We start from the raw sequence: 72089 nt of genomic DNA, 5'->3' as shown, positions 1-72089 counted from the left end.
GCGGGAGAGAGAGACCGAAGGTTGCGACGGCACATTACCATCGCAGTAGGGGCAGAGTGAGTAGTGTTGGAGGAGAGCGAGAGAGAAAAGGATACAAAGTAGTGGTTGGAGACTTGGAGGGGAGTTGCAGTAAGATTAGTAGAAGAACAGCATCTAGTAAAGATGAGGTCAAGCGTATTGCCTGCCTTGTGAGTAGGGAGGGACGGTGAGAGGGTGAGGTCAAAAGAGGAAAGGAGTGGAAAGAAGGAGGCAGAGAGAAATGAGTCAAAGGCAGACGTAGGGAGCTTAAAGTCACCCAGAACTGTGAGGGGTGAGCCATCCTCAGGAAAGGAACTTATCAAGGCGTCAAGCTCATTGATGAACTCTCCAAGGGAACCTGGAGGGCGATAGATGACAAGGATGTTAAGCTTGAATGGGCTAGTGACTGTGACAGCATGGAATTCAAATGAGGAGATAGACAGATGGGTCAGGGGAGAGATGAGGATTCCTGTGCCACCGCTGCGCTGACCAGATGCTCTCGGGGTATGCGAGAACACATGGTCAGATGAGGAAAGAGCAGTAGGAGTAGCAGTGTTTTCTGTGGTAATCCATGTTTCCGTCAGTGCCAAGAAGTCGAGGGACTGGAGGGTAGCATAGGCTGAGATGAACTCTGCCTTGTTGGCCGCAGAACGGCAGTTCCAGAGGCTGCCGGAGACCTGGAACTCCACGTGGGTCGTGCGCGCAGGGACCACCAGGTTAGAGTGGCAGCAGCCACGCGGTGTGAAGCATTTGTATAGCCTGTGCAGAGAGGAGAGAACAGGGATAGACAGACACATAGTTGACAGGTGTAGTGTCGAGTCAATGCTGGTAATTATTGCTGTTGAACAAAGGAGTCCGCTCATACTGAACTTTGATCATAAGGTTTATTCATATCACAAGATTTCAGCATGAGTTTACGGATGTCCAGATCACCCGGAGAGCAGCGTTTCCCAGATTGCAATGGCCGCTCTAACCTCTTCTTCGTTTAAACCCAGTATATAGAGTGGGTAAAAAAAGTATTTAGTCAGCCACCAATTGTGCAAGTTCTCCCACTTAAAAAGATGAGAGAGGCCTGTAATTTTCATCATAGGTACACGTCTACTATGACAGACAAAATGAGAAAAAGAAATCCAGAAAATCACATTGTAGGATTTTTTATGAATTTATTTGCAAATTATGGTGGAAAATAAGTATTTGGTCAATAACAAAAATTTCTCAATACTTTGTCAGTCTTCACAAGGTTTTCACACACTGTTGCTGGTATTTTGGCCCATTCCTCCATGCAGATCTCCTCTAGAGCAGTGATGTTTTGGGGCTGTCGCTGGGCAACACGGACTTTCAACTCCCTCCAAAGATTTTCTATGGGGTTGAGATCTGGAGACTGGCTAGGCCACTCCAGGACCATGAAATGCTTCTTACGAAGCCACTCCTTCGTTGCCCGGGCGGTGTGTTTGGGATCATTGTCATGCTGAAAGACCCAGCCACGTTTCATCTTCAATGCCCTTGCTGATGGAAGGAGGTTTTCACTCAAAATCTCACGATACATGGCCCCATTCATTCTTTCCTTTACATGCATCAGTCGTCCTGGTCCCTTTGCAGAAAAACAGCCCCAAAGCATGATGTTTCCACCCCCATGCTTCACAGTAGGTATGGTGTTCTTTGGATGCAACTCAACATTATTTGTCCTCCAAACACGACGAGTTGAGTTTTTACCAAAATGTTCTATTTTGGTTTCATCTGACCATATGACATTCTCCCAATCCTCTTCTGGATCATCCAAATGCAGTCTAGCAAACTTCAGACGGGCCTGGACATGTACTGGCTTAAGCAGGTGGACACGTCTGGTACTGCAGGATTTGAGTCCCTGGCGGCGTAGTGTGTTACTGATGGTAGGCTTTGTTACTTTGGTCCCAGCTCTCTGCAGGTCATTCACTAGGTCCCCCCGTGTGGTTCTGGGAGTTTTGCTCACCGTTCTTGTGATCATTTTGACCCCACGGGGTGAGATCTTGCGTGGAGCCCCAGATCGAGGGAGATTATCAGTGGTCTTGTATGTCTTCCATTTCCTAATAATTGCTCCCACAGTTGATTTCTTCAAACCAAGCTGCTTACCTATTGCAGATTCAGTCTTCACAGCCTGGTGCAGGTCTACAATTTTGTTTCTGGTGTCCTTTGACAGCTCTTTGGTCTTGGCCATAGTGGAGTTTGGAGTGTGACTGTTTGAGGTTGTGGACAGGTGTCTTTTATACTGATAACAAGTTCAAACAGGTGCCATTAATACAGGTAACGAGTGGAGGACAGAGGAGCCTCTTAAAGAAGAAGTTACAGGTCTGTGAGAGCCAGAAATCTTGCTTGTTTGTAGGTGACCAAATACTTATTTTACACCATAATTTGCAAATAAATTCATAAAAAATCCTACAATGTGATTTTCTGGAATTTTTTTCCTCAATTTGTCTGTCATAGTTGACGTGTACCTATGATGAAAATGACAGGCCTCTCTCATCTTTTTAAGTGGGAGAACTTGCACAATTGGTGGCTGACTAAATACTTTTTTTCCCCACTGTATAATCTTCCCCAAAATATGGGTGGCTCCCTCTTCTGTCCAATCCCCTGTCTACAACACACAGACGTCTCTGTCCTATGTGGCGTCACACTAAAAACGGCTCCCTTTGACACTAAATAAACATCCCCTCAGGTTCCACTTAAAACCATTAACAAAGTCATAATCTTAATACACTACATTCCCCCCTTCGAGACTAACTAAAAATCTTGAAAACAAACAGAATAGAATTATGACAAGTAACAATTTATCTTATTGAGTATCTTTAACAATAAACCAAAACACTTTTCTCTGGAGTGTAAATACCTTTCTATGAAATATGAACAAATCTTTATGAAGTGTGAATACATTACTATGAAATATGAACAAATCTTTATGGAGTGTAAGAGCGAAAAACCTGTCTGGCAGTCTTCTTTCCAAATATCCATCCATCAATCAAGACAGTAAAATTCTCTCACGGCCCCTCTGCCCCAGACAACCACCTAGGTACTCCAGATCAATTCATAAATCTTTATCAATGCATTTGAAACTATGATGCAATTAAATACACATGTAAGCCCCTGCAAACAAAATACTATCCAAAAAATGTCCACTCTCAGGCTGGTCGACCCATCGGACCCTACAGTGGATCTCTATCCCTGCCTAGACTCCATGTCCCTAAGCATTCACGAAATAAACAAAAACATCTAAGATCCCCACATGTATTCAATTACATCAAATATCATTCTTCAAAAAGTAATACCTAAGAATATGACACAAATTATGTATTACACATGCAAATATGTCTATATTTCATTGCAGACACTGGAATGTAGTCCACTACACTTCATCTCCCCCGTAGTCTCGACTTCCAATGCATCGTTGATGATGGAATCCGAACCTTTCCACACCTTCCTTGTTCCATCTCCTCCTTTCCCTTCATATTGTCCTTTCATATTGTCCTTGTTTGAGTATTTCAATCTCTACATATTCCCCCAAATGCTTCTGGAAGAAAAGAAAAGACCAAACAGTATCTTTTGCAAAACAACACTTTCAAATTAAAACATCAATATCAACTAAGAATATAAAAATGATATCAAATGATATATGAATCAATATAAAAGATAGAATAATGAAATAGGATAATGTGATTCATTCATACATTTCCCCCCTTTGATTCATAACATCATACTAAAATCACACTAATATTGAAAAACATTTGAAAAATGATCAAATAATCAAAAAGGATATTTATCCATCAATACTCCATCCAGTCCCACTTGTCCCTCTTCATCCAGATCAGGAACAGTCAACAACGGCATCTGAGTGTTATCTCCAGGCATCACTACTCCAACCCATCTCAATATCATAACTTTCTCAAAGGTCAGTAACACATTACAAAAGAAAAACATCACACACAGTGCTATCAAAGCTGCTATTAAAATCTGAACCATCACTGCTCCCACTGGGCCTAACTGATCTTGCAACCAAGACTTCACTGACCATCCAGCTCCTTCAGATCTACCAAATGAATCCCTTATATTTTTCAATGCATCTATAACACTAGTGATATTATCTGAACTATCTGGAATCAAAGTATAGGTAATATTATCAATATGATGTTCCCAAATTTTACCCCATACCATGGAAAAATCCCCACTTCTCTCTTAGACTTATCCTCCAATGATAGGCTTCCCAGACTATGAAATTCCTCTAAAATTGGTGCTGGAGCTATCTGCTCCCTTGTAATCAAATGCGATATATTTATGGCTTTAATAACTATCAATGTTGAAAGAGTTAACTTGCTTCTCACAGTTGTTATAATAGACTGAAGTGTTAATGTCCTTGTTGTCACTTCATCCATTCTCCCTAAAGCTTTGAACTCTTTACTTGTATTTCCATCTATAACCACTAGTGTCACTACATTAACTCTCAGTCCTAACTCTAATCCCTCACTTTCAACCTGTTGATTATAAAAAATACATTTATAATCACCTTGATCTTCCTGCTGGGAATTGTAAATATAGATACCGCAATCACCCTCAATCTTCATTCTTCTCTCATCAACGCATACTTTCTCAATGCAATTGCTTCTAACAGATCTAAACTCCTGCCATATCTATCTTCCCACTGAACTCTAAATTTCCCTTCACCACTGTTCTCTCTCTCTTACTACTAACCTTGAAACTTAGCTTACTGTCCTAGAGTTCCTTCAACCCTAGTTTTCCTAACTTTTTTAATCTAATCTTTTCTCCTAACTTTTAAAAACCTTTTCCACTGATTTATTCACAAAATCCTTTTACCACCAATTTTTTGAATATGTGATTGGGAAGTCTCCACCTGCTTCTGACTTCTTTACACACAGACTTGGCAAACGATCGAACATCTTTTAGCCTAGTTTGAAATCTCTTTCCCCTCTTGGTGTAGGAATGTAACCAAGAATAACAGTCACCCCTTTTAACTTTATTTTTCAGACAGATTGTCTAATAGGCAGTCTAATAGATTCCCAAAAACCCTACTCTTTTAAAATCTTCTACCAGACAGCCGTCTAGTGTACATCTTATTGTACAGTTCAATTTACACAATGCATTTCTTCCCAACAATGCAATAGGTATATGTTCTAATACCAGTATGTGTATTTTAATTTCTCTTTGATTTTTTTTTTATAGCAGAGCTCAGTTGGTTCCTTAAGAGTAATCAGCTGTTTTACTCCCTCAAATCCTAATTAGTTAATTTTACATAGTGAGATGTGTAACCTCTTTAGGCTCAACACAGATAAAAGCTTTTCCACTATTCACCATCACTTCTCATAGTCCTGCTCTTTCTTGTTGTTGACATATCAGTATTCTTCACAAGCTTATATTCTAAGTTCTGTCCTCGAAATATCATCTTCCATCATCTTCTTACTTTTCTCTCTTTCCTTGGCCTCAATGTATTCTTCTCCTCCAATTCTTGGGATCCTTTTCTCAGCCGTTTCTTCAGCTTCTTGAGTTGTTCCTCCAGTTGTGTTACTTCTTCTAAACTATTCGCTTTATCCAGGCATGATACGCATCGGTCTATATCTCTTTCTATTTCTTCTTTGCTAATCATTGTTGGATAAAATCCTCTTGAATATGAAGCACCTTTAATCTCCAAATCTTCATCGCTTTCTCCATCTTCACCTTCCATCAGAGATCAAATCTCTTGTATCCTTCTTCCTTCAACTTCCATCAGAGATCAAATCTCTAGTATCCTTCTTCTTTCCTCTCTTGCCAACTTCCTTCTGATCACAGAGTCATATCCACCCATGATCTCTTCTCAATCACTCTGATCATCATCATCAGCATCATCATCTTCAAGTTCCATCTTCCTTAACCTCACTCTTCTCTTCCAGACATCTCATTTTCTTCCTTTTGGAGTTTTCTTTTATCTTTATGGTCGTTTCTGCTTTTCCTCTCTCTATTATTCAATCACTTTCATCATGTTGATGACGTCAGGGTTAAAATTCCCTCTACTAGCTATGGTTGTTCAATGCCAGGCCAACTTTTGTTCCCTTTTCCAGATACCCTTTAGTTAATAGTATTGCAATGTTTACTATTTTCAACTATATCAACAGGTGTAATTACTTTCATAGTCCTGATATCCTTTTCCCCCATTGTAACAAGTCTTTTATATTCCTTTAATGTGAATTATTTTTATTATTTTAGAATATATAGCCTATAGTGTCCTCCCTTTAATTTTAAATATAAACCAACAAATATATTTTTTTTCTCCCCTAAATAATAAAAACTAATCAAAAAAATATGAATATTCAAAAAAACAAACAAAAAAAAAAACAAAAAAATCCCAATTAAACAATTACTCAATTAATTTATGAATAATCAAAAATATTTTTTGTTATTTCTATTTCCTATTTTACTAATTTATCAATTAGTGGCTATCTTACCCCTCCTGATTGAAAGTGGTATGTATAATATCTATAATCCAGCAACACTACAGTACTCATAAATCCCATTGCTCAATAAGCATCCAATTATCTTAATTTTACAGAATAATGTCAGTAATCGATTTCCAACAGAACTCTAATCAAACCAACTCATGCACAGAAACTCCAAAATGCACATTTTATTCAATCAGTCTTTTGCCAAGTCTCTGTGAAAATATTTTTAACATCAAATATCCTGTAGGGGAAGATTTTGTAAACAGAACAGCACTAAAACCTTTTTACTCGATCCTCTGTCGCCTCACCCCTTTTCACGTGATGTACACGTCAGCACCTCCTCTCTTTCCTCGTTCCTCCTATCGTTCCTATTTCCTCTCATATGACAAAAGAGCATAGAAACAGACAAGAATTTAGCAGTTTATGCAATCACTGAGTCACTTCAACCATTCAATATTCCTCCGTTCACATTCGCTCTAAGAATTAACTCAGGAATAAATAGCTCAATAACATTTTTATTTTATTTATTTATTTATTTAATTACTTTTATTTTTAATCCGTCAACATATCTCTCTCATTTATCAATTCAATATGTCTCAAGAAACCAGTTTCATCTTCAAACAACAGCCGATGTAACAACTAGAACATTCCATTCGTGTTCAAATCTCTCCTCTTTGTTCCTTCGTCTGTGTCCTCCCTTGCACCGTGTAGCAGAGGCTTGACCTATTTACCCCTACGTCACTCTAGTGTCGTAAAATCACACGTGTCGTAATCTAGTGTAGTAAAATCCCACGTGTCGTAATGTAGTGTCGTAAAATCAGACGTGTCGTAATCTAGTGCCGTAAAATCAGACGTGTCGTAATGTAGTGCCGTAAAATCACACGCATGCGCAGTACATTCACCAATACGATTTCACCGTTGAAGGGAGCTTCTCAGACTCAGGTTGAGTCTCCCCAACCCAACCAGAAAGTTAACAGTCCCGCTGTAACTTTGTTTTCTCCTCATAGTCAAACAACATTTAACAGAGCTCACAAAGCATAGAACTTAAATTCTACACACACAAACATAATTTAAGAGGCTTTATTCCATCGCAATGGCCCTCTAAGGTCACATGTTAGCATGTAGCATGCAGCATAATTAGCATTTAGCATTAGCATTTAGCCTTAGCATGTATGTAACATGTGGCGTGCAACATGTAGCAATGTAGCAATGTAACCTGCATTGCGCCTAACTTCTTTTCTTTGTCCCTACCTTTTATGATGCCGTGAGTTCTGGATATTCTATGAGAGGTTCCCCCAAACATATACCCCGTCGGATACAAGATGAGCAGTAACTTGCAAAAGAATGTATATTCCACCGTCCAGTCCCAGACTGACCTAAAACACATATAACGCGTAAAATGATTTTCGGCCCATCCTAAGATCACCTCCCTGAGGTCTTTACCAGATTCGCAATGCCCTAATGTGTATACGTATCTCTGCCTTGTATATCTGCCTTATTCACTACCATCAATTGCTCTAGAATTCCTATTCAAGCCTATTTCTATAGACACTCCCCCCTATTTGCGCCGTTTACCAGTGCAAACAAAATTTAGAATATTTATAACAGACCCTTAGTAGACAGCAACACAACCACATCAGCACACACAAATAATTTACATGGTACATCTCCCCAGCGCACACCCATAAGCCAGCGAACCAACTAGCGCCCAAAATGTGTGAGGAATCTCACCTTATAGCCCGCTTGAGCGGGAGTCACCTCGCGGCTCATGAATGGAACACAAGAAAGATACAGACCGATCCCATCCTCGTCGCCATTTGTAGTGTCAAGTCAATGCTGGTAATTATTGCTGTTGAACAAAGGAGTCCGCTCATACTGAACTTTGATCATAAGGTTTATTCATATCACAAGATTTCAGCATGAGTTTACGGATGTCCAGATCACCCGGAGAGCAGCGTTTCCCAGATTGCAATGGCCGCTCTAACCTCTTCTTCGTGGTCCTCTGTAGCTCAGCTGGTAGAGCACGGCGCCTGTAACGCCAAGGTAGTGGGTTCGATCCCCGGGACCACCCATACACAAAAAATGTATGCACGCATGACTGTAAGTCGCTTTGGATAAAAGCGTCTGCTAAATGGCATATTATTATTATTATTTATTATTAAACCCAGTATATATAATCTTCCCCAAAACATGGGTGGCTCCCTCTACTGTCCAATCCCCTGTCTACAACACACAGACGTCTCTGTCCTATGTGGCATCACACTAAAAACGGCTCCCTTTGACACTAAATAAACATCCCCTCAGGTTCCACTTAAAACCATTAACAAAGTCATAATCTTAATACACTACACAGGCTACAGAAAAAGGCTACAATAATGCAAAGGAGATCGGAATGCAATGAACTAAACATCTGGGAAAGCAAGAGAGTGGGGCCTCCCTCACTTACCTTTCACTGAAACACTCAAATATATCTCTCCCAACTTCCACTTTAGAAATTATAATTGTTGTAAACTACAGCGGTTCAATGTTTTCTAGGAATAGACTCTAACTTAGTTTATTCAGCTAATTTGGTAGAGTATTCTTCCGTGAAAACTGTCCAGGGCACCGAATCCTATGACGCCATAGCCAACTAGCATGCCAGCCTCCAATAACACGGTTTAGCATCAATACTCGGTTACAACAAACCAGTGTGTTAACACGCCAAACAGATCATTTGTGTCCGTGTCTAACGTTGTGTAAAGTTTTGGGTTAGTTTTGACAGTTTGAGTGAGTACGTCGTCAACTTATTCAGCCAGTTAGTTAGCTAGAATAGTTAGCATACTAGCTAGCCATAGCTCTCTGCCAACGAACCACCCCTCCTCCGACGGCACGAAACACACAGAGAGAGCCAAGCTAACGTTAACTAGTCACCCATGTCCCGAATTCCCTTGAACGACTCTTGTTACCAGTATGGAAAAACCAAAAAAATGTAATGTAGGTTATAACTTACCCTTAGTAGCTACTGTTAGCCAGTTAAGTACAAAGCTAGCCACTGAATCGATTCAGCCAGTTCGCGTCTGTCCCAACGGAGAGAAAGCGTCTCCAAATATACAGCTAGGTCGTTCCAGCTATTGTTTAGTTAGCAATCCAGGTAGCAACAAGCTAGCTACATTTTGAGTACAGTAGCTACTAACTACCTAACGTTAACACTTCAGATAATGAGGTTAGAAAAACAGCTGAATGGTAGGTAGCTAGCTGGGATAATTACAGGTACTCTTAAGCGTGAAATAACATTAGAAACAACTATCCACAGTTGCTAATAGTTACCAGTAGCTACCCGCTAGCTAGCACATCCCAGGATGCCCTCGATATCTAACAGGTACTGTACACATATACAGTATACACATAAGGACATGTACATAGTGAATTCGTACACATTGTAAATATCAAAATAGAATATAGTATAGAACGTGACCTGCCGCTTGCACATCAATGTCACACTGGGAAGATTTGATGATCGCGATCTTGCCCTATCTGCAAAGTTAAACAATGCCCTAACACCTTATTGATATGTAAATTCACCCAACCAATAGGAATACCTAAACATTAAATACACATTTCTGCAGAGGCAAGTAGAAACAAAACTAACCCTCTTACATAAGAAACACAGAGACTTATCAACATGTTCATGTTGGGGGCCACTCATCCACCAGCAGCAGATAATCAACTCAAGACTTTTCAGAGTACAAAGGATTCCTCGATGACTTTGGCAACATGGCTCTATGGAGAGCATTGTTGAAAGTAGTCAAGTCATGACCCAAAGTGACTCAGTTTACAGACAGAGGGCAGGAGTCAAGCTCTGTTTGCAGTTCCATTTTGCTACTATCTGGTGTTAGTCTGATTGATCCCTTTGACAGGGGGCTCTAATCAACACAAGGCCATTGATTTCCTCCCCCAAGGGCCTCTGAAGAGGCAGAGACACCTGCTATCACACAGCTGACAGATACTAATGCCTACTAACAAACAGCTGACAGTAACTGATGCCAGAGTGTGGGGCAGGAGAAGGTGAGCCAAACATGCTCCGATAGATCCCACTCTCAGGGATATTGGATGCTAAAACACATCAAAGAGTGAGATCCCCAGTGCTGTCATTCTAAATCATACCTTATGCAGTACCTTGCTAATGTATTCATCCCCCTTAGCATTGTTCCTATTTTGTTGCATTACAACCTGTAATTGAAATTGATTTTTATTTGGATTTCATGTAATGGACATACACAAAATAGTCCAAATTGGTGAAGTGAAATGAAAAAAAAATTACTTGTTTCAAAATATTATACAAAATAAATAACGGAAAAGTGGTGTGTGCTTATGTATTCACCCCCTTTGCTATGAAGCCCCTAAATAAGATCTGGTGCAACCAATTACCTTCAGAAGTCACATAATTAGTTAAATAAAGTCCACCTGTATGCAATCTAATCACCACAACAAACCTGCCAAGAGAGGGCCGCCCTTCAAAACTCACGGACCAGGCAAGGAGGGCATTAATCAGAGAGGCAACAAAGAGACCAAAGATAACCCTGAAGGAGCTGCAAAGCTCCACAGCAGAGATTTGAGTATCTGTCCATAGGACCACTTTCAGCCGTACACTCCACAGAGCTGGGCTTTACGGAAGAGTGGCCAGAAAAAAGCCATTGCTTAAAGAAAAAAATTAGCAAACACGTTTGGTGTTCGCCAAAAGGCATGTGGGAGACTCCCCAAACATATGGAAGAAGGTACTCTGGTCAGATTGAGCTTCTTGGCCATCAAGGAAAACACTATGTCTGGCGCAAACCCAACACCTCTCCTCACCCCAAGAACACCATCCCCACAGTGAAGCATGGTGGTGGGGGTGTTTTTCATGGGCAGGGACTGGGAAACTAGTCAGAATTGAAGGAATGATGGATGGCGCTAAATACAGGGAAATTCATCAGGGAAACCTGTTTCAGTCTTCCAGAGATTTGAGACTGGGACGGAGGTTCACCTTCCAGCAGGACAATGACCCTAAGCATACTGCTAAAGCAACACTTGAGTGGTTTAAGGGGAAACATTTAAATGTATTGGAATGGCCTAGTCAAAGCCCAGACCTCAATCCAATTGAGAATCTGTGGTATGACTTAAAGATTGCTGTATACCAGCAGAACCCACCAACTTGAAGGAGCTGGAGCAGTTTTGCCTTGAAGAATGGGCAAAAATCCCAGTGGCTAGATGAACCAAGCTTATAGAGACATACCCCAAGAGACTTGCAGCTGTAATTGCTGCAAAAGGTGGCTCTACAAAGTATTGACTTTGGGGGGGGGGGGGTGAATAGTTATGAACGCTCAAGTCTTCTGTTTTTTTTTTGTCTTATCATCTTCAAAGTGGTAGGCATGTTGTGTAAATCAAATGATACCAACCCCCCAAAAAATCCATTTTAATTCCAGGTTGTAAGGCAACAAAATAGGAAAAATGCCAAGGGGGGTGAATACTTTCGCAATGGGATGAGACAGATGGAGGAGTCAGGCTCAGCAATAGGAGCTGTTTTTGCACTGCCAATAGAACTGTTAGGCCAGTTAGGAGAATAATAATAATATGCCATTTAGCAGACACTTTTATCCATAGCGACTTACAGTCATGCGTGCATACATTTTTGCGTATGGGTGGTCCTGGTGATCGAACCCACTACCTTGGCATTACAAGCGCCGTGCTCTACCAGCTGAGCTACAGAGGACCACAGAGAAGAAATGCAAGTACAGGGTTAATGCTCTCTATTCTATTGCTATGGGAAACTGGACTGGTGCTGTATGTTATATGTCCAGAGAGATGCAGTAAATATCAATAACGGTCCCATTCTCATTTGCTTTTAACAGTCCCAATAATTAGAACAGGTCATGGTAGAAATAGTTGTAGTTACTCAGCTCCGTGGTCCTGGAATTCTCTCCTGAACTAAAATGTGATAATCTAGTCACGTTGGTGGAGTTTAAACACTTGGTTGATGTAAATATCATAGAAGAGTGTAATTGTCTTTAGGACAGCGTTTTTTTAGTTATGACATTCGTGTTTCTTTACATAATATGTAATTGTTGTGCTGTATGTGTGTCTATAGTTTTGTTCAATGTTGTGTTAGTGTATGTAAGTAGTTTTGTCTGAAACTTTGTTCCCCCTGCTGCTGTTGGACCAGGTCTCTCTTGAAAAATAGATTTTATCTCAATGAGAAAAACCTGTATAAATAAAGGTAAAATAAAAATAAAATGCAGAGGGCATCATTTCAATCTTCAGCTTATGAGCACTGTCTGTTCCGTGTTTCTCTCCTCTCTCTGTGTGAGACTGCTTTAGTAAGCAGTTTTACTGCAGCAGCCAGTCGCATGCTGCTTTGGGGCCCACATTGTGCTGTCACAATCATCAATTCAACTAATGCAGAAACGGTGTCTAGGTGAGATTGAGGAGCAGGTGCTGGGAGCTGGAGTCATTACCCTGTGCTGATGAGATGTCACTGTTTCAGAGGTTTTGCTTTGCTATCTTGTTTTTCACTTCACTGAAGCACCCCAAATAATTTTGACCTGAATTCACCATTTTATCATCAGTAGCCTTTCTACTGTCGTGCAAGAGACTATTGTGAGTTAATCATATGTGACAAAATGAGTGAAGAACTTGTGTGAACACAGCAGAGCTTTTTAGGTGTACATTTGAACATGCTGCCATGCCTCATCTCGCATAGTACATTTTGGTGAGGATATAATGTCAGTTTAATAAATAACATGCCATTAATAAGCAAATAATGAAGAGTTCATTTTCATTGACAGGATGCCTGTGTGCGCTCAGCGAAAATGATTGGTGAATTATCTTCCCATATGAAGAGTGATTAGAAATTAGCCTTTATTTTTTTGTCTTCACGAGCACAGATAGCATGCAATTCTCCTCACAGACATGCAATTAATGAGCGTGACACACTACCTTATAAACGCGCACATGCATGCAAGCATACGAACACACATGCGCACGCACGCGAGTGCGTCATTTCACGCCCATAAGCGCAGACTCAGACACACCCCCTTATTCCTCCAAACGCTTCAGATAAACCATGAGGGCGCACTGAGGCACTGTTGACTGTGTTGTGGACAACATGAAGCACTAAACGTGAAGATGGCATGATTATTATAAAGACTGTATAAGATATGTAGTAAAGCTGCACCTAACAGGAGCCAAGGATTGATCATGTAGCCGACATATGATGGAAGTGGATCATTGGCGTGAAGGGTAAGATGAGATCCACTCCTATTTGATGATGGAATAAAAGGACATGTTTCAAAATTATTAGTTTTTCCTCTGAGTACGGCCACAACATTTTGGTCTATTTGAGCGTGTGATTACCTCTCCTACGATGATGTCATCGATGCTCAAATACATTGGGTCAGCAATGCCGTGCCGCATCAATAAACGAGGACAAAGTGTGCTTCAGATCTTGGTGTGCCAAAATCACACCTTTGAAAATAGAAAAGCTCAATGATAACTGTCCTTTCAAATGCAGCCATTGGATCAAATCATGACACTGTTACAATTGCGCATATTAGACCTATTGTAACGACGCATTTAACCAACAGTTGTCTGTGTGGATAAATTATTTACTTTCTTATCAATTGTTTAGAGGGAATTTGACAATTTGCGACAGGTACAGGTTGCCTATGTAGGTTAAGTTGGATTCGTTTGACATAGAGAGAGTGCATGAATGTGGCCCATCTAGCAGTCTATTGAAAACTAGCCTATTTGAATGTTTCAGTGTGTGCTGAGTGTATCCAGGCGACAGGGCATTTGGTATGTGAGTGTAGCCAATGTTATTTGCACTAGTTTACATTGTTAAAGTGAAAGTGGTCCCTCTTGCCCCTTGAAGCACTTCTGTAGCCTACGGAAAAAGATTTGTGCTTAACTCAAGTCTCTCTTCTATCGCCGATATCTGCCTACATAATCATGAACAAGTATTAATATTGTGTATAGGCCTATGCATAAGCCAAATAAACAATGCATGTTGCCTACTCTGTATACTGAAGACATTACTGTCAGGTAAATGGCTATTTTCTCCAGATTGCCATGATTTCCTAATTTTCAAATGAGACAATGCAAACAGAGTAGGGCTATCACGATTCAGCCATATAATGTTAATTCTGATATCTGGATTTCAGCAACATCAAGAGACAAAAAGTTACACATTCCAGAGATCCACCATAGTTCAGCTCAAAGGTGTGTTTTCTTATTTCATTAGCCTCTGGATAAATAGCCTTCTTAAACCAAAAAACATACAGTACAAAGGCCATAGGTATTGGACGCTGGGGCAGCTCCCAAAAGGGTATTTTAAAAAGTAGTTTATTTTGCATCAAACATTGCTCACATATCTCAATCTGCATCCTCTGTGACCTTTTATAAAAAATGCTGTCACTGATGACTTACCCTCTAAGAAGGACATTTAATGCCTTAGTCAGCATGAGAGCAAATCAGGCGACATTGTTTTGTTAGGCGATAGCATAATGGATTGCATAATGGTCGAAAGAGGGTATGATTGTACACACACACACACACGTCTGCACTTCAATGTGAATGTTGTCAATTTACCTACTTTCTGAGTAATACTGTATATTATTTATTAATTCCATCCTCTTTGCTATTTTGGGTAGCATGGCTGACACAGATGTCAGATTGATTAGAGAATATTCATGTTTCAGTGACATTTCAGGGGTGGTCATCAATTAGACAGCGACCAATGTCATGAAAAATAAATACCCATAATAATAAAAAAATCTCTTGTCAAAAAAGATTTGGTTATGCTTCATCTTACAGTCTGCCACAATATTTACTAGGTATTTATTTCCTCAGAAATAACATTGTAAAATAGTAGTAACATAATAATAATACAATAATTATATTGTTGACATTAATTTAAACAAACACACCATTTCTAACTATTTTGATACCAGGTTGTTAGTTACCAATTGTGTTACACCCGACCCAATGGTGTAATATTTAAAAAGCACATATTTGCTTTATGTTGAAATCTGGTTTGAAAATTGTAATTACATGATGAATCAGTGACTGTAACCATGGTACATTATTTAATAGTATCTGTAGGTCTGGTAAGGTTACGATGCTTGTGTGTAGATGATATTTAGGTGTGTTGTGGAGACATGACGGCAGAGACGGTTGGTCAGAACTCTCTCCTCAGGATGAACAGATGGTATCTCAGGGTTAGCTCATGGGCGAGAGCCAACAAGGGTGCCTCTATGTTTGTCTCTCTGTCGTGAAAATATGCTTTAAAAGTCAAACGGAAAAGCATTACAAGCAAGGTCAATGTGCAAAAATATAGAAATGAATGCCAGTAAATGTTTGCACTATTTGAAACATGGATACTCAGATACTCCCTTATTCTTGGTTTTAAACAGAGACACATTATTTATATTCCATTTCTCCATATAAACAGTGATCAACTATACCCCTTTGTTTATTACAATGTACTGTTGTTTAAGATATGAATGGCAAGCTATGTACTAGTGAAATACTCTGTGTGTACTGAGAGCTACTGTGCCACTGGATCTATTCTGTTCAAAATCTATTTATTGTGTGAAACAAAGAGTCAGTGATCCTGACTCTTGAAAACAAACCATTGGCATCTGACATAGCCTTTAATTATTTGGGGGGGATTGACTGTCGTCTACAATCAATGGAAAGGGACTTATTTACTGAGGAGTTGCCAGTCACTATTATACTTTTTGTATATATATGTTTGGGTCCTTACACAATCATTCCCAAAGTGCTTGAAACAAACCATTGAATTATTCAGTGTGGTTTAGTGACTCTCTTTCTCTAGAGTAAATTACAGATACAGATATCTGTACAGATACAGTTTTGCACTATTTTCATGACCAGACTTTGTATGCAAGATCCCATTAAGCCTAATTCTGATTTGCGATTACAATACAAAACTGATAAGTTACTACCTCTTAGAAATGCAGTACTTTCTTGAGGGGAACGTCCACAGTTTCAGTATTTGTTACTTTAATTGTTTCTATTTTTTTAAATGTCAATTTATGGGCCTTGTGTATATTAGTGCACTCTTAGAAAAAAGGGTTCCAAAGGGGTTCTTCGGCTGTTCCCAAAGGAGAACACTTTTTGTTTCCAGGTATAACCCTTTTTGGTTCCAGGTAGAACTATTTTTGTTCCATGTAAAACCCTCTGTGGAAAGGCTTTTACATGGAACCCAAAGGGGTTCTACCTGGATCCAAATAGTGTTCTTCAAAGTGTTCTCCTATGGGGACAGCAGAATAACCCTTTTAGGTTCTAGATAGTACAATTTTTCTAAGAGTGTGTTGTGTTTCTCAAGTGTTGATCTTGTGCAAGATATGAATCTTAGATTTAGATACTGTGTAAAGTATCTTGGCAATATGATGGGCAGTAAAATCGAAATTTCCCACTCTCCTAAAATTAGAACAACCTTGTACGGCACACTGCAGAAAAGCACATCACAGCATGATACAATTAAATCCTTCATCTGTTTCTTCTCAAGCTGTGTGAAAATCCACAGATTACAGCCTCCAAGTTTAAGATGCTTTAGTAGATGTGAACTTTTCCTTATTTTCATTGGATCTGGAATTAAATAGGCCTACAGTATGGAAGAGGAAAGTACTGAATTAAATAATCATTTGATTATATATGTTGGTAATCTCTGTCATCATAACACGTTAATGTCTGTGTAGAACCACTGCTACATTTTAAAATAACATTTGTGTATGTTTTACTGTGGATCTAAAATGCTTCTCTATCTTTATTTTCTCAGGTCATATTGATCTTGAATCAATCCGAATGGGGAGATCGGAGGAGTCCCTATAAGATGACACGCACAGATCCCCCTGATATACTGGTATCTACTCTGTATCGGGACATCAAACTAAATCCCATCACTGGGCACTCCATTTCTCTCAGCCCCTCCCAACAATGTGACTCACAAATGATTGACAAACTGGAGCGACACACGGAAACCATTAACAAAAGACACTGCCGTAGCTTTGACTTCCTTGAGTCATTGGACGACCCACAGCCCTTTTCTGCCTCAATGGAGTACCCTTACAAGAGGACTGAGCATCAGGGGGTGCATAAAGAGGTGACTTGGAATGGCCTGGATCATCCAGGACACCTCCGTTTCTCATCCCCTGATCTGTTCAACACTAGACTACCCCCACCACAGCATGCCAACGCAGACAAAACCAGTCAGACCACGAGGTCAGATTCTAAGAAGAGGACAAGATCGAAAAGTGCTCCCAGAGTCAATACCACCCTTACCCCTGTGCCCATGTCAGTCTCCCCACCAGCAACCAGGAGAGGAAGAGATGTCCCACAGGCTGTACCAGATCCCCCTCTAAGGACATCTGAACCACACCGGGACTCTTATTCCTCTAACCGGGCTTTTTTGAACGAGGTACACCCTATAAAACTGCAACCACACTCTCCCCTCTATGTCTCAGACGGTTTCTCTGAGGAGAGCAAACAGGATGAGCCAGCCATCACTCCTCATGTCAGGTGTCGTGTGGATATCAAGCCAGATGCAGCGGTCCTGCAGCACACAGCCAGGAGGTCTCAGAGCATGAGGACTGAACATCCCTGGCAGAGATACTCCTACTCCAGTCAAAGCAGAGGTCTGTCTGTGCCACGGCAGGTACGGACACCCACACCAAGCGACTGTTACAGTGGGGATTATAGACAAGCATATCAGTACACTACCTGCGTGCCCCCCAGCTACATTCAGCCAGTAGACATGCGAAGGGTCCCCTCCCCTATAATGCCAAGGGAATACTTGTCAAGGGAGCAGAGGACTCTTTCAAACCCCAATATACCCACTAAATTCTTCTACACTGAGGATCCAACCAGATACCCTGTCCACCCCTCTGCTAGAGGGTACTATCAGGATGATAATTCCAGCCTCACCAGCCAAGGCAGTACTCTTAATGGTCAGTATGTGCATGATCCAAGGACTCGCTGGGTTCACGCTGTCCCAGTCCGGCCATATTACACAGAGCAACACATGTCCAGCAGAGACCCTGTGCAGGCTGTCTATACCAGACCTTACTCCACAAGCGAGGCAGGGCCATACTTTGCTCAAACAAAACAGGCAAGAGCATACTATGGGGAAGAACCCAGGGGGTATCCCTGTCAGTCTAATGGCTCCAGGATGTTATACAGCAAGCCGTACAACCCCCCAGCAGAACAGTATATTCCGTACCGGGCATATCACACGGAGGGCCGTCGACGTCCACAAATGTCCCAAGCCTATGCAGATGACTGGTATCGTTCAAGTATATCTGGATACTCCAGCCAGTCCTCTCAGCTGACACCACAGAGAGTAAGACAAGAGCCAGTAATGTCCCCCTGGTTTGCAAACAGTTATGTGGAGCCAACCAGACTGGGAGCAGAAGTCAGAAACCACTCCAAGTCCTGGGACAATATTCTTCATCCTCGTCATGACAGGGAGCAAGCGGTGCCGTGTGGACGCAGCTATGATAATCTGTTTTATCAGGGGACACATGCTCTGTTTCCTAGTGATACACCAAAGCCAGTTATACTCAATCTATCTAGTTCACCAAGGCGCTATGCTGCCCTGTCCCTCTCTGAAAACTCCTTAGAGAAAGGTCTAAACAATCCTGGAAGGAACACTAAGGCTGGGCTATGGTTTGTAACTCCTGAGATCACGATAACCGACAATGACATACGCGCACGCAACCACAAACAGCAAGATCTGCGTTCAGTCAGCTGGGATGCACTGGATTGTGAAAAGGTGCCAACTCTAAATGTTCTTCATCATCAAGAGCAGCCATCTGAGTCATCGGAACTGAACAAAGACAGAAAACACAAAGATTATTCCCTGCAGCAGAGCCTAGAGCAACTGGATGAGCTGCTAGCTGATCTTGTCATTGATTACAAACCCCTGACCAGCAGGCGGCCTAGTCAGGATCTATTGGACCAACTAAAACAGTTGATTAGTGAGGATGATGAAAAAGGAAAGCTAATATCTTCGGGCCTAGAGAGTCTAGGAGGCCTAGAGAGTCTAGGAACTCTGAACACACCAATCACCTCCACTAAAACCAGCCCTGACACCGTCAAAGACCCAGACAGTGGGTGTGATGGCTTACAGAGCATACAAAGGAGTCCAGAGGAGATCTCCCCAGACCACAGCACAGACGACGATGACACCATGATGTGTGCCAACAGGAAGTGCAAGCGGACAGAGACCCTGTTCAATGCCTGTCTTTACTTCAAATCCTGTCATAGTTGCTACACCTTCTACTGCTCCCGGAACTGCCGTCGGGACGACTGGGACAGCCATAAAGAGAACTGTCTGTATGGACGTATCAGCAGTGTGTGCAGGCACATGCTGAAGTACTGCAGAGAGAACTCTGAGATCCATAAAGCCTTCTCTCGCATTGCCAAAGCTGGCTACCTTTCCAGAGGGAGAGGCATTCTTTTCCTGGGCTTTGCTAACCCAGGGACTGCTGACAATTTCCTGAAGGTTGGGCTTGAGAGTCTTGTCATGTCCCCCACATATCTGTCTCTCAGAGAGCTAGACAGCTTCCAAGACAACCTGGGGGATTACTGTAAGGACCTGCAGCAGGCTGGCAATGAGTATGACCCCAATGAATGTTTCCTCTTGAATGTATCTATAGCTGTTGGTGAACTAGTGCCTAACAGACCCTCACCAAGAGTCCAAACACCAACAGTCCGAAAATATGCAAAGGTTTCATTGGCCTCCTCCAGCCCAGATAAAAAGGTCTTCAAGAAGGAAAGTGACATGGAGACACTCATTCTCACCCCGCCACCAGGCACACCTGATATTGACAAAGAGGGAAAGGAGGGTATGAAAGCCAGAGAGATCTGCTTTATCAATATCCAACGTGAGCTCAGGACCAGGGGAGTCTTCCTGCGTCATGAGTATCCCAAAATATACCATAAACTCTGTGAATTTGTGGAGAGCAACAAGAGATTCACGCCCACTACAATTTACCCTATAGATAAGAGAACAGGGAAGCAGTTCATGTGTATGATCATGGCTGCTTCTGAGCCCAGAACACTAGACTGGGTGGGCACCCCCCATCTCCTGGATGATATTATATAGTACTGACCTGTGCACCTCTGATGTCAACTATATGTACATGTATATACATGTGATTTAACAGATATTTATAGATTGATATGTATTTTACATCAGAAAGTAAGATTGTTAAAGGGATACTTTAGGATTTTGGCAGTGAAGCCCTTGATCTATTTCCCCATTATCACATGAACTCGTGGATACTATTTTTATGTCTCTGCGTGCAGTTTGAAGGAAGTTGCTAACTAGCATTAGCGCAATTACTAACTAGCGTTAGCGCAATTACATTTACATTTAAATCATTTAGCAGACACTCTTATCCAGAGCGACTTTTTAACTAGGGAAGTCAGTTAAGAACAAATTGTTATTTACAATGACGGCCTACCCGTGCCAAACCCGGACGATGCTGGGCCAATTGTGCGCCGCCCTATGGGACTCCCAATCACGGCCGGATTGTGATACAGCCTGGAATCGAACCAGGGTCTGTAGTGACGCTTCTAGCACTGAGATGCAGTGCCTTAGACCGCTGCGTCACTCGGGAGCCCCATGTCTATGGAACTGCCAGCATGCTAGTAGATACCATAAACTTCCACTCATCGCGCTAACGCTAGTTAGCATTGGCTTGCGAAACTACATCTAACTTCCTTCAAACTGGATGCAGAGACATAAAAATGGTATCCATGAGTTCATCTGACTCTGGGGAAGTAGATAAAGGGCTTCATTGCCAAAATCCCGAAGTATCCCTTTAATAAGACTACCAGAACTAATGCTTGCATATTAATCACTAAGAATTAGATATCATTTAGAAGTGGTTCATACAAACAATGTGCAGGAAAGGGTTGACTGACGTTGCACACACAAACAAACTATAATGTAACACTTTATCATTGTTGTTTTTGGTTGCAGTAGCATTGTTTTGATCCTGTTGCACTGAAAATAGTTTGATCTGCATGTAAAATGGTCATACTGTATTTACAAGCCATTATTTCGTTTAGACAAGGGTTGGAACAAGCACAAATAATTCACAATTATCTATAAAAATACCACTGCCTTGCTGAATATAACTGAGGGAGGCACTACTATTAAGAACATTTCTAAAGTAAACTAGATTAAAGCTTCATAGCATTATTTTGCTCCGAATGTAGAGCTCCACTAGTGTTCTACTTGTTGAAGCTGTTCTCAACAGCTGTAATATATCCAAAAAATACTAACCGTTGTATTTCTGCAGATGCTTCATTATATACAGAAAATTATTCTAATTTGAATATCAAAGAATCTCTTGAAATTGCTGTGTTGTGCCAGGGTCTGGGTATAAATCTTAGTTAAGACTATTAATATCACTGCTGATAATAATGCCTTCATTATGCCTAGGTATGGATAAAACATCTGGTGTCTACATCTACACTCTGAATCCCCTCACCCCTTGAGTTTCCCAGTTGTTGATTTTGTTTTAGGCAATTGAATTGCACCCTCTTTCATCACTTTATTAAGATTTTACTGATTCTACACTGCTAAATTCATTGTAACACACTTGTTAACTTGTTTGATAGTGGCCTTCAGTAGAAAATGCATTTGACAGAAAGCAATGTGTGGATTTGTTTTGTAAGGCTTAACTCTTGACTGTAAATTAATGTGGTGCATTTGCTTGACATTGCAAATGAACATTTATTTTGCTTAAAGCATGTTATTTATATTATGGTATTTTAATATTGATTATGCTTATGATCAAACTGACAATGGTTATAATAGACTGACATTCAATGCTTGGAATTGTAATATTATGTTTGAAGATATATGAAATATAAGTACTACTATTTTTGGTTGAGGAAAAAATGTTCTGCTTTTGAGGCATATTTATGATATAACTAACACATTTGTTGAAGAATATCTATTAATATCCTATACCGCCCAATGTATTTCATACTTGTAAATTAACACACAAACGCAATAAAAAGAAGAAACAAAAGAGCAACTTAACATTTAAACAGTAACATATTAGTAATGATAAGTTGGAGTTTTGAGCTGCTATGAGCTTCTTTTGCACTTGAACATAAATTATACAGAATGTCTCCTAATGCATCTACACAGCACTGAAACAAGCATGTTATATTTCCATTGATAGAGCCTGACATATCTAAAGTTGATATTTTTTCCTCCTGCAAGATGTCACCCAATTTTCTATTTTGTGATGTTTATAACCCATGTATAATAAACAGAAAATAAAGACTGACCTTTCTCTTTGCATTTCTCTTCTAGAGTAAACCATGCAGAGCCTTATATTCAGACATATCAAGCCTCTTGAGTAAACCATACAAATCACTACAACAATGATCATACAATGTGATAAATTGACTAAGTTGATGGACACACAATAACAACTTGGTATTTAGTGTTTCCCCTTTCTTTTTGTTGGTCTTACAATTAAGGACCAAATAAAGCACTAAGTATATGGGAAGTCTGTAGTTATTCACACTTCTATCAGATAGCTCTGAAGGACAGTCAAATTACTTGAAGACTGAATAAATTGCACATCCTCTTCTAACTGATGCATAGACAGACTGTAAATCAAATTAGCCATGGCACATTAAAGACCAACCTCTGCACTGCAAGCTAGAAATCCAGAAAGCCTACAGGCCATTAAACAGACCAAGACAATGCAGATAATCTTTTAAATGGTATATCAATATTATATACAAATGTTGATAGTGACTCGTAATTTGCCAACAGACACTATCCCATCACGATAGTGCATCACCCTGCAATATGCAGGTAAATGTGAGAAACCAGCACTATTTCTGCTGCTCCTAAACTAGACATCTCAATATTCTTATGTTAGACAGTGCTGTATCTTTGTTTTTCTATACAAATGGAGCTGGATGGAGAGAAAAACCTGGAGAAAAGCCATTTTGAAGAGTGTATATGAAATCATAGAACTTGAGCACCACCTATTGATGAAATCTAGACATTGCTAAAGTGGCAAATCAGAATAGTAAAATTACAGTATTTCATATTATTTGAAAACATAGTTTGTAGCTTATAGCCTACAAATCTGTTTTATTCATACTCATAATGAATTGAGAAATATTATATGACTAGATACACACTATATTTTCTCCAGGAGGTATCTTTGCCACTGTATGCCTATTATCCTAACATTTGAAAACAGATTGTTAATGAACTTCATAGACTGCAACTATGCCCAAATTGGAGTCCAGGGTCCCCTATGGGTCATTGAGGGGGTCCCAGGGGGGTTCTCAACAAGGTGGGGAGGAAATATTACATTTATTTCATACCCATATTTCACTCACAGTCAAGATTGCCTGTAGAACGCGTTAGGATAAATTATGATCATAGTTATTCTCTCAGTCATAGTTATGAAAGTAAATGTGTCTATTTTGTCAACTTGGAGGCGAAAGAAACACACACCTATTTAGGCGAGGTGCTGGCTAACAGAGTAGAACACTTGAAAAAGAAAATAACAGAGAGAGAGAGCGAGAGAGATAATAAAGCCCTTAAATTGAAATTGAATTGAATTGAATTGAAAGAGAGAGGGAGAGAAGAGAGAGAGAGAGAGAGAGAGAGAGAGAGAGAGAGAGAGAGAGAGAGAGAGAGAGAGAGAGAGAGATGGTAGACTAGAGAGAGAGAGATGGTAGACTAGACTAGGCAGCTGGCCCCTTTTATTTATTTGTGCAAGTAGTATGCATAGTTTGAACAGTAGGGATGCCTCCTACACATTTACAGTGGAAAAAAATAAGTAACTGAGGTGGGCTTGATATAAATAAAGATTTTCTAGATTTTACTTCTCCAGCCTAAGCCTTGACATGAACATATTATGGACTCACCTCAACATAAATACTTTAAGAAATAAGGAGATAGTAATCTCATTAGTCAATGAATGGAGAAATGTATAACGACCAACCCAGCAGACTGTCGACCAATCGGGTCACGCTATTGCTAAACTAATCGTCACGAAATCCCTTGTAGAAAGACAGGGTATGAGTCGAGAAACTGCTTATTTTTCTCAAAAGTACGTATTGTCACGATTTCAAAATGATACGATATTACAAAGAACAAGTAAAATATCTCAGATCTCTGAAATTATTTGTAATGTTGTCCATGAATAATTGCATAATAACACAAGGCTACAACAACAATAAACTGAAGTTATAGGCTATTTATTACATTGGTTTGCCAGCTCCAGGTAGGCTACACAAGTGGCACAAATTGATTTGCAATGACTCCAGTGATATCGTCATTTCAACGTATTTATTGTATCAAATGGTAGCCTACAATGGCATATACATTAATAGGCTACTTGGTGGCCAACAGAGGCAAATGTATCATTCTCCACCTCTAGCCTAATGTCAGTTTCATTGAGGACTTTTCCCCATAAAAAGAACCACACGACAGAGTTCCATAACTTCCATTTCAAATTTCCACTCCGCAGCCCCCGAGACCCAAGAAAAAAGCATGCATAAAGCACTTTGCTTCATACCGTTTTCTTTAAGCAAAGTCAACATCAGAATGCAGTTTAAACCAACTCTGACCGCCCAAAGTCATTTTCCAGTGCTTTGTCCCTATTATTTATTGATGTGCATATTAATATGTTTTATGGAAAAAGGGTTGGAAACAGGTGTCTCCATAATGACAATCTAAATAGCCTACCTACAACTGGTAAAAGGTTGCCAAGACGTGCACGCGTGCTGCTCTCTCTACTCTGCTAACGTGACTCAGCCAATAGCTGTAGTGTTTGGGGGGTGATTCGAGCCAGAATTAAGCCTCGTGAAGCTACTGATACCTCTCACCAAGTCACCTAATGTCTTCCTAGGGCATTAAAATACCGCCATGAATTAACATGGACTGTCAATGGAGACAAGTTTTTTTCTAAGGCGTCAAACTGCCGACACGTTGACGTCACGCTCATGTCACGTGACATGTACAGTGCCTTGCAAAAGTATTCATCCCCCTTGGTGTTTTTCCTATTTTGTTGCATTACAACCTGTAATTTAAATGGATTTGCACGCTCAAGTTTTCTGTTATTTTGTCTTATTTCTTGTTTGTTTCACAATAAAACATATTTTGCATCTTCAAAGTGGTAGGCATGTTGTGTAAATCAAATGATACAAACCCCTCAAAAATCTATTTTAATTCCAGGTTGTAAGGCAACAAAATAGGAAAAATGCCAAGGGGGGTGAATACTTTCGCAAGCCACTGTACACGTCATGTAGATGTAGTGTTCACATTGCGTAATGTAACGTGTCAGTTTGCTTGTAAGTTTATTATGAAAGATCTCACCATGAAAGGCTTAAAAACATCTGCATGTAGATCATGCTTTCATGTACACGTGACACTTGAGTTGAGTTGAGTTGAGTTTGAGTTTATTTTTACAGGGACAGTGCACATTAATCAACGTTTCAGTAAAAGTGCCGGTTTTAGCCAGCCGGCTAATTTTCAACCGCAGTCCCTGGGCAGGTTATTAAAAACAATTACAATATAGACAATAACAACATAGAACAAGACATAGCATACAGACCTAGCAACATAGGACAAACAAGACGTAGCATACAGACCGAGCAACATAGAACAAAAAGCAGCAAGACAAAATTCATAAAAGCAACAAAGTGTTTCCACACCTCACAAGTTACAGACAACAGACATGGAAAGCGGCAACACACAGCTAGGGACCATGTTCACAAATCTGATTGACCTTTAGCCATGTCTTCAAGCATTTTGTGAAAGTGTGATATGTGGTGCAGTTATGTGTGTCTGATGGCAGTGTATTCCAGACATGGGAAGCTCTCACAGAAAAAGCGGATTTACTAAAGGTGCTTTTCCTTAGGGGAACTACACAGTCACCTCTCATGGCAGACCTTGTGGATCTGCTGCCATATGTTTGGGTTTTCTGTTTAACAAAAATACTGAGTGGAGGGGGAGCCAAGCCATTTAGGATCTTGAATACAAGACATGCATCGGTGTATTGCACAAGATTTTCCCAACTCAGGAGCTCATGCTTTCTAAGGATGTGACAGTGATGATGGCTATTGGGCTTCCTATCAAGCACTTTGAGAGCCTGTTTGTAGACAGACTGAATAGGTCTTACTGTTGTACAGCAAGCTTGGGCCCAACTAGTCAAGCAGTATGTTAAGTGGGGGAGTATCATAGATTTGAAGTACAGTTTTGCTACCTCTGTAGTCAAACAATTTCGTATAAATCGGAAATTAGCTAGGTTGAATTTGGTTATTTGAATTACCTTTTTCACATGCTTTTTAAAAGAGAGGTTGGAATCAAGTATGATGCCAAGGTACTTAAAATCAGATACCCCCTGGAGCTTCTCCCCTGACACATAGACTTCTGGCTCAGTAGCATCTGTTGCCCCCTTTGTGAAGAACATGCAAACAGTTTTTTTCACATTAAGATGCAAACACGAGTCACTGAGCCACTTTGTAACCTGGACCATTACAGTAGTGAGTTCTTGTGCAGCTTGTTGTTTGCTCTTTGCATGCACATATATCACTGTATCATCTGCATACATTTGAACTTCAGACCCAGTACAGACAGAAGGCAGATCATTAATGTACAGGCTGAACAGGAGGGGCCCCAGTATTGACCCTTGGGGCACACCCACATCATAGCTAAGAGTGGGCGACAACTCATTGCTCACTCTGACACACTGAGTTCTGCCTTCAAGGTATGATTTCATCCATCTCAAGGCATCGGGGGAAAAGTTGAACTTGGACAATTTTGTGATGAGAATCTCATGGTTAACAGTATCAAAAGCCTTCCTTAGGTCCAGAAACACAGCCCCAACAACGCCCCCTTTGTCCATCTTGGACTTCACATTTTCCAGAAAAAAGCAGTTGGCCATTTCTGTGGAGTGTTTCGCTCTGAAGCCAAACTGCATGGAATGTAATGTGAAGGGGCTGTTGTTGAGGTGGGCAATCAGTTGTTCTGCTACACACTTTTCAACAATCTTTGACACCACAGGTAGTATACTAATGGGCCTGTAGTTAAGTGTCTGTTTAGTTTATTATTAAAGATCTCACCATGAACGCCTTACATGACGTCTACATGTACATGATTTTGTAAAAAATATTTTGTTCATTGCCAGAGTAATCTAATCAATTTCCTTTGTCTATTTAGCAAAAATAGACATATCACCTCAATACAAAATTATTAGGCTAGTTGATTTGCAGCCAGCCACCATTACTGTGTAGATATGCCTATTTCTCAAATCAATACATACACAAGGGCTTCTTTGTTGGAGGTAGCCTAGGTCTCTAGTGGTGCATTCATGACAACTCGGAACTCAGCAATCTCTGACTTCCGACTTCAGTGCGTTCAAGACAACTGGGAACTATGGAAAAAATGAGCTCAGACTGGGAAAAATAGTTTTGAATGGTCATCCAACTCGGAATTCCAATTCAGAAACTCTGGCATCTTTCTCTGACCTGAAAATCACTGATGTCATGATTCAACCTCGTTTCTTCCCCAGAGTTCCCAGTTTACCACAAGTTTACCGGTTTAACAGACACAACCACTGTCACCATGCAATCCTTAGGCTATACATTTCTGTGGAGATGTGTTACAGTTAAAAGCAGGGCTTGAATTGAGGGGGTATGTGAGGATATAGGCCTAACCCTTGTTATAGAGACAGGCAAAAAGCATACGCTACCCCTTGTTTGCTTAGCCTTAGAAAAAACAACGGTCCAGATTATATAAAGCGATCTAGGCTATATCAATGTTAAACTCCACGATTATTTCCGCATAGTCTACTAGCCAATCGAAGGTCTTGCTCAGCCTCAACATCACAGGAAAATGTGGTTGTTTTATTAAATGCTCCGCAATTTAGAATATTAGTGGTAGGCTATGCCTACCGCAAAATACCAAAAAGATAGAATCGTCATAGGTATATCCATAGACCAAACAGATTAACAATGAAACACTTTTTTATTCAGGAGAATCACATTGAATCAGGCTATTCATTTCAGTGCAGTTGCATTCTTAAGCATTACCTTAGCCTTAACGGAACCGAAAACACCCCCGCCTGTTTTGATCATGAAGCCTGAACATTTCAGCTGTTTGTCACTGCGCACAATCGCCTACAGATTTGATACACATGAAGACCTATATTTAATCTGGATTTGACAAACAATAGCCTGACTAGGATCCTGACTTTTCCCCATGTTATATTTGTTACCAATTAGGCCAAATGTAGTTCTATTAATAAGCTTTTAATATTTTCCTATAAATTTGCATAGGCTAACCATTGCGATTAATGTTATTTAACATCTTCTGCTTTTTATGAATAAACAGGCATTGGGGTAAAAATAATACAATTTCGATGTAACTTACTCATTGTTACTTACCTTACAGATCACAAAGTCAGCTAATTTCCACTCCATTCATATGCAAATACAGTGAGGGAAAAAAGTATTTGATCCCCTGCTGATTTTGTACGTTTGCCCACTGACAAAGACATGATCAGTCTATTATTTTAATGGTAGGTTTATTTGAACAGTGAGAGACAGAATAACAACAAAAAAATCTAGAAAAACGCATGTCAAAAATATTATACAGTGGGGGAAAAAAGTATTTAGTCAGCCACCAATTGTACAAGTTCTCCCACTTAAAAAGATGAGAGAGGCCTGTAATTTTCATCATAGGTACACGTCAACTATGACAGACAAAATGAGAAAAAAAATCCAGAAAATCACATTGTAGGATTTTTTATGAATTTATTTGCAAATTATGGTGGAAAATAAGTATTTGGTCAATAACAAAAGTTTCTCAATACTTTGATATATACCCTATGTTGGCATTGACACAGGTCAAACGTTTTCTGTAAGTCTTCACAAGGTTTTTCCACACTGTTGCTGGTATTTTGGCCCATTCCTCCATGCAGATGATGTTTTGGGGCTGTCGCTGGGCAACACAGACTTTCAACTCCCTCCAAAGATTTTCTATGGGGTTGAGATCTGGAGACTGGCTAGGCCACTCCAGGACCTTGAAATGCTTCTTACGAAGCCACTCCTTCGTTGCCCGGGCGGTGTGTTTGGGATCATTGTCATGCTGAAAGACCCAGCCACGTTCATCTTCAATGCCCTTGCTGATGGAAGGAGGTTTTCACTCAAAATCTCACGATACATGGCCCCATTCATTCTTTCCTTTACACGGATCAGTCGTCCTGGTCCCTTTGCAGAAAAACAGCCCCAAAGCATGATGTTTCCACCCCCATGCTTCACAGTAGGTATGGTGTTCTTTGGATGCAACTCAGCATTCTTTGTCCTCCAAACACGACGAGTTGAGTTTTTACCAAAAAGTTCTATTTTGGTTTCATCTGACCATATGACATTCTCCCAATCCTCTTCTGGATCATCCAAATGCACTCTAGCAAACTTCAGACGGGCCTGGACATGTACTGGCTTAAGCAGGGGGACACGTCTGGCACTGCATTATTTGAGTCCCTGGCGGCGTAGTGTGTTACTGATGGTAGGCTTTGTTACTTTGGTCCCAGCTCTCTGCAGGTCATTCACTAGGTCCCCCCGTGTGGTTCTGGGATTTTTGCTCACCGTTCTTGTGATCATTTTGACCCCACGGGGTGAGATCTTGCGTGGAGCCCCAGATCGAGGGAGATTATCAGTGGTCTTGTATGTCTTCCATTTCCTAATAATTGCTCCCACAGTTGATTTCTTCAAACCAAGCTGCTTACCTATTGCGGATTCAGTCTTCCCAGCCTGGTGCAGGTCTACAATTTTGTTTCTGGTGTCCTTTGAGAGCTCTTTGGTCTTGGCCATAGTGGAGTTTGGAGTGTGACTGTTTGAGGTTGTGGACAGTTGTCTTTTATACTGATAACAAGTTCAAACAGGTGCCATTAATACAGGTAAAGAGTGGAGGACAGAGGAGCCTCTTAAAGAAGAAGTTACAGGTCTGTGAGAGCCAGAAATCTTGCTTGTTTGTAGGTGACCAAATACTTATTTTCCACCATAATTTGCAAATAAATTCATTAAAAATCCTACAATGTGATTTTCTGGAGAAAAAAATTCTCATTTTGTCTGTCATAGTTGACGTGTACCTATGATGAAAATGACAGGCCTCTCTCATCTTTTTAAGTGGGAGAACGAGCACAATTGGTGGCTGACTAAATACTTTTTTTCCCCACTGTAAATTTATTTGCATTTTAATGAGGGAAATAAGTATTTGACCCCTCTGCAAAACATGACTTAGTACTTGGTGGCAAAACCCTTGTTGGCAATCACAGAGGTCAGACATTTCTTGTAGTTGGCCACCAGGTTTGCACACATCTCAGGAGGGATTTTATTCCACTCCTCTTTGCAGATCTTCTCCAAGTCATTAAGGTTTCGAGGCTGACGTTTGGCAACTCGAACCTTCAGCTCCCTCCACAGATTTTCTATGGGATTAAGGTCTGGAGACTGGCTAGGCCACTCCAGGACCTTAATGTGCTTCTTCTTGAGCCACTCCTTTGTTGCCTTGGCCGTGTGTTGTGGGTCATTTTCATGCTGGAATACCCATCCACGACCCATTTTCAATGCCCTGGCTGAGGGAAGGAGGTTCCCACCCAAGATTTGACGGTACATGGCGCCGTCCATCGTCCCTTTGATGCGGTGAAGTTGTCCTGTCCCCTTAGCAGAAAAACACCCCCAAAGCATAATGTTTCCACCTCCATGTTTGATGGTGGGGATGGTGTTCTTGGGGTCATAGGCAGCATTCCTCCTCCTCCAAACACGGCGAGTTGAGTTGATGCCAAAGAGCTCGATTTTGGTCTCATCTGACTACAACACTTTCACTCAGTTCTCCTCTGAATAATTCAGATGTTCATTGGCAAACTTCAGACGGGCCTGTATATGTGCTTTCTTGAGCATGGGGACCTTGCAGGCGCTGCAGGATTTCAGTCCTTCACGGCGTAGTGTGTTACCAATTGTTTTCTTGGTGACTATGGTCCCAGCTGCCTTGAGATCATTGACAAGATCCTCCCGTGTAGTTCTGGGCTGATTCCTCACCGTTCTCATGATCATTGCAACTCCACGAGGTAAGATCTTGCATGGAGCCCCAGGCCGAGGGAGATTGACAGTTATTTTGTGTTTCTTCCATTTGCGAATAATCGCACCAACTGTTGTCACCTTCTCACCAAGCTGCTTGGCGATGGTCTTGTAGCCCATTCCAGCCTCGTGTAGGTCTACAATCTTGTCCCTGACATCCTTGGAGAGCTCTTTGGTCTTGGCCATGGTGGAGAGTTTGGAATCTGATTGATTGATTGCTTCTGTGGACAGGTGTCTTTTATACAGGTAACAAACTGAGATTAGGAGCACTCCCTTTAAGCGTGTGCTCCTAATCTCAGCTTGTTACCTGTATAAAAGACACCTGGGAGCCAGAAATCTTTCTGATTGAGAGGGGGTCAAATACTTATTTCCCTCATTAAAATGCAAATCAATTTATGCATTTTTCTGGATTTTTTTGTTGTTATTCTGTCTCTCACTGTTCAAATAAACCTACCATTAAAATTATAGACTGATAATTTCTTTGTCAGTGGGCAAACGTACAAAATCAGCAGGGGATCAAATACTTTTTTCCCTCACTGTACATTTGATTCATACACTGGCTTGCCTGGCTGGCATGTTTTCATTTTAAACTGGCCTTCCCTTATCTACACTGAAATAATATTATTTCAGTAGTCCTCTATTATGTATGAAAATGTATGCAGTATGAAAATGTATGCACTCACTAACTGTAAGTCGCCCTGGATAAGAGTGTCTGCTAAATGACAAATAGAAATAAAAAATGTTGATACAAAAAAATTATAGCTCATTAGTATACCTTTGTGGTTGAATATATATCTATTGTAGGTCCTAGGATACAACAATGAATAATGTCTAACTAACAAATACCATCAAGGGATACGTTACAATTTATAATATTGAACACCTTGTGAAACAGCTGTGAAAACCAATCTGGCAATATTTAAGATTTAAATGTATAAACTTTGATGTTTTTTTGGTACGTGTGTGTCAATTTACTTCCATAGATTTTTTGTACACTCACATGACAATCATAGACTGAAATACTGAATTCTGGTGTGTGGAATAGAGAGGAGGTGGTTGCTGTGTGGATGGGAGGTTCTGCCTGTCACCTGTTCACAACAGGCAGTCAGTCTCGGAAGGGGGATTCAATGAGGGAGACTGCAAAGTCCAGGCACTGCTGCTCTCTTTGTTCTGAGTGTTTGCGGTGCTAGTGTTTTTAGCTAATCTGTGTATCTCACATTATGTGCCCAGTATGATAGTTTTCTTGCTCTTTCTTAGCAGTTAATGACAACATGACAATAACAGTAGCTGTAGATTATGTAATGAAAAGTTGGAAGGTGGTTGGTAATGGAGGACATCCGGTGGATCCATGTCTGGGTGTTAGGCAGAACCCCTAGGTCCTGGAGAAGAGGAGCAGAGTAAAGGGAACAGGGTAGGAGACAGAGGCGTAATTAAGCAAACACACAGGTTATAGGTTGATCAGGTACGTAAAAATACAGTTAATGAATGATTTAATTTAAATGTTTGATTAGACATGCAATAATGTTAATGGCAGACAGAAAATAAAGGATACCTGTCTGTAATTTCTTATGTCAATGGGGTTGATGAGGGAGGTAAGGGACGGTCCCTGGGAAAGCTAAGAGAGAGATGAGGTGTGAGAGAAACTCCATGGTGGTGTCATGACCACTGGAGTCATACACCTTAACAGTACCTGCGTGGAAGCAGAGGTTACTTAACATGACCCAGTGGTTAGCCTTGAGATTGACTATTTGGAGAAACCCCTGGGCCAGTGTTGGTACTGCTGACAACATGGCGATGCCGCCCACCACAAGGAGGCAAATGCAAATAGTTATCATCTGAGATTTTTATATTTGCCTTAATGTATGGTGACCCCAGCTAGGAGCGAAAGAGCAGCAAGATTTCCCAGGTCTCACCTTCCTTTCATCCTTCTTCCAAGCCAAGTCATTCGCCTGGGTGTCGAAGCACTTGGTCCCCTTGATTCTCCTCCGGTGGCTCTCCTTCTGTTTCTCATGCGCCTTGTCCATGTTCAGTCTCACCTTGATTGATAATAGAAATAAATGCAAATATCTCTTCCACATCTCTTGGAGGGCCAGAAAATGAATTAACAAAGGAAAATAATTTGTACCTGGTCAAAAACCTCCACATCCTTCTCAGCCCATGCCTGAAGGTGGTCCTCAAAGGCGTTCTGATCTGGTTTGACAACTTCCATCACATCAGGTGGAGTTTCAGTGATCTCAAAGTACGTTATATACAAAAATAGCAATAGACAAACAACACAAAGTCAATCACAATTTTTTATACTACAGTATATGCAATAATTGCATATACAATTGCATTGTTTACCTCTGTAAACAGCTGCGGTTCCCGTCCATACAGCAGGCAATAGGGTGAGTACTCTGGAGACCTGGACGCTGCTGTTGTGTGCAAAGATAATTACCTTCAGGTTGTCCTCCAACCATTGCAGGTACCTGTCAAGGGACTTGCACATAGCAGTCTTGAGGGTCTGGTTGGTCCATTCATCCAAACCTGGAATCACCATACATCTACACATTCACATTATATATAACTCACTGTACTATCAGTGTCAATTTCGAAGAAAATAAAACTATAAATTACTGGAGGCCTATGCGAAACAATGTTACAACAATTACATTACTAACCACTAACATGTAAGCTAACATTGACTGAAACCAACTAGCCTAGAGCTAACTAGTGCTTAGCGAAACTACATTTGGTTAGCATCAAGCTAGTGAACTGTTAAACGCTATTTTCGTACAAATATTAACACTAAAACATTTTATTGTGACATCCCATATTTACATATATTACCTAAACTGAGCCTTTGTTCATAGAAAATAAAACAAATAGGATCTAAAACGTTGTTGAATTTTTTTTACAGAAAGTTCGGATGCCATCTTAATCCCTTCTCTTACATGTAAACCATTAGCAACCTAGCCAATCTCCATTACATACAATGGGGAAGATACAACCAGTTTTTTTACTCGGTTAAAACTCCCTTCAATTGCCTTCAAACATCACCAAACACATGGACTATGTAGTTAACCATGTTACCTCAATATTTTGAGAGTCATATTGCACTTTTGCACATTACATACCTGAATTAATAGGGTAAAATGATGAGACGGAGAAACGTTCGTTTTCAGTAGTAGGCATTCTACAAGATTGAAGAAGAAACCTCCAAGATCTCACTAACGCACTCTATTGACGTCACAGCTCCACTTGCAGCAGTAATCATATACATTACTTAAATGTAAATACCTGGGAGGCCTAGAAAATGATACAAGGGATGGCTCCATAAAGTAACAAATGAAATAAAACATCAAAAATATAACCATACATATGTGTGTGTCAAAAATATACACATGGCATATGCTTGGGTACCACCTTGACATCTCTGATCTGCTTGCCTAAATAAATTAATGCTAGAACATTGGTAGCCAGGATTAGCTATTTGTATCCAGACTCTTAATAATTGCATAACGGTGCAAGTTAGACACATGTTATCATTGTTTGCATGTGAGCATGTCTTTTTTTGTCAGTCCTGTCAATGTTGAGTGATCACACATACCTCAGCACACATAGGTTACTTTGCCTGCTTGCAAATGTGTGCTAAATGTGGGGACGTTTCATAGTATTTGTGATTATCTTAACTACCCACCCCCAAAGAACATATATATATATATATTTTACAGAAAACCACGGAACCACCACTGCAATTTAGGCCTACACTCAGAAAAAATCTTCAACCTAAAAGGATTATTCCGCTGTCCCCATAGGAGAACCATTTTTGGTTCCAGATAGAACCCTTCTGTGCCTAGGTAGAATCGTTTTGGGCTCCATTCTACAGAGGGTTCTACATGGAACCAAAAAGATTTCTACCTGGAAGCAAAAAGGGTTCTCCTTTGGTGACAGCCAAAGAACCCTGTTGGAACCCCTTTCTCAAAGAGTATACTCAACAAGTTTAGCCTGTTAAGTTTACACCATTTCATTCTGTACTCAAACATCTGCCTGGTATTCAAGATAACACGCAACATAGCACCACCACCTTTGAAGGTTTTTGTCAACCTCTGCTCAGACTTAAATAGCAGTGTTCCAAGAACCTCCACCAGGGGTGACTGTAGTATCCTCAAACGGACAAAAAGGAGACACAAGAGGGCACCCCACACTCATTTCAGATCCCAAGGGGTCTTTATTTTCATACTGTAGTTTGTTTGACATTGCCATAGTTCAACAGCTGAAAAGCCTTCATTAACATACTCCCAGAGATAGCAAGACATTCAGTATTCACTGAATTATGTAGCCTACCCAACCCCATTTACAATTTCATTCATCAATGAAATAAAATCTACTATAGCACATTCAATTACATTATTATTGTAGACTATAGGCTACTCCTGTATCTAACTGGTACAATACCATAATCATTGAATTTACAATTTCATTTATCAGTTAAATAAATAATACTAGCACATACAGTTACATTATTGTCGAATAGGCTACTCCTGTATCTGTACTATATTAGGATACCATTATGATTTCATTGGTCTTGTCAGGCATGATTTTAGGTCTTTGATCGAAGTTGAATATTGTCCCTCGTTTCCCTTTTTCAGTGAAAAGTAGTTATGCATCCCCCATTCAATTCAGTTCGAGTGTGAATGTGTAGGCCTAGTGACAGTGGAAAAATAAACCCATAGCTCCAGCACACAATGGCATGTAGGGGTAGTATATTACAATGTAAAATATGTATATATCCTATAGCACCATGTGTGTATATTTTCATTTACAATTTAATTAATCCATTAAATAAATAATACTAGCACATCAAATTACATTATTATTGTACACTAGCCTACTCCCCTATCTATACAGTAAATAATATTGCCTACGTGCTTTTGACAATATGCTATCAACAAAAAGTAATTATTTTCAAATAAACAAAATTTGGCTCAACACAGTAGGCCTAAATATTTCCTAACGATATCACAACTTAAATATAGCCTACTTACTCCTCAATCGGATCAAGGACATCTTGGTAATTATTTTCATAGTTTCTAAGGAAACCATCTGGGGCAGACACTCTCGAGAATCAAGTCTTCCGCTTGTAAAAAAACAAACAAATGAATGTCTGTGTCACCACCGAGCTCTCAAATACCTTGCCTGTTTCTCACTCTATGAACGGCCACTGCTATCCGGATTCCTTGCGATGTCCCTACTCTTCCTTGGGACATCCCTACCCTAAGCCACACACAACTCTTATTGGTTGTCTGATGTAGGGTATTGGGAACTGGTAACAACACAGTCTGTGATTGGCTAACAACATTTAGATCTGTATACAGCAAGATAAGATAACATACCATCCCATGAGGTGTTGAGGGAAAGACAGATTACCTATAGATTGGACATAGTCTTTTCTAGGCAGTGTTGCCAACTTAGCGACTTTGTAGCTATATTTAGTGAGTTTTCAGACCCCTCTAGCGACACATTTTCAAAAAAGCGACTAGCGACAAATCTAGCGACTTTTTCTGGTGTTATTGGAGACTATGACGTGAAAGCACGTATCGTTCTTACTTTTCTCAACGAGCAGCGGGTGCTGCCATGGGCCCCACCCCCGTCCCAAAGTACTCACAGGCGGCCCAGTCCTCGCGCAGCAGTCCCTCCCAGCTGCAGTCAGCAGGAGATGTTAACCCCTCCATGTCCAGACTGCAAATGAATCACGCATGCGGGAAGCCGCCGCTGGCTGATCCCGCCCTGGCTTACATTCAGGGCAGGATGTAAATGTAGGGTGTTTTTTACTCACTTTTCGTCTCTCCCACGACGTTATTCCTCTCTCCTACAGCATCCATCACAATTACATGCCCATGGCAATTATGCAAATTAGGTGATGATGTCATTTAGCGACTTCTAGCGACTTTTAGGACAGCCAATAGCTACTTTCCTTACTGAGGAGTTGGCAACACTGTTTCTAGGCCATTAGTGATAACAGGAAATACACAAGCCGTAAGCTACACTATAGCTTAAGGTGGCTACATCGGAAGGTCAGCTTGCACTGGAAAAACAGTACATTCCTAACATTTATGGTTGAGATTTAATTAATAAAATAAAACGCAGGCGTCACACAGACGTTAGTAAGGCGTTGGTATGACAACATGTTAGTTACACATTCAATGGTAGGCGACAGCCACAAGGTGGACTGTTGCCTAGGTTTATTAACAAGCAGGAGTCACGCAGATGTTAGTAAGGCGTTGGTATCATGTCAGACGTGGTACGGTTGCGTAGGCTTAATTCTGGCACTTATCACCCCCCATAAGGATGCTGTCTCAACGTGCTCACACACCCCCTCCGGCGCTCCCCACCACTCACTCACTCAGCAACAACTTGCATCACTGCCTGACAGTTAGCAGCAGGTCACAGTGGTATATATATATATATATATATATATATATATATATATATATATATATATATATATATATATATATTATTATTATTATTATTTATTTTTTTTAAAGATAAATGCCATGGCGGCGGCGGTGCAACTTAGAAATAACCCCAAAACATGCAACCCGCGATCAATACATTTTTACCGGCAACATCGTTTTCAAAGTTCAATTTGTGTGAAACCTGCAAACATTGCCTATGCCCAGTGCGCATGCGGGTGGAGCGAGTCTTCTCGTGATGACGGCTAACGTTAGCTAGCGCTGTAATCCGAACGGGGGAGTTCAGGAACGCTGTGGAATAGACGTTTCGAGCTAGCGACTTATTGCTTACTGAAATTATTTCACGGTTATAGGGAATCCGTAAACAACTGGTATACTAAACAACTTGTTTGGTAAGTCATTGAATTCGTGTTATAGGACTATGTTTGCATGTTTTCCTCGCAGGCCTTCTTCAGGCTAGTTTGCATAGCTAGCAAGCTAGCTAGTAGTAGCTAGCTACTTCTTGATGTTTGAACACGAATGGTCCTCAGTGATTGTACCTGTTTGCTGCCGCAACTGGCCTACCACGGCAACATTTGTGTAGGTATTCCCATAAAGTTGTCCCGCCGTAGCGCGATGTTTGGCTAGTACAGGACTAGTACTGCCAACATTTAAAGTTAGCTAGCTAACTAGATCGCTAGTTACGTAACTTAGATAGCTATCAACAACGATCGTTAAGTTAGCTAACGCGTTAACTATCCTCTCGATAGCTTGATATTTTGATTGTGAATTTTGATTGTTATCTAGTTACCAGTAGGTAGCTAGATAGTTAACGTTACCTACCTAACCAATGCTTGCTATCTCACTGCTCATGTTTGCCAGCATCATGATAGCAAACTAGCTGTTTACTACATAACTAACGTTAACTAGGTGGCACCGTTGGGCTGTTGTAAACAGCTAGCTTGCTATCATAATGCTGGCAAATATTAGCAGTGAGATGCCAACAAACGGAATTGGTTAGCTAGCTAAACCTAAAATTCCGCAATATGTCGACTGTGTTGCAACTGAGAGTGAACAAGACTAGGGCCTTGACAAATCATAGGATTGGCGAGTTTGTAACTACCTCGATATTAGTTATCATATAGTAAAACATAAAGAAACAGACCAAATCCAAAATGGTCTGTAGCTACTGTTTTCTAATTTAAGGGTGACAAAGAGGGGCTGTTATATGTAAGTTATGGTTCTTGGCTGCTAGGCAGCTACAGTCTTATCTCACTTACCCCGGTCCCTCTCACGAACCTGCCAAATCATGTCTCTCTTCAGACAGCTGCATGGCTGGCACAAACGGTGGTCTCCCCTTTCTTTACCCACCTGATCCCCTAGTTAAGTGTACAGTTGAGCCCCACCCACTGAAGGGGCCATGACTCTCCAAAACAAATCGACCCTCATGAATGTAGGGCAGTATGATGAACCATAGAAAACTTCAGGCATGTGTTTATCAAGAGGGGCTCAAAGGTTTTTAAAACAGGATGGTCACAATAATTTATGTTGATTCAGGGATGCACTTGACATTTTGATTAGGTCAATTGTTAGAGCCAAAACATAAATGCATCTCAATTCCTGCAAATGAGGAGAAGTGTGCTCCAAGCTTCTTTGATTTATTCTTGAGTTATAGTAATCTACCAGAAATTGGATATTACATTGAATCTCAACTGCCTCTGCAGTACTAGTAAGTGTTGTTTCGAGGCAAGGTTAAACAGTCTTTGTTTTGGCAAGGTTAGGAAGTTGAACACTCCAGAGGATTAGGATGTCTCATTCAGCGTTGAAGTGCACTGTCTGGCTTTGTCTTCTTGGCAGGCAGCATTTCAACCTACATTTATCAAAATAAGATTTGGAGCATAAATATGTCAGTAAAGGTGTTGATTTAGGCCTATATAATTTCTCCTTTCACTATATTTGGAAGCTACTCCTTTGCTCCCACCTTTGATCTTGAAGTCTCTCTAGATAGTTCATGCTAGCACTGCTCTTAACTACAGAATGCCCCTCTTTGGTTATGGTGTTTGTAAGAGGAAGCATTTACTCATTTGTCATCCCTGGGCTCAGATAGCCTAACTCAAGGTTGTAGGCATTGATGACAGGACTGCACTGCATTATTGTGAACATGGTTGGGAAAGCAGAAGAGCTAGCCCAAGCATCGGAATTACTCTCAAATTGAAACTAGTGACTGAAAACAGCAAAATTGCACTTATAATGCTACACAGCATTTCCCCCAACATTGCCCCTCCTCTCAGTGCCCAGGGAGACACCAGTGTAAGTGCCATTCCCTCTACCCCTCCATCCCAGAATCAATAATCTGAACATAAACATGCTGAGCCTCCTCCTCAGGGTACACCAGTTGAGCATATTGTGTACATGGCACGTGTACTGTTATACAGGAGGCCTTGCTCAATAAAGAAAACGGTTGTAGGACAGTATGTCTAACAGTATGAATAACAACAAAAAAATCCAGAAAAACGAATGTCAAAAATGTTATAAATTGATTTGCATTTTAATGAGGGAAATAAGTATTTGACCCCTCTGCAAAACATTACTTAGTACTTGGTGGCAAAACCCTTGTTGGCAATCACAGAGGTCAGACATTTCTTGTAGTTGGCCACCAGGTTTGCACACATCTCAGGAGGGATTTTGTTCCACTCCTCTTTGCAGATCTTCTCCAAGTCATTAAGGTTTCAAGCCTGACGTTTGGCAACTCGAACCTACAGCTCCCTCCACAGATTTTATATGGGATTGAGGTCTGGAGACTGGCTAGGCCACTCCAGGACCTTAATGTGCTTCTTCTTGAGCCACTCCTTTGTTGCCTTGGCCGTGTGTTTTGGGTCATTGTCATGCTGGAATACCCATCCACAACCCATTTTTAATGCCCTGGCTGAGGGAAGGAGGTTCCCACCCAAGATTTGACGGTACATGGCCCCGTCCGTCGTCCCTTTGATGCTGTGAAATTGTCCTGTCCCCTTAGCAGAAAAACACCCCCAAAGCATAATGTTTCCACCTCTATGTTTGACGGTTGGGATGGTGTTTTTGGGGTCATAGGCAGCATTCCTCCTCCTTCAAACACGGTGAGTTGAGTTGATGCCAAAGAGCTCGATTTTGGTCTCATCTGACCACAACACTTTCACCCAGTTCTCCTCTGAATCATTCAGATGTTCATTGGCAAACTTCAGTCGGCCCTGTATATGTGCTTTCTTGAGCAGGGGGACCTTGCGGGCGCTGCAGGATTTCAGTCCTTCACGGCGTAGTGTGTTACCAATTGTTTTCTTGGTGACTATGGTCCCAGCTGCCTTGAGATCATTGACAAGATCCTCCCGTGTAGTTCTGGGCTGATTCCTCACCGTTCTCATGATCATTGCAACTCCACGAGGTGAGATCTTGCATGGAGCCCCAGGCCGAGGGAGATTTACAGTTATTTTGTGTTTCTTCCATTTGCGAATAATCGCACCAACTGTTGTCACCTTCTCACCAAGCTGCTTGGCGATGGTCTTGTAGCCCATTCCAGCCTTGTGTAGGTCTACAATCTTGTCCCTGACATCCTTGGAGAGGTCTTTGGTCTTGCCCATGGTGGAGAGTTTGGAATCTGATTGATTGATTGCTTCTGTGGACAGGTGTCTTTTATACAGGTAACGAGCTGAGATTAGGAGCACTCCCTTTAAGTGTGCTCCTAATCTCAGCTTGTTACCTGTATAAAAGACACCTGGGAGCCAGAAATCTTTCTGATTGAGAGGGGGTCAAATACTTATTTCCCTCATTAAAATGCAAATCAATTTAACATTTTTTACATGCGTTTTTCTGGATTTTTGTTGTTGTTGTTCTGTCTCTCACTGTTCAAATAAACCTACCATTAAAATTATAGACTGATAATTTCTTTGTCAGTGGGCAAACGTACAAAATCAGCAGGGGATCAAATACTTTTTTCCCTCACTGTAGGCCTAGGCCTACTAGATGTGACAAACAACCTCTGTGGGGAACTCATGAGTGAAAGAGACAGGGACGCTTCTGTGATGTAGCCTAGGCCTAGTGAATCATTTCTCAGATCCATGTTCTGACTGAAGTACTTCACTCTCAGCTACCCTGCTCACCCTGATTTCATTTTCATATTTTTAGTTTCCTAATCATCTAAGACCGAATATCTGACTATCCTATGTTGTCAATTGGATAGGGTGGCGGTGGGGCCAGATTGCTGGAATAGGCTGGGTAGAGTTTTGCTTTGTCTCTGCGGTGTGTGAGTTCATTCTGAGAGGATGGGGGGATTGTAGGGAGGTGCAGCGTGCACCCCAAGGCAATGCACACAGGAGCTGGTAAAATGTCTGCAGTCCAACGGAAGAAGGCCTGACGAGTTTCAAAGGGAGACAGCCCTAGATGCTGCGACTCAGCAGAGGTGTGATGTACAGTACCACAGATTATGGTGTACTGGAGTCGTTAATTTACTCATGCAAACAGTCCTACTTGATCTGATGTGGAGGGGAAGTGAAAAGGGGACTTTGTCTGAGTTTCGAGTGCCTTTAGAAAGCACTTCGTTCTGTTGGCCTGTGTTGCATGTTCAACTGAGGGGATGTTTGGGCTGTGTTCCAAACACCTCCACAACTCTGCTGTGTGGTGAGCTGCGTCACTGGTTCAGGTGCTTTTATGGTGTTTTGATCAGATGGATGGTGTGCTTCACAACCCTTCCTTGTTCTGAGCCTAAGTATCATGTACAGCGGGTTGGGATGGCTTTGGACTGAGAATTCTATTTCTAGCCTACCTACTGGTAACTACTGTCATTCTTTCTCACACATCCCCCACCTGTGCCATTCCCCACCACATACAGTGGTTTTTCTTCTGCTTTTGAGTTCTCCTTCCTTTTCCATTACTTACTCAGTAGGTACAGTGCATTCGGAAAGTATTCAAACCCCTTGACTTTTTCCTCATTTTGTTACGTTTACAGCCTTATTCTAAAATGTATTAAATATTTTTTTTCTCATCAATCTACATACGATACCCCATAATGACAAAGCGGGAGCAGGTTTTAAGTTTTTTTGTAAATGTATTAAATAACTATTCAGAGCCTTTGCTATGAGACTCGAAATTGAGCTCAGGTGCATCCTGTTTCCATTGATCATCCTTAAGATGTTTCTACAACTTGATTGGAGTCCACCTGTGGTAAATTCAATTGATTGGACATGATTTGGAAAGGCACACACCTGTCTATAGAAGGTCCCACAGTTGACAGTGCATGTCAGAGCAAAAACCAAGCCATGAGTTCGAAGGAATTGTCCATAGAGCTCCGAGACAGGATTGTGTCGAGGCACAGATCTGTGGAAGGGTACCAAAACATTTCTGCAGCATTGAAGGTCCCCAAGAACACAGTGGCCTCCATCATTCTTAAATGGAAGAAGTTTGGAACCACCAATACTCTTCCTAGAGCTGGCCACCCGTCCAAACTGAGCAATCAACGGAGAAGGGCCTTGGTCAGGGAGGTGACCAAGAACCCAATGGTCACTCTGACAGAGCTCCAGAGTTCCTCTGTGGAGATGGGAGAACCTTCCAGAAGGACAACCATCTCTGCAGCACTCCACCAATCAGGCCTTTATGGTAGAGTAGCCAGACGGAAGCCACTCCTCAGTAAAAGCCACATGACAGGCTGCTTGGAGTTTGCCAACAGGCACCTAAAGGACTGTCAGACCATGAGGATTCTCTGGTCTGATGAAACCAAGTGTCACGTCTGGAGGAAACCTGGCACCATCCCTACGGTGAAGCATGGTGGTGGCAGCATCATGCTGTGGGGATGTTTTTCAGCGGCAGGGACTGGGAGACTAGTCAGGATCGAGGGAAAGATGAATGGAGCAAAGTACAGAAAGATCCTTGATGAAAACCTGCTCCAGAGTGCTCAGGACCTCAGACTGAGGCGAAGGTTCACCTTCCAACAGGACAACGACCCTAAGCACACAGCCAAGACAACGCAGGAGTGGCTTCGGGACAAGTCTCTGAATGTCCTTGAGTGGCCCAGCCAGAGCCCGATCAAACATCTCTGGAGAGACCTGAAAATAGCTGTGCAGCGACACTCCCCATCCAACCTGACAGAGCTTGAGAGGATCTGCAGAGAAGAATAGGAGCAACTCCCCAAATACAGGTGTGCCAAGCTTGTAGCGTCTTACCCAAGAAGACTTGAGGCTGTAATCTCTGCTAAAGGTGCTTCAACAAAGTACTGAGTAAAGGGTCTGAATACTTATGTAAATGTGATATTTCAGTTTTGTATTTTTCATACATACTAAAAACCTGTTATTGCTTTGTCATTATGGGGTATTGTGTGTAGATTTATTTTAATCAATTTTAGAATACTGCTGTAACAACGTGGAAAAGTCAAGGGGTCTGAACTTTCCGAATGCAGTGTAGGTCTACTCAACAAATCTCTAACGCAGAAATGGCTTTACTACCAGTACCAGGCCACAGGTCCTACAGTACCACCTGTCTGTCGGCCCTAGACCTACACCCCTTCTCTTCCCTGCAGGACTGTGACAAATGTAGTCTTCTCTTTCAAGAGAATACGGCACATGCATCATCTCATGGACAAGTATACTAGTCGTTCATGAATCTATTGATTAACCTTGGATTTAGCCTACTAAAGGAACAGAGACTGCCTTGTGTATTACCAATGATGATAACCTTGCTTATCTGGCATGTTAAGAAAATGCTTCTTAGCATCTTCACAATATTTAGGCCTCAAACCACATATACATTTATTCTGTTTAATAGTATCAAGCATTTGCACTTGTGTGTTACTAGCTAGCAGGCTGTGTCCTCTGATAGCCGTAGGCCTCTGTCTGAGGCAGGGTTCTCTGGGGCGCTCTCACGGGCCTCCCAGCCTTACAATCTTGTCTGTTTTCCTCGGTAGCAGCCATCCACAAGGAGCCTTTTGTGTCATAGAATGCTCCAGGAAATCATTTACATTTCATGCGTTCTGTCTGGTTTGTGTTTGTGTATGTGTGTGAAGAAAAGGGGATTTGCATATTCTCTTGTGCTGTGAATAATGCTACCAGACGCTTGTGTGCACAAGAGTAGGAGTTTGCAATTGTTTAAAGGCCATCCCAGTATGGGGCCAGCTGTTGAATATGGCTTGAAGCCTCCCCCCTTCTCTCTTTGCTATGCATCCACAGGAAACAGGGCCTTTCCTGCTCTTCATTTGGATTCCTCTCTGAGATATAGAAATGATACATTGTCCACGCTTATAAATCTACTCCAAACTGCCCTGTATGTAGCTCTGTCCTGAATGTCTAGGACTCATTCTCCCAGTGTGACTGATCCCCCTTTTCTCTCATTATTCTACAGTCCTTTGCCTCTCTGCGTGAGCTGGTAAAGATGGTGAAGCCAGACATCCACACTCTGGCCCATCACCTGAAGCAGGAGCGGCTGTATGTGGCCTCAGAGAAGCAGCTGATCCAGCGGCTCAATGGGGACGTGCTGAAGACTGCTGAGAGGCTGTACCGTGCTGCCTGGATCACCAAGCAGCAGAGGATCAACCTTGACCGTCTCATCCTCACCAGGTCAGCATGGGGCCCCCACAGCTACTGTTACACCAGTGCACCTCATTGACATTGATCCAATAGTAGAATAGAAACTGTTCTAATAGGAACTCTCCATTAATGGGCAATTTAAATATATTTGACCTTTAGTGAACTAGTAACTTAGTAGTCCTGAAGTAGGATCCCACAGTATTAAACTATCTTATCTTCCTGATGTGATCATCTTGTTTGTGGTAGATCCTGCCAAATACAAACACGGTGCATGCCAGAGCCAGCTGAGTACTATTTAGATTAGCAGGTCAAAATGGAAATTGCAAGGAATCAGAGGAGTCCTGTGATCAGCAAGAATGTCATACAATTACATGTCACTCCAACAACTAATCAACAGCCCATTGTGGCCCACTGTTGCCCATTTCCAGCCGCTGGTTTGTGGAGCCTTCTGCTCTTGTAATTAAAGCTCTCTTTCCTACAGTGCTGAGGCTTCCCCGGCCGAATGCTGCCAACATGCCAAAGTGCTGGAGGACACACAGTTCCTGGACGGCTACAAGACTCTGGGCTTCCAGGAGACCATCTATGGGGAGTTCCTTGGCCGGGTGCGGGAGAATCCACGGCTGGTGGCCTCCTGCCTGGTGGCTGGGGAGAGGCTGAACCAGGAGCACACACAGGGGGTCATTTACACTGTCTTTACCTCACTCTACGGCAACTGTATCATGCAGGAGGATGAGAGCTACCTGCTGCAGGTGAGCAGCCCGGACCTCTTCTGATTTATACACTTGTACTATAAACATGCTAGTCACACACAGCCAATAGTCAGTTGCACTCACCAAATGCACAACAGCCACCTGTTACTAATACTGTTACATATCCCCATAGGCAGTGTGATCAGGCAGTTAGTTTCTAACCTCTGCACAGCTAAAGCTGATGGTAACACTGCTGCTGTTTCTATCAATTCCAGGTCCTCCGCTACTTGGTGGAGTTTGAGCTGAAGGAGAGCGACAACCCTCGGAGGCTGCTGCGTCGAGGCACGTGTGCCTTCAGCATCCTCTTCAAGCTCTTCTCTGAGGGGCTGTACTCAGCCAAGCTCTTCCTCACTGCCACCCTCCACGAGCCCATCATGCAGCTGCTGGTGGAGGACGAGGACCACCTGGAGACGGACCCCTCCAAGGTGACTGAGCGCTTCACGCCGGCCCAGCAGGAGCGCCTGTTTGGGGAGAAGGGCTCAGAGGGCTACAGGCAGAAGGTGGCGGCTGCTGTGGAGGCCAACGAGGCCAAGCTGGTGACCCTGGTCAACAAGTTCATCGGCTACCTGAAGCAGAACACCTACTGCTTCCCCCACAACCTGCGCTGGATTGTGTCTCAGATGTACAAGACGCTGTCGTGCGTGGAGAGGCTGGAGGTGGGTGAGGTGCGGACCATGTGCACAGACCTGCTGCTCACCTGCTTCATCTGCCCAGCCATAGTCAACCCTGAGCAGTATGGCATAATCTCAGATGCCCCTATCAACGAGGTGGCCCGCTTCAACCTCATGCAGGTCAGTGGACGACCCAACAGACTCATACATCCACACTACTCTTATATTGACGGCTTATTGACAGTTTATTGAGTACGAATCCTGTTTTAACTGTTAGATAATAAGTCAAAATATTGTTACCTTACTTTCCCTTGTATGTATCCTAATCATTATCTTTGTCCTGTAGGTAGGGCAGCTTCTTCAACAGTTGGCAATGGCTGACGATGATGGAGACCCCAGGAGGAAAAACAGTTTGGCCAAGTTCGATAAGGTAAGATCCTCAAACACACATCTTAATATGGAACCAGTTTGCCCATGGGGTAGCTTTTATTACATTCTTAATACATGTTTTGCTTCTTGCCTTATTATTGAAGTTGACTGTCTGGTTGTGTCACCTCAGAGCTGCGTAGCTGCCTTCCTGGATGTGGTAATCGGAGGGAGAGCTGTGGAGACACCGCCCATGTCCTCCATGAACCTACTTGAAGGCCTTAGCAGGACTGTGGCGTACATGACACACAGTCAGCTGCTCTGCCTGGTACGCTGCTGATCTGACTGAATGTTATATGGGTTATATATTATAGTTAGCTTAGCCTACGAAGTGTATACACCCATGTTTTATACAGGCAGCAGTAGAGATTTCTATGTTACAGAAAATGTACTTGACATGCCCAGACTTGTCAGACCAGAAAGAGAGACATTTCACACATGTTGTTGAGAGTGCTGTTCTGTTTTAAGGACTGGGATTAGGGTTGCACAATTCTGGTAACTTTCCCAAAATTCCCAGGTTTTCCAGAAATATGGTTTGTAAAATTCCAGGAATCAAGAGTGAATAAGCAGGAGCCCTAACTGGGCTGTACTGCAACCCTAACTGGGCTGTACTGCAACCCTAACTGGGCTGTACTGCAACCCTAACTTGGATGTACTGCAACCCTAACTGGGATGTACCATACTCAAGTATACAAAGTATTCTCACATATTCCTGGAGTTACAGTACAGTGGCTCCTCCCTTAGCTACCTTTCCTTATAACAGTAGTGTGATAAGCAACAATTACCTTAGCTGTATTCTGCATATTAGCATGTCTCAAGCTCCACTTTTAGTTTAATCGTGAAGCAGAGCCCTGTACTTATCACCCGTGGCATAAGTTCTCCACCAGCTTACAGTGGGGGAAAAAAGTATTTAGTCAGCCACCAATTGTGCAAGTTCTCCCACTTAAAAAGATGAGAGAGGCCTGTAATTTTCATCATAGGTACACGTCAACTATGACAGACAAAATGAGGAAAAGAAATCCAGAAAATCACATTGTAGGATTTTTAATGAATTTATTTGAAAATTATGGTGGAAAATAAGTATTTGGTCAACTACAAACAAGCAAGATCTCTGGCTCTCACAGACCTGTAACTTCTTCTTTAAGAGGCTCCTCTGTCCTCTACTCGTTACCTGTATTAATGGCACCTGTTTGAACTTGTTATCAGTATAAACGACACCTGTCCACAACCTCAAACAGTCACACTCCAAACTCCACTATGGCCAAGACCAAAGAGCTGTCAAAGGACACCAGAAACAAAATTGTAGACCTGCACCAGGCTGGGAAGACTGAATCCGCAATAGGTAAGCAGCTTGGTTTGAAGAAATCAACTGTGGGAGCAATTATTAGGAAATGGAAGACATACAAGACCACTGATAATCTCCCTCGATCTGGGGCTCCACGCAAGATCTCACCCCGTGGGGTCAAAATGATCACAAGAACGGTGAGCAAAAATCCCAGAACCACACGGGGGGACCTAGTGAATGACCTGCAGAGAGCTGGAAGCAAAGTAACAAAGCCTACCATCAGTAACACACTACGCCGCCAGGGACTCAAATCCTGGAGTGCCAGACGTGTCCCCCTGCTTAAGCCAGTACATGTCCAGGCCCGTCTGAAGTTTGCTAGAGTGCATTTGGATGATCCAGAAGAGGATTGGGAGAATGTCATATGGTCAGATGAAACCAAAATAGGACTTTCTGGTAAAAACTCAACTCGTCGTGTTTGGAGGACAAAGAATGCTGAGTTGCATCCAAAGAACACCATACCTACTGGGAAGCATGGGGGTGGAAACATCATGCTTTGGGGCTGTTTTTCTGCAAAGGGACCAGGACGACTGATCCGTGTAAAGGAAAGAATGAATGGGGCCATGTATCGTGAGATTTTGAGTGAAAACCTCCTTCCATCAGCAAGGGCATTGAAGATGAAACGTGGCTGGGTCTTTCAGCATGACAATGATCCCAAACACACCGCCCGGGCAACAAAGGAGTGGCTTCGTAAGAAGCATTTCAAGGTCCTGGAGTGGCCTAGCCAGTCTCCAGATCTCAACCCCATAGAACATCTTTGGAGGGAGTTGAAAGTCTGTGTTGCCCAGCGACAGCCCCAAAACATCACTGCTCTAGAGGAGATCTGCATGGAGGAATGGGCCAAAATACCAGCAACAGTGTGTGAAAACCTTGTGAAGACTTACAGAAAACGTTTGACCTGTGTCATTGCCAACAAAGGGTATATAACAAAGTATTGAGAAACTTTTGTTATTGGCCAAATACTTATTTTCCACCATAATTTGCTAATAAATTCATTAAAAATCCTACAATGTGATTTTCTGGATTTTTTTCCCTGATTTTGTCTTAGTTGACGTGTACCTATGATGAAAATTACAGGCCTCTCTCATCTTTTTAAGTGGGAGAACTTGCACAATTGGTGGCTGACTAAATACTTTTTTTCCCCACTGTAGCTATTCATGCATTATTAACAACATCATTATTAGGTTCCACATAGAGACTAGGATGTGAGAGTATTAAATGAAGTAATTAAATCATATTGTTTTCAGGTGGACTTTGTACGGAGTGTGATGGCATGGGACCACCTCCGGGAGGAGGAGCACATGCTCCTGGAGACCCTAATGGCCAATGTGCCCCAGTCCCGCACGGTGAAGAGCAACAGTCTGGAGCTCACCCCCTCCAACACCCCCCAGCTCTCCCCAGCCACCACCCCCGCCAACAAGAAGAACAGGAACTTAGGTACCTACCTTCCTCCTCAGCCTCCGCTATTGTTACTGTTACTGTACACCTGCAGCCACTGGCTTTCTGACAGATAGAATTACATACTGCTTAATGATGTACGTTGTTCATCTCCAGTACTTGTCATTCCCATTATAGGATGTCTTTTCAATAGTGTATTTCACTGTAACTGATGGCACCAGTTGGAGAGTTCAGTTTGAAACTTCACTGAAACCAGCCTTACTGTATTTATATACTAACTATAGGTTGTTTCTTTCATGGTAATAAATAACCAGGTAGCTGGAGTTGTAATGGCTGCCTTAGAAAGCCCCTGTTATATAGGAAGCTAATGAGGTTCTGGGACTGTTATACAGGTAATTAGCAGCTTCTAGATTGGAGCGCCATTACAGAAATGACAACCAATTAAATGACCAAATATAAATGAACCCTTTTTAATTGGTATGGATGGAGAAATGTACACCTTCCTCCGTCATTCGAAATACATTAATTAAATGTGAAGGCACAACATCTTCCACCATGAAATAAGCCACTTCAAGCTGCCCTAAAATATGAACCTTTTAGTCAGATTTTAAACTGTTTTATACTGTTGCTACTCAATATTTGCCCTGTATACTCTTTCACCTTCAACCTTCTTCCTTCCTCCTTTGCTGCCTGTGAACAACCAGGACAACAGTTAGCAACGTCCTGGGACTCCACAACCACAACCCTGTCTGCTCACATTCCATTAGTTACCCCTTTTGGTAGGTAGCCTGCCAGCCCTGTGAGGCTGACTAGAACTAAAGCGTGTGTTTGTGCCACTGCCAGTCATAAACATACAGTACCAGCCATGCTTATAGCCATGTAGCTGCAGTCCCACTGCTTCACCACCAGATAGAGCTAGATGTGCTCGTGTCCATGTTGTTTTCACCATGCCTGCTTCGCCCTGTGCTCTCGTGTTGTTGACATCGTTTATACCTGGTTGTCTGCTGAATGTTTTCAGCTTTTGGCTAAAGAGAGATTGGAGTTGCTGATGTTGGGATCTTGTATCCCTCTGTTTGAAAGCAATGCATGATAACCATACAGAGCACAATGTAGGAACAGATTGTCATCCTGTAGAAATCCATCAGGTCAGTCATTAGAATGGTATGCATGCCATGTGCAGATTGTGATGAGTATGGCTCCTTCACTGCATTTGGCATGCACTTGTGATTTGTGAACCTTATTGGATGCACTCATTGACCTGTATTACACTCTACTGGTTACACAGCACAGGTTATGTAAGCAGGGCCTAGCAAAAATATTCAGTCTATTAGGATAGATTAATTGATTTAATGATTAAATGTGAGATGAGTACAATCTTTCTGTTCACTGCAATACCTCTTTCACAACGCAAAACTGAAAGGTTGGGAGCAACTAACAGGTTGGGAGCAATTTACAGGTAATCTAACTAGCAAAGCAGTCTGTATGTGTATAGATGGGTGTTTGTACATTCGGTTGTTTTATAGTTAGTATATAGCCTGCTTTTTGCTTTTATTGTTATAATTGAAACCGATCCCAGTCTTTTGCACACTCTGAATTTCTGTTAATAAGTGAATATTACAGAGTAACTCCTCGTCCCCTGCTAACCCTGAATCTGTTAAGTTAGCCTCATCCCCTGTCTGTCGCTCTGCTCCCCCAGCAGCCTCCCGCAGTCGCAGCCGTACTGAGCTGGCCCAGCAGGGGGAGGCAGAGGCCAGCTCTTTGGAGTCTCTGCAGGAGGTGATGCCAGAAGAGGTGCTGGTGATCTCGCTAGGAAGCAGCCCGCAGACCATCCCCGGCATGATGTCAGAAAATGAGGTAACTAAGGAGCCTGGAACATGAAGATTAGTTCATAATGCAGATGTGCTGTAATACAATTCCACACAACAGTGGAAATGTAAAGATCAATTACTCTTATTTAACAGATATATTTGTCATTATTGGAAGCCCACATTAAGCGCCAGGATGGCAGTAACCAGTGCTGTTCTCTCTCAGGTGTTGACCATGCAGCAGACTGATGGGGCACAAGGGTTCACTCCTGCAGATGACACCAAGCACCATTGCAAACCAGACAAAACCCTGCGTTTCTCCCTCTGCAGTGACAACCTGGAGGGTATCTCAGAGGGTCAGTGTGCTAACAGCCCACATACCCTGCTCACTCAACAGAATGTGTTCGATGTTTGACCATGGAATTAGGTTTATAATAGCTGTTAGTTATTACAGTTTATCTGTTCTTATGTAAACAACAGTAACTGTTCATGTACCACAAAAAGAGGATTCAAAAGAGGACTTTGTGTAATCTGATGCATTGTAGTTAGAAATGTCAAAATGTAATTGTTTTCTTTGCACAGGTCCGTCCAACCGGTCTAACTCTGTGTCGTCACTGGACCTGGAGGGAGAGTCTGTGTCAGAGCTGGGAGCTGGGCCATCAGGAAGCAATGGGGTGGAGGCTCTACAACTGCTGGAGCATGAACATGGTGTGTTGTGTGTGTGTGTGTGTGTGTTGTGAGAAATCATCATTAGCTATATCAACGTCAGGGATCATTCAATTGAGCCGTGATAACATTGTCATTATCCCTAACCCCCAGCCACCACTCAGGACAACCTGGATGACAAACTGAGGAAGTTTGAGATCCGAGACATGATGGGCCTGACAGATGACCGGGACATCTCTGAGACTGTGAGTGAGACCTGGAGCACAGACGTGCTGGGCAGCGACTTTGACCCCAACATGGACGAAGATAGACTGCAGGAAATAGCTGGTAAGACATACCGTACAAGTCAAAAGTTTGGACACACCTACTCATTCCAGGGTTTTTCTTTATTTTTCCGATTTTCTACATTGTAGAATAATAGTGAAGACATCAAAACTATGAAATAACACATATGGAATCATGTAGTAACCAAAAAAGTGTTAAACAAATCAAAATATATTTTATATTTGAGATTCTTCGAAGTTGCCACCCTTTGCCTTGATGACAGCTTTGCACACTCTTGGCATTCTCTCAACCAGCTTCATGTGGTAGTCACCTGGAATGCGTTTCAATTAACAGCTGTGCCTTGTTAAAAGTTAATTTGTGGAATTTCTTTCCTCCTTAATGCGTTTGAGCCAATCAGTTGTGTTGTGACAAGGTAGGGGTGGTATACAGAAGATAGCCCTATTTGGTAAAAGACCAAGTCCATATTATGGCAAGAACAGCTCAAATAAGCAAAGGGAAACGACAGTCCATCATTACTTTAAGACATGAAGGTCAGTCAATCCAGAACATTTCAAGAACTTTGAAAGTTTCTTCAAGTGCAGTCGCAAAAACCATCAAGCGCTATGATGAAACTGGCTCTCATGAGGACCGCCACAGGAATGAAAGACCCAGAGTTACCTCTGCTGCAGAGGATAAGTTCATTAGAGTTAACTTCACCTCAGAAATTGCAGCCCAAATAAATGCTTCACAGAGTTCAAGTAACAGACATATCTCAACATCAACTGATCAGACTTGCTTGGGCCAAGAAACACGAGCAATAGACATTAGACAGGTGGAAATCTGTCCTTTGGTCTGATGAGTCTAAATTTGAGATTTTTGGTTCCAACCGTCATGTCTTTGTGAGACGCAGAGTAGGTGAATGGATGATCTCTGCATGTGTGGTTCCCACCGTGAAGCATGGAGGAGGTGTGATGGTGTGGGGGTGCTTTGCTGGTGACACTGTCTGTGATTTATTTAGAATTCAAGGCACACTTAATCAGCATGGCTACCACAGCATTCTGCAGCGATACGCCATCCCATCTGGTTTGCGCTTAGTGGGACTATAATTTGTTTTTCAACTGGACAATGACACAAAACACACCTACAGGCTGTGTAAGGGCTATTTGACCAAGAAGGAGAGTGATGGAGTGCTGCATCAGATGACCTGGCCTCCACAATCACCCAACCTCAACCCAATTGAGATGGTTTGGGATGAGTTTGACTGCAGCGTGAAGTAAAAGCAGCCAACAATTGATCAGCATATGTGGGAACTCCTTACATTTACATTGAAGTCATTTAGCAGACGCTCTTATCCTGAGCGACTTACAAATTGATGCATTCAACTTAGGATAGCCAGTGGCATGAGGGATTACTGTTATACTATTCCAGGTATTCCTTAAAGAGGTAGGGTTTCAAGTGTCTCCTTCAAGACTGTTGGAAAAGCCTTCGTCATGAAGCTGGTTGAGAGAATGCCAAGAGTGTGCAAAGCTGTCATCAAGGCAAAGGGTGGCTACTTTGAAGAATCTAAAATCTATTTTTATTTGTTTAACACTTTTTTTGTTGCTACATGATTCCATATGTGTTATTTCATACTTTTGATGTCTTCACTATTATTCTACAATGTAGAAAAAAGTAAAAAATTAAGAAAAACCCTTGAATGAGTAGGTGTCCAAATCTTGACTGGTACTGTATATATAGAGGTCCTTACTACACTGAACAAAAATATAAACGCAATGTAAAGGTTTGGTCCCATGTTTCATGAGCTGAAATTAAAGATCCCAGAAATGTGTCATACGCACAAAAAGCTTATTTCTCTAAATTTTTGTGCACAAATTTGTTTACATCCCTGTTAGTGAGCATTTCTCCTTTGCCAAGATAATCCATCCACCTGTCAGGTGTGGCATATCAAGAAGCTGATTAAACAGCATGATCATTACACAGGTGCACCTTCTGCTGGGGACAATAAAAGGCCACTCTAAAATGTGCAGTTTTGTCACACCACAATGCCACCACAATGCCACAGATGTCTCAAGTTTTGTGGGAGCATGCAATTGGCATGCTGACTGCAGGAATGTCCACCGGAGTTTTTGCCAGTGAATTTAACTTTAATTTCTCTACGATAAGCCGCCTCCAACGTCATTTTAGAGAATTTGGCGGTATGTCCAACCGGCCTCACAACCGCAAACCACGTTTATGCCGTCGTGTGGGCGAGGGGTTTGCTGATGTCAGTGTTATGAACAGGGTACCCCATTGTGGTGGTGGGGTTATGGTATGGGCAGCCTACGGACAATGAATGCAATTGCATTTTATCGATGGCAATTTGAATGGACAGAAATACCGTTATGAGATCCTGAGGCCCATTGTTAGGTACCTGTGACCAACAGATGCATATCTGTATTCCCAGTCATGTGAAATCCATAGATTAGGGCCTAATACATTTATTTCAATTGACTGATTTCCTCATATGAACTGTAGCTCAGTAAAATCTTTGAAATTGTTGCATTTATATTTTTGTTCAGTATACATCAGAAACTGTAGCACAATACTGTCATCTTGTGGTGTGTTGGAAACAGCATGTTATGGCTTCCTCTCCATAAGCAGGCCTGCACTGTAAAGCACCCTTGAGGACTTATCATTGCTATTTCTTTTTTAAACTTTTTTCAGTGATGTTTGGATGGGTGTTCTCTTGATTGAGGTCACTCTCTTGAATGCCCTTTTTGAAATTTAGCTATGTGTAGATAGTTATATGTGGGTAGAAAATGGGCACGTCGGGCTCAATCCCAACTTAAGATCCTTATGCATAACTAGAATTTTCCCATTGAAACATTGATGCATGATTTCAATGAAAGTATGAGTTCCATGTGTGCAGCTCATCATTATATCTGCAATTCATCTAGCTTGTATTTCTTAGATGTTTTTTTTTTTTGTAATAGTTTTTTAAATAGTTCCATTCAATGTAGTCTGTGGTCACATTATTCTGGAGCCTCCCACCTATTTAGCTAATTGTTAAAGTAAGGACAACCTTTAATGTTCTTTAAAGGCGTCTGAGTGCATCCCAGCCGAAACAGTTCAGTAGAGTTTGTGCATATATTATGATGACATTTTGGACTTCGGTGAGGGTTTTTTCGGTTGTTCGGGCACACAAAACATTTTCTGGAGGCAAGCCGAAGTTCGTAGTCAAAGTCTACGCCCCTTCGTCGGTGATTGGGCAACAATAGGGATTCTTCAATAAAGTCTTTGTTGTCATTCAGTGAGAGACAACTCGTTTTCATGCACATTTTCTCATTGAAAAATACTGCACCAAACATATTAGTTAGATGTAAATTTGCGCAACTAAGATTTTATCTGGCAAAAACATCTGAATTAATGACAGATTTCTTGAGTTATCTTAGATGGATTCTGACTATTTGGGGAAGTGGCTACGGCATCTCAGTCTCTGCAGTCTTATTGACCTTGGTTCCTTCTCATTAGCATCCACCATTTTTCATTCCTCGGAATATGGCGTTGGGGGACTTTTCCATCATTAAGTGAATTTACAACGGTTTCCTTATGTGTTTTCTCCAAGGGATTGGGTTATGAGATGCACATTAAATATCCATTAATACCTCATTATCCCACTGATAAGATTACCATGATAATGAGGCAGACATTCTAATTGTTTCACTTCTTGTTGTGCCACTCATTTAATCATCCACCTGAAAGACAAGTGCTCTGCGCCCCTACCTTGGAAGACTGTAAACATGGACAACAGGGTAGAGCTCTCCTGCCGCTAGAAAGGGCCCTGCCCCCGCCTCGCAGACTGTTGCCTGGGCACTGGCACGCTCGCGCGCCCATGGTGTGTGTGTGTGTGTGTGTGTGTGTGTGCCGTGAAGTGGAAACATGGCGTACCTGGGAGTGTGGCTACCACGGGTCGACTCATGATCCGCACCCCGGCCACCATACTCACACCTGCTAGCTCTTTCCTCTCCTCCGCATTCTTCCGCCTTGTTAACCTGCCGCAGCATCCCAAATGGAAATGGAGGGACGTCGTGTGGAGGACTTTGTGGGAGGGTGGGTGAGGGGTAATTTGGTTGTGAATAATGCCCGACTTAATCAACAGCTCAAAGTCATGGCTCAGGAGGCGGGGGTGGGGTGAAATATTACCATTGGCACAGTAGTGTGTGTGCCTTTGGGCCCAGCATGAAATGCCAGTGACCCCAGGCTCTCTCTCTGTGTCTGTCTGTGCGTGTTTGCTCAGGGGCGGCTGTAGAGAACATGCTGGGCAGCCTGCTGTGTCTACCAGGCTCCGGCTCAGTGCTGCTAGACCCCTATGGATCCACCATCTCAGAGACCACCAGCGAGGCCTGGAGTGTGGAGGTCCTGCCCAGCGACTCAGGTGGGTTCAGTGTGGAGAAGGGGTTATAGGGGCTGAATGGAGTCTCCTGTCAATTTCACAACTTTCTACACAAATTTCCCATGAGTTTCTATGTAGATTTATTTTCTTGTCTTCCTATATGCACTGCATCTGCCTGAGTCAATCCAGTAGGTTTGTGTACTGTATGAATCTCCGTGTGTGGGCGGACATGCCAGGTGTGGCGTCTCCCAGTTCCATATCAAGGAAGTGGGTGCAATCTGTCATGTTTGTGTGCACTAGCCTGTCTATCAGGGCAGATCTGCCTGTGACAGTAAAAGGCAGCTCTGGGTTTCCCCAGAGGAACCTCCCAGGTGTGTTTGCACCTGTAGTGGAGGAACAGCCATGAGGAAATGTGCAAGGACTGCAGTTGTCTGCTGGCGACATCCTCTCTCAAATCTGTAGGCATTGCAACACTCTTCTGACAGTGGTGTGAATGTGGTCCCATTGCAGCAATTACAAACCATACCTTAAGATGAACAGCAAGAATCATATCAATCTTACACTGTCTGTTCTTTAGTTAAGGTACGTAAACCCTTATGTTAGATTACGTTAATCCCCTTGAAAGTCAGTGTTTCATGAATATCAATAGAGTCCTCTAATAAAAGCATAACTAGTGTTTCTTGGGAATGCCCGGACTGTTAATTGAAGTGCACCATTGCAATATGTGCAGTGTTAAATTGACATGCATGAGTGTCTTGATTACTTTTTGTTCCGTTTGCTGCCCCTGTTCTCCTCTGTAATAGGGCTATCTGATGCTCGCTTGGAGTTGAGCGCTTATTTCATGGCTAGGCAGCAGAAAACCACACTCCAAAGAGCACTTCACTAGCACATTATTACTAATGAGCATGCAAATGACTACGGCTGTTACTATGGAGCCTCTGGGTTAAGCTGAACAGCTCCATTGGGCAGCCACAAAATGGTCTGGATTCGACTTTTCGTTTTTCTCTTTATCAGTTGTAGATGGTTTATTTGCTTTCGTGCATATTAACTTTTCTTAGCTATTACTTTATCCTCCCAGCGAAGGGAGAGCAAACATACAACAAGGTATACAGTGGCTTTCATAGGCCTATTTTAGGCTGCATACTGTATGCAAGAACAAACCACATTGATTATATTGGGATGTGACTGTGCTGTGTGTGTGCCTCCCCCTCCAGAAGCCCCAGACCTGAAGCAGGAGGAACGTCTACAGGAGCTAGAGAGCTGCTCAGGGGTGGGCAGCACCTCCGATGACACAGAGGTCAGAGAGGTCAGCTCCCGGCCCAGCACCCCAGGGCTCAGCGTCGTCTCAGGTACCCTGCACCTATATCACTCATTGAAGCTATGCGGTTACACTCTACACATCAGCATTCATTACATATAAAACACATAGTGGGAAATCAAATAAAAGCAACCTAACCAGTCAGTTACATAGAATATATGCAGGCTAGTTTAAAACCATATTGGGAGTTGTCTGTGTTAGTTGGAGAACCGTCAGATAATGCTAAATAGCCAGGACAATCAGGTCGGTGTGAGAGAGTGGATAGGACACAGAGGTTAACCCTGGCACTCTGTACTGGTAGCTCAGGTGAACAGGCCGTGTTGACATGGTTGCCGTAGCATCCCAGATTAAGAGGACTGGGCTGGTGCCCACGGCTGAGCTCCTATAGGAAAATGTCCCAGAGGGGCCGGGCCGATGGATAGGCTCTGTCTGATTATCACTCTTATTGCAGCTCTCTGTGTCTCCCTCCCCACCCATGGGAGCTCCTGCTACCATATTTAGAGGTCCCAGTGGGTCCATTTGTCATATCCTCTCAATACAGTGTGTACGCTGTCATGCTGTTACCTTTCAAATGTCACACATTCAATCCCTCAGAATAGGAGGTAGTCAGCCAAACCAAGTGTTCCACCAAATGTTACCATCTCCTGCATGGCAGACTTTTGAACAGAAATGTTTTCTTCTGCAGCGACATCAGAAGACATCCCCAACAAAACAGAAGACCTGCGGTCAGAGTGCAGCTCAGACTTTGGGGGGAAGGACTCTGTGACCAGTCCAGATGGGGAGGAGTCGTCCCACGGTAGGAGAGAGGGAAGAGTCACCTCCCCCCTGGCCTGGGTGTGCCATCACTACACTGTCATCAGCAAGACCTATCAATCCCTGTCTGCTCTACAGCTGAGCAGCCACAACCACTAACATGCTGCTGACCCTGTTGGAATCTTTCTGCTATGTTTTCAGACCATATTGCTCAAATACAAAGCATGGGTACATGATGATGATGATGTTAACTCTCTTCGATAATACAAAGCACAGAATAGCCATGAACAATTATAGTAGAAAGTGGCTCTCTGTTTAGTGTATGAATGTCTTTCTTAATTCTCAATTTCCCCGCTTGTTGTTTCAGGAGCACATCACAGTTTGGCCTCTCCTCCCTCTCAGGCAGACTCCTTACTGGCCATGTTCGATCCCCTCTCCTCCGGCGAAGGTAATTTCTGCTCCCACAATGCTCTGGGGTCTTTGCTGCGTCGAGTGTCCAATCAGACCTGGAAATGAGCATCATTAAGTCGTGTCTAATGGCGTGGGCTCACAGAACAGCTTGAGCTCTGAGAAATTAACCAAAAGAGTCTTGCCCCAATTATTGGACAAAACATTAGTGCAATAAAAATGTCTACTGCGTGGGAATGTCATTTCAATTAGTTAATTTAGTGTATAATATTTCCTTTGTGGTTTGCTCTTTGTTCTCTCTGCTCTTGGTAAATTGTGGCCCTGTCTTGCTCAGTGTTGTTGTGAGTGGAGGAGGAGATGGCTGGAGAGGGAGGGAGCTATGGCAGTGGCAGGGCCGTGTGTCTGTGGCAAGGTGAGGGGATGACAGGTTGAGAGACCTCACCCCAGGCACTTTGGCACAGTCCCCTTGTCCCACTGTGCTCATGGCACCAGGCTGCCATTGGAAGCGTTTCAGGAGAGAGAATCTACCCTTGGAACAGGTGGCCTACCCACACCTAGGGCTTGTCTCCCACCAACCTCTCTCTCTCTAGCACTTTCCCCCACTTCCTCATTTTATTGCTGTTCTTTTGTTTCTGGACACTGGGTAATTGAGAGAGTGTGATACACCCCTATGTATTAAGCTGTATAACCAAACTAAGCCATGTTTTTTTGTCTTCCACAGATTCCTCCACTGGTACCATCGTGAGGCCCAAGGTGCACTGCGCCAGGCCCCTCCATCCTCCCCCTGACCCTCCCATCCCAGAGGCCTGTGCCCTGGGCCAAGAGCCCCGCCACTCCCTGTTCACGCCCCACTGCCTGGCCCAAGCCGAGCTGGAGCACACCAAGCAGCGCCACTCCTTCCCAGACAGGCTGGTACGCAGCCGCAGCTCTGACATTGTGTGCCCAGGACGCCGGCCCACCAGCGACCCGGGCCTCAACCGCAGGGCTGCAGCCGAGGAGCGGGACCCTGCCGGGGCCTTCTTTATGGGGCCGTTCTCGTCTCCTAGCAAGGACTCCCTGAAAGGAGAGGTGAGAGCTGCTGGTCATCGCTGCCTGTGTGTCACGTCAGTCATGTATGCTGCTCTCCAAGCCTAGTTTTAGACCTACTGCTCTATAACAATAGTCTAAGTATGAACTCTACTGTAAGACTTTCTTTCCTGTCCTACCGTACAGTATGTCACTATGGATTCTAAAACATACTTGAATGTCTGTTTTCCAAAGGTTGAGGAGAGAAAGGACAGTGATGAGGAAAAGTCAGATCGCAACAGACCGTGGTGGAAGAAACGCTTTCAGTCAGCCATTCCCAAAGGTAAGGAATCACTTCTACAACTACTCTCTTCCCCCTCCATCACTGTGTCATTTTGGCATGCTGTCTGTTGCAACAAATGCTTTTAGTGGGTTGAAAATTTTGACAATTTGTTAGAGAATTGCATGGTTCCTGTGTTCGTACATTATTTTCACTCTTTCATGATCATCTCTTAATCACATCTGTTGCAGAAAATGTAGAAGTGTTTAAGACCTGTACTTTAACTGTTTGTAATGTGAGAAAGAGAAGGATGATGCGTCATCACTCCACTTCAAATACTGTTTGTTGTTGTTGAAAGTTACACCAGACAAGTCTTTTCTCACATCTCACTTGCGCTAGATTTATTTTTAGTTTGTAAAACGAATCAGTCATGAGCGGGTGTAGATTGTGCGGTGGTACCCCTCCCAGCAGTCCTGTCACCCCCAGCCTAATGGTCATTAGATAGACCTCTCTGTCATCACCGCTGATAGATTACACATCTCTTGTTGCAGTTAAACTCCAAAACCATCTCTCATAGAAGTGTCAGGAAAAGAATGAGCTGTGCCTACAAGAGATGACTGTGTATTACTCTTTTAGATAATGATGTTCCTTTAGTCAAAATTAACATTTGATGAATAAAGCCAGATCTGCACAGATAAGTGTAAACCTGTGAAGTCCACATAAAGGCCCTTCTGTTGGCCTGGCCTTGCTGCTGCTGTGCTGTGAATACCATGGTGATGTGTAGCCCCTCATACAGAGTGGCAGCCAGGCAGACTGAGTGAGTGAAAGGCCAACCTTGTCTGTTGTGTTCCTCACACAGTGCTGTATTGGACGGCTGAGAGTGAAGTCCCAGGTAACACGTCCCAACACTGTAACTGTCACCATTGAGCTAGCTGCCCTGACGCCAGTGGCTGAGTGCTGTAGGTCATGACGCTTGTAGACGTGGCCCTTGGTGATAAAGCTGTGATGTGACATGGTGCCGCCTGAGTTGATGTCTCCGGCTCATCATTCATGCATTTGTGTTGGGTGTTTCCGTTTTTCTTTTTGCACTGTACTGTAATGTTTGCGATACAACATTGTGAGCCAATGTTAGTGGAGCGCACAGAATGGCAACCCATTTAGTCTAATCATTGCTAGTCCTCTCTCCACATTCTCTCTCTTTTAAATATCAGTCCTGTAGGATACGTCTGTTATCTGGACACAGATCCCCTGTTTGTCTAGTTGACACATTAATAGAATGAGCCTCACCTGCTTATTTGCAGAAATACACTGCTCAAAAAAATAAAGGGAACACTTAAACAACACATCCTAGATCTGAATGAATGAAATAATCTTATTAAATACTTTTTTCTTTACATAGTTGAATGTGCTGACAACAAAATCACACAAAAATTATCAATGGAAATCAAATGTATCAACCCATGGAGGTCTGGATTTGGAGTCGCCCTCAAAATTAAAGTGGAAAACCACACTACAGGCTGATCCAACTTTGATGTAATGTCCTTAAAACAAGTCAAAATGAGGCTCAGTAGTGTGTGTGGCCTCCACGTGCCTGTATGACCTCCCTACAACGCCTGGGCATGCTCCTGATGAGGTGGCGGATGGTCTCCTGAGGGATCTCCTCCCAGACCTGGACTAAAGCATCCGCCAACTCCTGGACAGTCTGTGGTGCAACGTGGCGTTGGTAGATGGAGCGAGACATGATGTCCCAGATATGCTCAATTGGATTCAGGTCTGGGGAACGGGCGGGCCAGTCCATAGCATCAATGCCTTCCTCTTGCAGGAACTGCTGACACACTCCAGCCACATGAGGTCTAGCATTGTCTTGCATTAGGAGGAACCCAGGGCCAACCGCACCAGCATATGGTCTCACAAGGGGTCTGAGGATCTCATCTCGGTACCTAATGGCAGTCAGGCTACCTCTGGCGAGCACATGGAGGGCTGTGCGGCCCCCCAAAGAAATGCCACCCCACACCATGACTGACCCACCGCCAAACCGGTCATGCTGGAGGATGTTGCAGGCAGCAGAACGTTCTCCACGGCGTCTCCAGACTCTGTCACGTCTGTCACATATGCTCAGTGTGAACCTGCTTTCATCTGTGAAGAGCACAGGGCGCCAGTGGCGAATTTGCCAATCTTGGTGTTCTCTGGCAAATGCCAAACGTCCTGCACGGTGTTGGGCTGTAAGCACAACCCCCACCTGTGGATGTCGGGCCCTCATACCACCCTCATGGAGTCTGTTTCTGACCGTTTGAGCAGACACATGCACATTTGTGGCCTGCTGGAGGTCATTCTGCAGGGCTCTGGCAGTGCTCCTCCTGCTCCTCCTTGCACAAAGGCGGAGGTAGCGGTCCTGCTGCTGGGTTGTTGCCCTCCTACGGCCTCCTCCACGTCTCCTGATGTACTGGCCTGTCTCCTGGTAGCGCCTCCATGCTCTGGACACTACGCTGACAGACACAGCAAACCTTCTTGCCACAGCTCGCATTGATGTGCCATCCTGGATGAGCTGCACTACCTGAGCCACTTGTGTGGGTTGTAGACTCCGTCTCATGCTACCACTAGAGTGAAAGCACCGCCAGCATTCAAAAGTGACCAAAACATCAGCCAGGAAGCATAGGAACTGAGAAGTGGTCTGTGGTCACCACCTGCAGAACCACTTCTTTATTGGGGGTGTCTTGCTAATTGCCTATAATTTCCACCTGTTGTCTATTCAATTTGCACAACACCATGTGACATTTATTGTCAATCAGTGTTGCTTCCTAAGTGGACAGTTTGATTTCACAGAAGTGTGATTGACTTGGAGTTACATTGTGTTGTTTAAGTGTTCCCTTAATTTTTTTGAGCAGTGTATATACACTTACTGTATATATTGATCTTTTATCATGTGTATATATATCTAAGTGATATTATTTCTCCATTGCGGTCTGGCAGTCACATTATTTCAGCCATGTTGGTTTTATTTACCATTTGCTATTCCTTTGCTATTATCATGCATTAAGAAGATGGATAATTCTCTTTCGTTTTGTTCAGTGATATGACGCTATGCTACAGTATGCATCTCTCCTCTGCATTGTTAGTCAAAAAATACCTTGTATAAACCACAGTAGATTTGTGAAACACCTGCTGTCACTGCTGTCATGAAACACTGCTGTGTGAAGTGAGTCATGATGAGACTGTGGTCCAGAAACGGTGAGAGGAGAGCGTAGCTGCACTTTTCCTAGCTCATTCATTATGCCCTCTCCACAGCTCCGATAGCAGCCTTCCGGAAAAGGGACAAGCAGGAGAAAGACGATATGGGCCATGAACGTGTCCTACAAGGTCTGTCCTGATTTACTGTCGTTACACTCAGATATTGCTGAATCAGGGGGAAAGGAAGTGGGCATGTTTCCCATGGTGGGTTTAATCCAAATGTGTCCTTTGTGTGTGGTGTCTCGTGTGTGTGTCAGACGACCCTATGTCCAGGACCTCCCAGGCCCAGGCAGCAGAAGACATCCTTGACAAGTACAGGAATATCAAGAGGACCAGTCCCAGTGAAGGAGCCACTGCTGCAGTCTACGACGCCACAGGTCAGTGTCTTTCTCACTCAGGTACACCCACACACACACGTCAAATTAATTTGAGCGTGTGAATGTGTTGTGCACAGAGTTGTTTGGAGAGGAGTGTGTGCATGACTCCCCCAGAGACGAAGCTCTGCAGAACATGTCCACAGACGACCTGCCAGACTCAGCCAGCCAGACGGCCCAGCAACACCACTCCTTCAAGTTCTCATTCAGGTCAGTCAACCCTCACCAACTCACACAAATCACACCGCTAGGATTATGATAATAGTAATTATAATATCTTTGTTTATTCATCAGATTTCAGGCAATGCTTAATTAGCCAGAAGTGCTTCAGAGGCATACAAAATGACAAAAGACAGAGTGATAACAGACTGTCAAACCAAATCTACATTTGGCAATTTTTTGCTCATATTTTGCAGTGATGCAAAGAAGAAGTTGAGACTGGCCTTGTGTTCAGCAGAGTCTGTGGCCTTCCCCCTCATGGCTCCTGCCACCACACGCAATGGGCTGCCTGACCACACAGACTCTGAAGGTACCAAACATACAGCTGACAAGCTGGTAAAAAATCACTGGTAATCTGTTGTGCAAACTATCATCACTGTCCATATTATATCTGGCCACAATCATTCCTGTAAGTAAGCCAGCCCACTACACGTTTACCAGCAGGACATGACCACACACAATAGAAAGTGACATCCTTTGAAATGGTTACGTTTGAAATCCATAAGACACAGTCTCTGTAGTCATCAGTCACATCCACATGTCAGGGGGGAGCAGGGCAGGCTGATCTGATTACAGCAGCAGCCCTTCTCCCAGCGTCTGAGTGTCTGACCTACCGCCGTCTCCCTCCCGTCTCCTTCTCAGACAACGAGATCGTGTGCTTCCTGAAGGTCCAGCTGGCGGAGGCCATCATTCTGCAGGACAAGAACCAGATGGCCCAGATCCAGGAGACCACACGCTGCGTCAGCCGCTTCGACGCACGCACCTGCAGGAAGCTGCTGGCAGCCATTGTTGAGGATTACAGGTAACTGTGGAGGAAGACAGACATGCTGCCGAAGGACCATCACTGCACATTCACTGCTTCTACTGCAAGGACATAGTTCTGTGGCATAGTTGATTGTATTGTTTTGTTTAAAATAGATGTATGTAGGTCTATTTGAAGGGATAAAATCGACATTTTGGTAGGCTGTCACTGAATGTTGTGAGTACTGACTTATTTCAGTGGTATTATCTCATATCAACATCATTTTGTCACTGTCACTGAACACAACTGTTAGTAAGCATAATCCATAATGCCTGTGTGTGTGTCCGTCGTCCCCTCTGGTAGGAAACGGGCACCCTACATTGCGTATCTGACTCGGTGTCGGCAAGGCCTGCAGACATCCCATGCCCACCTGGAGAGGCTGCTGCAGAGGGTGCTGAGGGACAAGGAGGTGGCTAACCGATACTTCACAACAGTCTGTGTTCGCCTCCTACTGGAACACATGGAGGCTAAGTCGTTGGACTTCATCAAAGGTCTCTGCCGCTTATTACTGATACACTCCCTGTGATATTGTAACCATGTATCTACTGATGTTGTCTCTGCTAGATGATTGTTCTCTGAATGGCCATAGTATGGAATTAAAAATACAGACACTGAAATTCAACATAACTACCTGCACCACATTGCAGTGCTTCAATCTGTAACCTCTCTAAAATACTGTAAGTGCCCAGTGTGTCTGTATCTCAGGTTCCTCCCCCAGCCTTCCAGGGGTGCATAGTGCTCAGTGAGTCTGTCTCTGGTCTCCTCCCCCCCCCCCCCCAGCCTTCCAGGGGTGTATAGTGCTCAGTGTGTCTGTCTCTCGTCTCCTCCCCCCCAGCCTTCCAGGGGTGCACAGCGTCAGACGACAAGACTGCGGCGGTTGAGGACTTCCTACGCTACCTATACGGGGCCATGGCCCATGATGCCATCTGGCAGTACGCCAGTGAGGATCAGCTGCAGGATGCCCAGATGGCCATCGAGCGCAGCGTCATGAACCGCATCTTCAAGCTGGCCTTTTACCCCAACCAGGACGGGGACATTCTGAGAGACCAGTGAGTGACGGTGACTGCCGCCACCTCACCTCGGTCAAACAGCCCCAGCCTTGGTGTGGCTGCTGCCCCTCATGCCTCATGCTATCAAATAACCCAGAATCCTCTCCTCCTCTGATGCTACTGTAGCAGCAGTATCTTTTACATATTTGAATAACCAATACCCTGTATTGCTATGGTATGTGTTTATCTTAGGCTACTGTATCTATTGCTCTCTAAATCCGTTTTCCCTCTCTAGGCTTCTTCAGGACCACATAGTGCGTCTCTCAAAAGTGGTGACATCAAATCACAAAGCTCTTCAAATCCCAGAGGTAATGCCCCACAGATTTGTATCCCCCAACTGTCCATCAAAGTCTGAGATGTTTAGTTTTGTGTTGATGTTTAGGAGCTCTACAGAGTTGACATGCTGAATGCTTTTTCCTGTGTGGCTCCAGGTGTATGCGAGGGAGGCTCCCTGGCCATCTGCCCAGTCAGAGATCCGGACCATCAGTGCCTACAAGACCCCTCGGGACAAAGTGCAGTGTATTTTACGCATGTGTTCCACCATCATGAACCTCCTGAGTCTGGCCAATGAGGACTCTGTCCCCGGAGCTGATGATTTTGTCCCTGTGCTCGTCTTTGTCCTGATAAAGGTGAGCATCCATCGCAAACTGATATCAAGTTACTCTGAGATGTTTACATCAACATCATATTCACTTTAGGTAATGAAAATTGATACCTCATTAAACCTTATCTTTAATTTCACTAAAATGGTTAGTGAAATGATAGGCCTTGCTAGAAGTATGACCCTAGTCTCCTTATAATGCAGAGGGAGAAACGGAATCCTTAGCAGATGTTCTAACAATCCTTTCTCACCTAGACAGCTGTATAGTAAATGTGTAGTAGCATAAAGATCTTGCTGTATGATAACTTGTATGGACATATTTAGATAGGGCATGTATTATACATGGCCTGGCGTGTGGCTCTCTCCGTGGTTACTGTGAGCCCCCTCCCTCCAGGCAAACCCGCCTTGCCTGCTGTCCACGATTCAGTACATCAATAATTTCTATGCCAGCCGGCTGAGTGGGGAGGAGTGCTATTGGTGGATGCAGTTCACCGCGGCAGTGGAATTCATTAAGACCATCGACGATCGCAAGTGAAGCAGAACAGCCACCTGTATGGGCAGAAGGAGACGGGACTGGGAGACTTCCCAACCAACTGCTCCCTCTCCCTCTCCCTCTGCTTCCCACTTCCACAAGGACTCAGGCCCACACCCTGTCTGTCTGCTCTCTGTTTATATAGCTGTACATAGAGTCAGAGACTGAGAGTATATATAATTATGAAGTGGGCAAAATCCAGGTTTTACAGTGGAGAAAAAGGCCTTGGAAAAATGGCAGATGTTAACTTTGAACTTAAACTAATTTGAATTTTTTCCTTTCATCTCTTGGTCTCCTTACACATGGTGAGGTGTGGGGGTCTGTATCTGAAATGTTCTATCTTAAGTTATGATTCTGCCATTAAATTGACTGGTAAAAGCTTCTAATCAGATGAAAGGGGACCATGTTTCCTAGAGATGATCTCAGATATATGTTGTGGCAGGGGACTTCATGAAGGTGAGGGAAGTGCTTCCTTGTTAAATTGTGCAATCTTTCCCCTGAAATACTTATGCTCTTCAGATGCATCGTATCCTGGGGAATCACAAAACTCAATAGATACTGACTGAGTATTAGTGACTCAAGTACATTATAAGATCAATCCATAATAATAATGCTAGTGTTTCTATTTTTAACGCTAACACATCAATAATAGGGTAGCTTTTTTTCATCAAATGTAAACAAATGGATTCATTATTCAGTTTATCCTTTCCTAAATACTTGTGGCAATTTGGACACAAGGGCCCACATATTTATATATGAAATAAAATGTATTTATTTATTTCATTCTATTTAATGCTTTTTTCTTCTTTTTCTATAAATCACATATGCCCATGTAGGAAATGTTCAAGCATGTGTAAGGATTGAGATATTTTAATAGTGTTAGGAGGACAAGGGGCAGCGTTGTCCTTGGACTGAAAAGCCCCCAGGATGAGATGTTGGCTGTTTGCTGCAGCTTAGATACAGGATCACCACTGATCAGCTCCTGCACAGTATCAGTAGCACTGCTTTTTTGGAAATACTGAACATTAGTGCCTTGAGGAGGGGGCGTTTTGTGTAAGGCTGTTCGTTTTCTTTATATTCTTGAGAATGAGGGTTCTGCTCTTGGTTTTCCATAAAGGATTGACATTACTCTCCCATCCCATTATCACCATTGAGCCCCACAGCCTGTCTCTCTGAGAAACCTCTGTGCTGGGAGTGACCTCTCGGGAGGACAGGCTGTGTGTGGAACACCACTGGTTGTTTCAGTTAATTCCCTTTGCACTAATTTCCTTCTCATTACCGTTATGCCCTTGAATATCCAAGATTCTACCTCAAAGTTAAAACCAATGAACCTGACATTTATTTTTGGGCACAACGCTTTTTAACATTGGTTGGATAGAAAGAGTAATGGAACAGGTATTCACTGTTCAAGGGGCTGCTATAGCATCATCTTCCCCTACTACAATGAGGCATACTAGTATGTACTATTTATATTTTAGGCGCGTTAAAGTAACCATTTGTATAACAAGGTAGTAAAGCATTTCCAAACGAACAAAGTTGGGTATTTCTGTAGAATGCATGTATGTTTCAGCATAGAGCAGACAGACTAGTGATTGGATTAGCTCTCTACCTCCTCACATGATCAAGAAAGGGACTCTTTAAATGTGTATGCACGCTTGTATTATTTTATTTCTTTTTCCATTTTAGAGTGCAGGGATATTCCAGTTTCATCATTTTCTTCCACTTACAGCCAAAGTCACCAAAACTCAACTCCTGTTGTGTTTTCATTGCAGCTACAAAAGGAACACATCCCCATATGTTTGTTAGCATTGTGCCAAGTGTTTTGTCTTATTTAATGTCTAAATGACTGCTTTCATATCACAGCACAACAAAAATAACAAATAATCAGAACACTGACATGTTACTGACCGTTGGAAAAAGGCTGTGTTGCGTGTGAGAGGTTTGTACATTGGATGTGTGAGAGGTTGGTCTGTTAGACTGCGACTGATCTGTCCTCTTGCACAATGTTTTAGGATGGTCTTCTTACTGTAGCTACAGTACTACTCGACGAGCAGTAAATCCTTGCTGGTGAAAAACCTATACAATACTTCTAGTTTCCAACTCAGGCCAGGTATGAAAGGGTTGAGAAGAATGAGGCTGTGTTTTCTTTTGAGTCTGTCCCTGATGTCATTCCTTTTTCAATGTTCAGAGCTGTACAAGGTTAGTGAAGCTTGCTCCCTACGTTCTACATGCAGAACATTTGACATGTTTTCTACTTCCCTGCTCGTTATTAATGAGTCGCACTCATTTGAACTAAAGCCTCTGATATTAAAATGCTGTAATTGAGAAGATTATATGGGTAGTTTAGCTAGGTCTTACTGTTAGTTATAAGGACACACATTTATAAGCAATCTCTAAAGTTGTGATATGTTCGTTTTTTCTCCCTATTCCCGGACTTCTGTTCCTGGTTTTTGAGGAATATGTGTGTACAGCATCTACCGTTTTTAAATACAATTCTGCAAAATAGATGATACTGCTGTCTAACCTGTTTGAAAACACAAAATGCAGATAAACTGTATCTATAAGTGTTTGTGTGATGTCACTTTAGCGGTACAGTACAGACCAAATGTGAAACAATCTGGACCTGACTAGTGTTTCAATGTTCCCTTATCCATATCAGTGACACTTTTTAATAGCTACAAAAACTACAACCAGCCTTAGTGTCTGACCTGAGTGATACTGTTCATACACAGTGACAGAATACCTCTTATTGTGAAGTTAAAGTACACACCCTAACAGTGAGAAGTCTGTACTATAGCCTGATTTTAGCATTGATTGTATGCAAACAAGTGGACAGTTGGTGGACTAAAAGAGACTTGACTATGGAAATCTGGTCTTTAAAGCTTTACAATCCTCCCTGTGCTCGGGTCCCTGACAGAGTAGGCAGAACGAGCAGAACATAATACATTTCACATTTGTAAGCTTGCACAATTATGTCATGTGGAGGGGAAGGCGGTCTGTCTTTAATGTGATTTAATGTATTATATAATTCTTTAAAACAATAAAACAGTCATTTCTCTGTGACTCAGTATCCTGTTATTTGTGTGCATGCAAGTATAGTGTGGCTCTCTTATGGCGGGAGGGATGGTGTATGCTATAGCTTAGTCTCATTGTGCAATTTCATATCATGCTGTGGGAGATATACTGTAGCTTTAATTCAGGTTTAGCTTCAGAGAATTTCAGGCTGCACAATAGATGGTACATGTTGACTGTATTTTTGCGTGGAACATAATTGTTGGAGAGGGCAATAGAGCAAGATCATCCTATCTCGGCAGCGCCACATATAGCAACCTCTCACCAAACATTTAATTACTACTGACAAGTGTATGGCAGATTTGTAATTGGAGATTTCCCTCATCTAAAAGCTCCAATCACTTCACCCATAGCCTTCTCATAGTAATTTTTCTTACAAAAAAGTCCTTGGTGGACTTGACTTGCATCTCCTGATGAAATCTCCCAATTGTTAATTTAAATTCAAATTTTCTGTGCAGTTAATTAGTTGGATTAATAAACCAATGGCTGAATTTGCCTGGTTTGGAGATTGGATCTTTTGTTTATATGATACTCTGTTGATTTCAGATACATGGAGAATGAGGTCTTTGTTTCCCCAATCTCTGCTTGTCCATGATCCCAATGTGATCATATCCTGCGTTACACAGCTCTGGCTGTATGGGCAACAGCTATGTTTCATTATATACTATATTTCTGTTTAAGTTTGATGCAAAAGATGCTTGCTGTTTTATTGATTGAGGGATGAAGTGGAGAAAATGTGGACTGGGCTTCTCTGATTCAACTCGTTTCATATTGATGTCAGATTGTTGCATGAGGATATAAACAGCCCTGGGGCCTGGCACAGATGGCTCTGGAATAACAGATGATCAGTCCAGCGGGGCTTGTGCATGACTTCACACACACTGGTCTGCACCAAACAACACTGTTGACTGGGGGAACCATGGATTTGCCATATATCTCCTCTCGCTCGCTCCTCCACTATATTACCTTGAGTAATTAAATGCTAAATGTGTTACAGGTCTATAGAAAACAGTCCTGAGGTACTGACCTGTTGCACCCTCTACAACCACTGTGATTATTATTTGACCATGCTGGTCATCTATGAACGTTTGAACATCTTGAAGAACAATCTGGCCTTAATGGCCATGTACTCTTGTCTCCACCTGGCACAGCCAGAAGAGGACTGGCCACCCTTCTGAGCCTGGT

The 72089-nt window shown here is 42.6% G+C and overlaps 2 protein-coding genes across 3 annotated transcripts; both read left to right on the top strand.

Moving 5' to 3' along the window:
• Window positions 1–17343: 17343 nt before the first annotated feature.
• On the top strand, window positions 17344–20616 carry LOC311141326 (apical junction component 1 homolog; the record flags this gene model as incomplete). Its single annotated transcript, XM_084176622.1, has 1 exon — window positions 17344–20616. The coding sequence occupies one exon, from the start codon at window positions 17344–17346 to the stop codon at window positions 20614–20616; it is 3273 nt and encodes a 1090-aa protein (XP_084032748.1).
• Window positions 20617–38358: 17742 nt separating this feature from the next.
• On the top strand, window positions 38359–70895 carry LOC311141283 (GTPase-activating protein and VPS9 domain-containing protein 1-like). 2 transcript variants are annotated; one of them, XM_084176563.1, is made up of 28 exons: window positions 38359–38499; window positions 45446–45660; window positions 46112–46379; window positions 46595–47170; window positions 47337–47420; window positions 47550–47684; window positions 50006–50195; window positions 50861–50935; window positions 51853–52010; window positions 52188–52317; window positions 52544–52669; window positions 52781–52954; window positions 57168–57305; window positions 58478–58612; window positions 59267–59377; window positions 59702–59782; window positions 60464–60810; window positions 61003–61090; window positions 64313–64384; window positions 64513–64632; window positions 64710–64839; window positions 65046–65158; window positions 65491–65650; window positions 65954–66141; window positions 66486–66699; window positions 66935–67007; window positions 67131–67328; window positions 67695–70895. In XM_084176563.1, the coding sequence occupies exons 2-28, from the start codon at window positions 45476–45478 to the stop codon at window positions 67833–67835; spliced, it is 4410 nt and encodes a 1469-aa protein (XP_084032689.1). In that variant the 5' UTR covers window positions 38359–38499; window positions 45446–45475; the 3' UTR covers window positions 67836–70895. The 2 variants fall into 2 exon arrangements, with proteins under 2 accessions (XP_084032689.1, XP_084032690.1); XM_084176564.1 differs by lacking the exon at window positions 50861–50935.
• Window positions 70896–72089: the final 1194 nt, after the last annotated feature.

Source organism: Coregonus lavaretus (assembly GCF_964263955.1).
Source record: "Coregonus lavaretus genome assembly, chromosome: 14".
NCBI classification, from domain to species: Eukaryota; Metazoa; Chordata; class Actinopteri; order Salmoniformes; family Salmonidae; genus Coregonus; species Coregonus lavaretus.
The sequence above is the reverse complement of the archived record's forward strand: the minus strand, read 5'-3'. Positions and strand labels throughout refer to the sequence as shown.

Bases quoted from the DNA above. Each gene is read 5' to 3' on its own strand.
- LOC311141283 (XM_084176563.1), top strand. From the start codon at position 45,476: ATGGTGAAGCCAGACATCCACACTCTGGCCCATCACCTGAAGCAGGAG. The intron at 60,811-61,002 runs GTGAGAGCTGCT...TGTTTTCCAAAG, and splicing joins AGGACTCCCTGAAAGGAGAG to GTTGAGGAGAGAAAGGACAG. The intron at 65,159-65,490 runs GTACCAAACATA...TCTCCTTCTCAG, and splicing joins TGACCACACAGACTCTGAAG to ACAACGAGATCGTGTGCTTC.